The 72,089-nt window shown below is 42.3% G+C and overlaps 2 protein-coding genes across 2 annotated transcripts; both read left to right on the plus strand.

The window, feature by feature from the left end:
* Positions 1 to 12,871: 12,871 nt before the first annotated feature.
* LOC307247124 (cadherin-5-like) lies at positions 12,872 to 31,875 on the plus strand (the record flags this gene model as incomplete). The annotated part of the gene is made up of 15 exons (XM_080023190.1): positions 12,872 to 13,057; positions 13,592 to 13,859; positions 14,261 to 14,383; positions 16,707 to 16,874; positions 17,282 to 17,463; positions 17,834 to 17,941; positions 18,035 to 18,177; positions 18,278 to 18,411; positions 22,142 to 22,251; positions 22,571 to 22,667; positions 25,274 to 25,413; positions 26,674 to 26,749; positions 27,797 to 27,938; positions 29,921 to 29,977; positions 31,536 to 31,875. The coding sequence occupies 15 exons, from the start codon at positions 12,872 to 12,874 to the stop codon at positions 31,873 to 31,875; spliced, it is 2,274 nt and encodes a 757-aa protein (XP_079879316.1).
* Positions 31,876 to 34,959: 3,084 nt separating this feature from the next.
* Positions 34,960 to 50,992, plus strand: LOC307247126 (cadherin-5-like; the record flags this gene model as incomplete). The annotated part of the gene is made up of 12 exons (XM_080023192.1): positions 34,960 to 35,145; positions 35,735 to 36,002; positions 36,404 to 36,526; positions 39,990 to 40,157; positions 40,529 to 40,761; positions 41,138 to 41,245; positions 42,195 to 42,337; positions 42,435 to 42,568; positions 42,958 to 43,067; positions 43,720 to 43,816; positions 48,433 to 48,572; positions 50,906 to 50,992. The coding sequence occupies 12 exons, from the start codon at positions 34,960 to 34,962 to the stop codon at positions 50,990 to 50,992; spliced, it is 1,797 nt and encodes a 598-aa protein (XP_079879318.1).
* Between the last annotated feature and the right edge of the window lie 21,097 nt (positions 50,993 to 72,089).

Genomic DNA, 72,089 nt, shown 5'->3' on the forward strand with positions numbered 1-72,089 from the left:
TTGTACAAGTGAGTTAAAGTTTGACCTTTATGTAAATGTAGTATCCATTTAATTTATACTGCACAATTCAATAGGCCCAACAATATTTGGATGGGAGTTACGTCATTATGGGATGTTAAATACCTTTCTCATGCATTACATGACTGTTTTTGCTGAATTAACGTCCTCTATTGGTCGAGATCTGACACAACAGCTATTAAAACAGTTAAATCTAATCAATAAAAAAGGGTGAATTCCAGCAAAGTTCATAAAGACATGCATTTTAGAGGGGAACAATAACCAGTGAAAACTCCTTCAACGTTACATTACAACAAGGACTCTGTGTTTCACGATAAAGTGTATTTTAAACCATTGAAATCCCAAAAAATAAAGAAAAATCACAAATGCTCCCACACTTTACACAAAGAGGATTAATTTCTCTTCATGTGCTGTTTTTTTTTTCTCTAGACCTTCCTCTCGCCCTTAGAAAGCACAAGGATTGCAGTAGAAATATGGAATATGTAAATACAGAACGTAAGATTTGGTAATCTTAGGAGAGCACCGACAAAGAGTAAAGAAAGAAGGCACACAATGCATCAAGCGCACGTGTGCAAATCCCTGTTCAACCCTTGTGATATAAGTGATACGATATGAAATACCTTGGGATATGATATAAACATATGATATATGATATTTGAGCTACCAGACCAGGGATTTTCAACCTTTTTTGGCCCAGGACACATTTTTTTCCCTTTTTCCCCTTTTATTATAATTTTTTAGCCAGCACCGCTAATGCATTAAACATTGAGAACAATTATTCAATTATTCACATTTAGAACAATAAGCAACAGATTCAGACAAAATAATAATTTGCTAAACTGAAACTGCAAAATTGGATTACTGCATTGCATATTAGGCGATGTTTCATGTGATTATTATTATTTTTTTTTTTTTTTCAAAATGGATGATATGGAAATGATGATATTTTAAATCTATTAAACTAAAGAAGAATTAAGTCCGCGATCCCATGTGGTGATCAAGAAACCCTGAGTTGGGCCGTGACCCCAAGGTTGGGAATCACAGCAATGGGAAGCCTGATCTTGCAAAATAGAGTTGCAGAGTTTGTACTGATTACATTGTGTGTGTGTGTGTGTGTGTGTGTGTGTGTGTCCTCTAGGGGAAGGGGTTGTCTGGAGTGTAGTTGAAGCTGGCGTCCAGGAACATGGCCAGGGTGCCCAGGGTGGTGATGATGACGAACAGCCAGAGGAAGAGCCGGTCCACCACCAAGGGGATGGACTGCCAGTCTCCTGTCATCTGGGACGCACACACAGCAGCTGAAGAAGCAGGACACGGACGACACGGTGAGGGACGGGAGGCGCGCACAGGCTGACGCCCAACACACACACACACACACACACACACACACACACACACACACACACACACACACACACACACACACACACATTTGTCAGGTCAGTATAAAACAATACTGAGTCTTATGAGGCTTCGTCGTCTCCTGCGATCATTTGATTCAAGGGACAGGACTTGGGTGGAAAAATAAGGATTAGAACATGCAACTGCAGCACTGGTTGGGGGCATCTGAGGCAGCTCAGCCCTGGGCTCCGATTCAAGGAACAGGACTTGGATGGGGGAATCAGGACTTCAGCCTGTGATGGCAGCGCTGTCATCCTGTAACAAGGTCTTTGTTATGATCAAGGTCATTGTCTGATACAAAAGCTGCTGCTGCACTGACTCTCTGCACACACTTATATATACACTATATATATATACACACACACACACACACACACACACACACACACACACACACACACACACACACACACACACACACACACACACACACACGTTATCTGAGTATATAATGGCTATTTAATATAAATAAATTTTATTCCATTTAGTTAATTTTTTCAGTGTAATAGTTATGATCCTGGAGATGTAGGTGATCTTCTTACATTAAAATAAAACTTGTTTTAATATTTTAATATTAATATTTTTTATATTTAATATTTTTTGACGCAAAATATGCGTCGCACCTTTCATGCGTCACCTGTTGCCGACAGGCTGGTGACTTATTTGGGGCTCTCGACCCCCGCTAAGCTAACCACGGATACATCCATGAAAAAGAAAAGTTTCTGAGGGAAACAGAACGTTTAATGCTTCCTGGACGGATTGATTTGCTTTCACTGCTGACGAAGCTGCGACTCACTGACGACAGCTTACAGTCATGTGTGACGCTCAAAGTGACGTCATACAGCCCCGGTATGGAGAAGCTCTGCAGTGACGTTCAGGGGCAGACATGGCATTAAGCCGGTGAGAGAAACGAGCTTTTCATTTTGCAAGTATAGATATTTATATGGGATCATTTTGCAAGTATAGATATTTATATGGGATCCTGAACTGATGGAGCTGTGTTTCATATTCAGGTCGACGGTTGACTGCGACACGCGACTGAGGAAGTAGTCGCGGATGACGTCACACTGAAATAGACTTAAGTCGTGATAAAACATAAAATAACATTATTATTTTTTTTGCCCCTTTTAATTAAAGTGAATGTTTCTTTTTTCAAATCCACAAATAAGTATTGGACCTGCATTTTGTATTTTATTTTAAAGAAAAATTATACGTGACAGTCTTGTTCTTTTGAGAGTTCAAATTAATTTAGTGTTTTGCTGTGTCAAGCACAGAAATAAAATGAGCGTCTTTATCAGTTTGTAGTGCTTTTATTTCATAAACGCAACAAACTACAGTACTTATATACAAAGCATACGTGTATGAAACTATACATGCGGTGTTATCTTCATTATAGGGGTCAAATGGGTTTTGCGTCTCCAGGTGGGTTTTATTTGGTGGGAATCGCGCCCAAATGGCTCTTTTAGTGCTGAAGGTTGCTGCCCCCTCTTCATCACATTCCTCTAAATCAGGAAGACGAATGTGATTAAGAACCTTAATAAGAACTATCTCAATGCTGTGGTGTGTCCAAAATCCAGATTGGATGTTGTCCAGGTCATCAATTGAGATTAGGAAACTGCTTACTTGTTATAAGACTATTTTTTTCCAAAGAGTTTGCTAATTAACAGTTCACAAGCCTTTCTTTCTTTCTTTCTTTCTTTCTTTCTTTCTTTCTTTCTTTCTTTCTTTCTTTCTTTCTTTCTTTCTTTCTTTCTTTCCTTTCAAATTAGATCAAGCTCTGTGACAAATGTGGACCTGTGCACACCTTGGTGGCCGGAAGGGGGCCTGTGTGAGATTGCTGTTCATCCACTACAGTTCAGCTTTCAATGCCCTGGTCCCCACAGACTGTCTGTCAAGCTGCGGGAGCTGGGACTGAGCACTACGCTGTTTGCCTGGATCCTGGACTTCTTCACAGCCAGGCCCCAGGTGGTTAGGGTGGGGAGGCACACGTCCAGCTCCCTCACCCTGAACACAGGATCCCCCCGGGGCTGCGTCCTCAGCCCCCTACCGTACTCCCTGTACACACATGACTATGTGGCCAGGTCCTTCTCCAACACCATCATCAAGTTTGCTGACGACACCGTCGTGTTGGGGCCTGATCACTGACAACGATGAGAATGCGAGGAGGTGGAGGTGGCTGACCTGTCACTGTGGTGCCAGGACAGCAGCCTCCATCTGGACGTCAGCAAAACTAAGGAGCTGGCGCCACTACGGTGAACACCTCCCTCAATAAAACATTCCAAAACAATAGTAGATAAACAGGAACTTATACCCAGCATTACAATATCCTCCATGGACATTTGACTGCTGTAGGGCAATACAAGAACAGGACTCCTAAGATCAAGACTCCAACCAGCATTTAAGTGATTTTTATGTATTTCACAATTTGGAGGCACTTGGACATAAAAGATTTTGCTCTTAAAGTTCATATCCTTTTTGGTTGACCCGAAATTGAAATGCTAGGTTTACCCTATAATTATCAAATAAAAGTTTGATATTTCTATAAACTTGTTGATCTGCCCTGAGAGGACTGCTGTTAACTTGATGTGATCGTCAAAGCGGCCAGGTGATTCTAAACATGAACTTCTGTTTTCATTTCTATTTGGTTCCTTGTCAGGATTAATCCTGACTCCAGCGAGTGCGGTGCCAAGGTGCAGACAAGCCGGAAAAGTGGAGAAGTGTAAAGCGGAAGACAACATATGAACCCATGTGTCATTTCCTTCATGAGGGACTGTCACTGAGTTTGACTGGCAGAATAACTAGATGGAGGTGAGGCTCTGATTATAATGTGGCCGGTGGTGTTTATCCAGAAGATAGGTTTGGCTTTTATTTGTCTACGTTTTTCAATATTAGTCTCAATAATATCTCTTAAAACTGCTTTTACTGTGTCTCTGATACGGTGGATAATCCATCCAGAACACACCTGACACAGTTTTCATTGGAACTACTTTCCACTGAAGAAAAAGTCCTGATACGAATTGTTTCACTGTGCGGTCTGATTTTTAAAAATTCTAATGGCATTGGCAGCACAAATTAAATTCCATTCCCCTTTATTGTATAAGTGTAGAGGCGTACGTCTCAGAGATAGATCTTCAAAACCTAGACAATTAAAACTAACTATCAGCATGCAGAGAAATTTTCACTACAGTGTACAATAACATGATGTATGGCAGGGTGGCACCTGAGGAGAGTGAGATTTATTTTTTAACTTAATGCATATTTAAAACTTCATAGCAGTCAGGCTTGGGAATATTTTTTGACCTGTGCCCAGGCACAGTAGATGGCGCTGTTTTCTGCCCTTCCAGTCACAAGTCACAAAAAGTGACCCATATGTGCTTATTAGGGGTATGAAGGCCTTCTGGCATTCATGGGGTGGAGTCGTGGCCGGAGTTGAGAAAAAGAAGAGGGAGTAAAAGAAATCACTCTTCAAGGCCCGATCCATCTACAGTACTTAATCCTAAACGTAGCGTATGTGCAAACAAACTATTAATAACTACAAGCCTGTGCCCACATCCATAAGCTTACTCAACGCAGCGTGGGGATCATTTATGAAGAGAAGGCAAGGCAGTTCACTGCATATATGAAAGTATGTATATGTATGAGACGAATAAACCTCTTGAATCTTGAATCTTGAATGAATAAAAGGTGATAGTTTGTGTTGCAGTTGAGCATGGAAAAAGGACAAGGTTACTGTATCCGATCACTTCTCCCGATTTTAAAGTTGTATTATTATCTTTTTAATCCAGTCTAATGGCACAGAATTCAATGGGATACGGTATCAGAAAAGGTCACATTGTGAAAGACCTAAAGGTTCCTATTGTATCGTCAAGATGTCCCATCATGCAACAGTGAAACCAATCAATTCAGTGTTTCTGAGTGTTATTCAACTGTTTTGTCTGTTTTGCTGTAACAACAATAATATTACCACAATGTCTAATATGTAGGAGATCATTTCCATTTAATAGCGATTAGGCTACAAAATAACCGACGGTGTGTAAATCATGCAGGGTTTTTGAAATTTCTTTGAAACACATTTCTAAAATTTTGCCTGAACATAATCCCATCTACACAATCCATTAATAAAGTCAAATCTAAAAATGACATAATAATAAACTGGACAGTCTGATCACTACTGGTTCATGTGATGTAATTCATATGTGGCTTTTGTTGACAGAAGACAGACCTAACCGCATTGGTTTCCCGGTCAGCACTTCCTGCTGGGACAGTTCTGTCGCACCATGTGATCCTCCTTGCGTTCCCACTATTCACTAATGGCAGGAATGAAACTCAGTTGAGCTTACCTTTACTGGGATTCCATTAAGAAAACCCAGTCAAACTCACCAAACAATATTTAACCATGACAAAGCATCAGCTTGATAAGTCCATCATGAGGTTCCTGCATTGTTCTTAGCACAATCATTATGTTTACTTAATTCTCGAACTACTTAATATCCCTCCTTTTTGACAAATGGTACTTAACATATGTCAAACAAGCAATACAATGAAAAACTAGCGGGAGAGATTTGGCTCAGTACATACAGTACCATGTGGCTCTGCCACCACAATAATTCCGTGCAGGATGCCTTTGGAAAGGAAAAGACAAGGTTAGTGAGGAATCCTGTCTTTTCATCCGTGGAGGAGACAACAATCATTATAAGACAGAGCAATATTGGGTACGGCGGCCTTGTTGCCTGCATTGGCTCCAGCATTTCCTCAAGAGATGGGGTCAAGTACATTAATGTAAACAACACAAATAGGAAGATCAAAATGGGGATCAGGGCGGGGCGGAGCCACAACGGCTGTCGCTGTCAAGCAGTCATGTAAATCTCCATAAGAGGGAGGAAGAGAAGTTGGAGTGAGCAAAGTGAAAGTTGCACAGGTTGATGATGGAGAGGTGCTGCCTGAGAGAAATGAGCCGGTTTGCTTTGTAGCAAGATAAAAGCTAAGGCATGTCATCAACCCAATAACTCCAGCATCTGGTTTCTGAGCATAGTATGCACCAAGACGTTATTCATCTCCATAAGATTGCAACAAGAACAGCCAACATAAAACCACCTCCCGTATCCACAGATAAAGTGAATCTACATAAGGCTTGTTTGAAAAGCAACAAAACATTCTCCATTCTACTGGTTAGGCAAGAATTGCACCATTCCACTTTCCAAAAACAACAATAACCACAACTGCCGAGTGTTACTCAGTGTTATAGTTAGCAAAAATCCCTGTTGCATTTTCTCAGGGACTGAAGCTGAGAGAAAACAGGGAGGATGAATGTAGCATCTAAATCGAGATCAACTGAGGCATCTGGAGGAGAAGGGTCTATTGTGGGATCGGGGCCATTCTTTTCTCTCAACCCTGCCCTGGTCATTGTTGATGGCGTCCTTGGTATCTGCCACGCCCACCTCGGCCCCTTCCTTGTGGAAAGCGAACAGACACTTCTTCCTCGTTCCAGTCGCCCTTCTCTTCTTCCTCGTCTCTGTTGAGTCTGGAACGGGAGGAACAGGCATAATGTCCACGTTCTTTGCAGTAGTGGCAGATGAACGTATCCTGGTCCTCTTCGGCCTGGTGCATTCTCTCGTCTGCCTGGTCGTCCTGGTCTTCTTCCGCCACCTCGTTGGTTCCTCTCCTAGAAAGACATTTGAGCCATTTGCAAGCCGTCAGCAGTCACAACACGACATCAATGTTTTACTGCTTTTTGTTTATTATAGTGGGATACAGCATTTATCACATTGCGTTTAAATTTGGCGAGTCCAACACCCTCGTACCCTACGCAGGTGGTGCAGGCCATCCTTTTGATTTCTGGCTGAAGACCTTCAACAAGAGCACTCTTTAGTTGTTGCTCATATGGGCTATCGACATCTCAACGCACAAGGCGTTGGAATCACTCGTCCAGGCTTTCATCTTCTTTCTGTTTACAAGCTCTTATCTTATCCCACCTCATGATAGAGGCTGGGTTACCATAATTCATCCTAGTGCTAGTTCAAGTTGAAGCTTATATGGAGACCCAACAGCGGCATCATAAACCGCAGTGTCTTCCCATCCCGCATTAACGTCCTGCCATCCTAATCCTAAACCTTTCATGAAGATTTGTTGTAACTCATATGATGTTGGACGGTGCTGTTGTACTAACCGTTGGATGGCAGTGGTGTATCCTTCTCCGTTTCCAGCAACTGCAGGAAGATCTCCGATCACCAGGGTAATTTCTTGTATCTTCCATGGCCGACAGACGAGGACTGGATTACCACCCGCCTGGGGGTTAGGACATTCCACCATGGGGAGAACCAGCTCTGTCTTTTCCATCAGGTTAGAGGGAATCATTGGGCAATGGAATATCGGTTCTAATTGGCTTCTGGTGCGGTGGGCAACAGAGTTCTCCGCCCTTCCCTCCATGTTCTGGTTAGAAGTCCTGGGGAGAAGATGAACAAGGACCGGGGGAAGACAGATTAGATGAAGCGGACGTACAGGCCTCGGAGGAGCAAGACTGTAGCTCAATCACAGATGGAAGGGTGGGGGTTCTCAAGAAGGGTGGGGGTTGTTGGAATTTGAGCCTGTGGTTGTAAGAAGGGTGGTGGGTGATCCAAGAGCGGATCAATTCTGTGTGGCCCCAGAACATTTACCATCTGATGAGTGGTATCAGCTCGTTTCTGCTTTGTCTCCCTATTTTGTGCTTCTTTTACCCATGCATGATACGCTTTCCAATCTGCTTCTCCAATTCTATTCTTCTTTCCCTTCTCATAACATTCCAGTTTCTCCCTCAATTGTTATAGTTGGTTTAAACTAAAACTGCTGTTAGTTGGAAAACCCAGTTTCTTCCATAACTGAAATTGTTGTACCGTGTCACTCCCATGTTTGTCGACCATACTTTTCGCCAGACCGGTCCATTCCGTCCTCTGGAGTGGTTTTCGTACAGAACGCTCCCATTTCAGCTGCGGTTGGATCCGGAAAGATAGAGATAAAAAGAGAAAAAAAGTTATTACCACTCATACAGATTTGCCTCTTTTAGTTATTCACAAATTAATTTGAAAACTTGCAGTATCCTTTCCGGCCATCCCACCAGATATTTAGGTTATAACACTACTGTTTCATCAGGGACTCATGTGTGTGCTACTTTAACATGTTATTTACAACATTCATACCACGCTTATCTGGCGTTTATTCACACACACACACACACACACACACACACACACACATCTGGCGTTTATTGACACACACACACACACACACACACACTACGCTTATCTGGCATTTATGCATTTGCTTGTTTCATTGAGACTTTTATCAGCCAGGGAGCTAGCATATCCCAAGACACTAATAAAATCGCTCCGAACTCATCTCATTCAAACGTGCTCCAGAGTGATCCATCGGCCACACGCCCCAGACACTAATTGGATCACACAGGATTCATGTGAAAGTCTATTACTGCAAATTAAGTAAATACATAAGACAGAGAAAAAGCAAACAAACACAAACCCCTAGTGGAGTACCTGGCAAAAATGAACAAAAGATTGGAAGAACAGTGAGTTATATTCTTTCTTATCTTAAGACTCCTCTGGACCAGCTCCAGGACCTGGTGGAGCTGAAGGACCAGCTGGAAGACGTCCAGAGACGAGTGGAAGAGCAGATGCATGCTGGGATACCTCCGGTAAGACACACCTACACAACAAGCAGAGCTGGAATGGGCTCTTTAAACTGGTTTAATAGATGGATAGATGGATCCATCCACCCCTTTCTCTCCGGCGGAAAACTGGTGTCACCACAGCGCCACATGAACAAATTGAGAATAATTATTAAGCAATACAAAAAGAATTGGCAGTACACAGTGATCCCAAAATGAACTCAAACAAACAACATACAATAAACCTAAATATTGTTTTTGTTATTATTATTTATTAATTCATATATGAATTCACAATTAAATTGCTGATTGTTGATCAAATATACATTTAAGTTACAAGGTTGTGATCATGCCCCAGGACAAAAGTGTCATTGTGAATAGACGGCTGCACTGAGTATATGTCCAGTAAACTCCTAGAGATTCACGATGATGGCATGTATCACAGTATATTCTTTTTAATCATTTTAAAAACAACACAGATAAATGTACAAGGCGAATAACTATGACCTGAATTTAACTTTTGGGTTGTTATTAAGGTTATTATGTTCTTAGGTAATTCGTTAAATAATTGCTCTGACTTTTTTTTTTTTTTTCTTGCAAAGTATCTGAAACACGACAGCAGTACACGGAGACATGGTTGAGGTCTCTTTAGAACCGGGACGCTTCAGACGTCTTTGAGTTGTCATTTGAGTTTGATCAATATCGATCTACATTTGGATCAGAAATGAGGGAAAATCCAGACAGTACCGCTCTGATGACGACACAACATTCTGCAAATCCACATTCACAGTGTGTGTGCGTGTGTGTGTGTGTGTGTGTGTGTGTGTGTAAGGTGATGGGTGTTTGTGTAAGGTGCTTTGTGTGTGTGTGTGTAAGGTGCTGTGTGAGTGTGTGTGTGTGTGTGTGTGTGTGTAAGGTGCTGTGTGAGTGTGTGTGTGTGTGTGTGTGTGTGTGTGTGTGTGTGTGTGTGTGTGTGTGTGTGTGTGTGTGTGTGTGTGTGTGTAAGGTGATGGGTGTGTGTGTAAGGTGCTTTGTGTGTGTGTGTGTAAGATGATGGGTGTGTGTGTAAGGTGCTTTGTGTGTGTGTGTGTAAGGTGATTGGTGTGTGTGTGTAAGGTGATGGGTGTGTGTGTAAGGTGCTTTGTGTGTGTGTGTGTAAGGTGATGGGTGTGTGTGTGTGTAAGGTGATTGGTGTGTGTGTGTGTAAGGTGATGGGTGTGTGTGTAAGGTGCAACGCTGCTGGTAACTTCACCTTTACATCCTCTAATCTCCTTTTATGGTGTAAATATCACTCAACTTTGATTGCAATAATTGGGGGGTTTAACAGAACGGAATCTTTTGTTGGGGGGCCGGGGGGCTGAGTGTCTCCCCGTTATGCACGGATGAAAATAAACACATTAAATACATCGGGATAAAATCTCTTATGGAGATTTACATGACTGCTTGACAGCGACAGCCGTTGTGGCTCCGCCCCGCCCTGATCCCCATTTTGATCTTCCTATTTGTGTTGTTTACATTAATGTACTTGACCCCATCTCTTGAGGAAATGCTGGAGCCAATGCAGCCAACAAGGCCGCCGTATCCAATATTGCTCTGTCTTATAATGATTGTTGTCTCCTCCACGGTGTGTGTGTGTGTGTGTGTGTGTGTGTGTGTGTGTGTGTGTGTGTGTTAATATACAGAATATTACATTATTTTCTTCTTGACACCAACACTAGTGACTGGCTGGTTGATGAAGGAGCTGCGTTCTCCGTGGAATAAACCATTTTGGGTCCCAGAATAAGCTCTTTATGAAAATAATCTCTTTAAAAATCAACTAGATTCCCCCCCTCAGTTTTAAGTTTCATGGACACCTATCACAGAGTTTCCCAACCACTGGGCTGCGGACTGATGCTGGGCTACGGGGCTGTGAGAAGGCGGACGGGAATTTTTGCAGTAGTGTTGTTATGACGTCATATCAGTGCCAAGCTCTGCGAGTGCAAATGAGATCCATCTATAATTGTTTCCATAAATGTTCACTCTATCTCCTCCCTCCAAAACCTCTACTCTTATCTGTGTTTAAATGTTTTGTGCTTTTATGGTCACTTTGTTTAATTCTTGCTTTGTCTTAATGTTTGTGATTTATTTTGCCTTCGTGCTGTTTCCAATCTGCTGCTGAACACCTGCATTGATGAATAATGTTGTTCCTATTCCTTAAATTGGAATCAGCATTTCTAATTGAATGGAACCTTTTTATGTAGGCTTTTGTCATTTGATTTGGATTGTCCATCATTAATCCATGTATCCTCCTCTCCCTCTTTTTTGAAGTCGATCCATCGGAATGTTGCTCAAGGGTTCGTGGGTAGTGGCTTCATTGGTCATATCTGCTGTGTCAGCAAACAATGATTTATCTATATCATTGATATATACTCTATAGTCTATATTATATTGATATGTACCATGGCCGTTATTTTATTTTCAAGCCTTTCAACAGCAATTTTCTTTACATATTTATTTGGTGTTTATATCAGTGTAATTATCTGCTTTTCCTTCATCTCAATAATTTCTTTGACAATTTCTAGTCCACTAAATTATATTTATAATTGTGACGGGGCTACTGTCATTGTTTTTCACTCTTATTGCTCATCACAGTGATGAAAGTTGGCATTTGGTGTCTTGTGTGGCGATAATGACTTATTTACAGAAGCTTACGAAGAGAAGTGAAGTTATGTAATTTTAGTGGTGACGCCTTCCAAAAAGAGTTGGCGTCTTTCTGTGACTAATTACAATTTCCGGGTTTTATTTTTTAGATGCATTCCTAGTACATGAACGCATCACTCATACCCACATTTGGGGTGGACTCAAAATGGTCAAAAGTTTCTGTGGATTAATGTATTTTTGATGAGTTTTTTGACAGGTTACGATTCCATGAAACAGGAAACAGCTTGACATTTTTACTTGATTATTTACAATTTGAAACTTTAACCACGACATGTCTGTGACGTCCTGGTTCTAACGACACCTCGACCGTGTTTGTAGCTCTAGCGGTCGTCCTGCTCCTGACTTTTACCCCAAGGGAAATCAGAGAATAATACAAATCTGATGCAGCCTTCATAATAATGCTAATAATAATAATAATAATAATAATAATAATAATAATTAAAAAAAATCATTATTATTATTATTATTATTATTATTAATAATAATAATAAATTATTATTATTATTATTATTATTATTATTATTTTTTTTTTTAAATTATTATTATTATTATTATTAATAATATCAATAATAATTATTATTATAGAAGCCACCTCCTTTCTCACTGTCATCATCTGAAAATACATTTTGTGTAAAACTGTATATAATATTATTTGTTCTTTCATTATTCCATTTTCCATTAAAGTTATTCGTAAATAGCTTTTATATTCCAGCTTGAATTGAGTTGATATGAAACAAATTCAGTGGGGCACAAGTGGCGCTCAAGCACTTATAGAACAATTACCCACAGTGCATTTCATCAACACAGAGAGTCTCTGGATGTTTCCTTTTTGCCAAAAAAACAAGAAAATGAAAGAAACCGTTGGTTTAGAATAGAATAGAATATGCTTATGATGATAGGTTAATGATTGATTTTGAGAAGAACTGGATGTTGGGGAGTGAGGGACATGATGTGCCAGCCTCCATAATAACAACAACAGAATAGAAAAGAGTGATAAACTGACGCTATTCTAAAATGTTTCCAAAGTTTCAGTTAAAACTCTCCCTCCTTCTTTCTCTCCCTCTCTCATCCTAGATGATGGCTGGACTGCAGACATGGACGATGGGGCTGATGGTCCTGGCCTTAACCCTCGTTCTAACACGAGAGGAGACAGCTTCCTCTGGTTCCTCTGACGTTGTGAGGAAGGAATCTCACCCCGACCTCTTGAGGCAGAAGAGGGGTATCTACCAGCAAACGTTCTACATGTACGAGGGGAGGGTTGATACCAGCCCCTACGTGATAGGATGGGTAGGTCCTGTTTTTTCACTGATTCCGAGTGCTACACTTTAGCTTCCATCTGATACAGAGCACTGATCCATTCCACTCAACAGTATAGACATGAGGGTCGTTACAACACCATGATTTGTGATATATAATCCATATTTACATATTTCATTCATCCATCAATCAATCAATCAATCAATCAATCAATCAATCAATCAATCCATTCATTCATTCATTCATAACCTTTATGTAGATATTTGGAGGTACATATGTCTCTTGGTGTAGGGTCTTTGTTGTTGAGCTTGTTAAACTAGTATCAGTTCATCCCTCGTCCCAGTAGTTCACTGACCTTTATCCTTGAGATTCTGGAGATTCCTTTACTCAGATTTTATTGTTGAAATGCGGTTTGTGAAATGTGACCCAACCCATCATTTATAGTAAGTTTACAAGGTAGTGAAGGTTTGATCTAAATACTAAAATATTTTTATAGAATTGAAAATAGAATTAAATAATAGAAAAGAAAACTAGTGACACAATTTATTTTTTATTTTTGTACAGATCGGGTCATTCCAGAAGGTGAAGAGATATCACCTGATAGGTGAGGGTGCGAACTCCATCTTCACTGTGGATGATGAAGGACGTTTGTTTGTCAACAAGACTCTGAACCAAAAGGAGAAGAGCCGCTACCTCCTGAAGGCTCTGATGTATGACGGGGATAACACGCTGGTGGACTCTATACTGTTAGATGTCTGGGTGTTCTCCAGCGGCAGCGTCCCCGTCTTCCCAACAACATACAGTAGATCCATCAAGGAGAGGTCTAGAATTGGTGAGCATGCTGTTAAGCAGCAACGCTGCTGGGTCGCTCATTTGTCCTATTCCACATAAAGGCTCAAAGTCCAACGAAAGCCAATTGAATGTAACCATGAAGCATTTCTCCTACAACAGTTAAGCTCATAGTCACCTCCATGTGAGGTGTTAAAGCTCTGAAATGTGTTTACATTCATAACAGAATATGGAGGCCATTCATCATCTTGAATTATAGGAAAGTTTCCTTTAAAGATTCTGTTGTTTCCCCTTTATTTCCAACGATGCAATTAAATACAGACCTTTTTTTGCTGAGATGTTTTTCCTGTTTCCTCTCGAGTGGAGTTTTCCACAGTGTCTTGTCCACATTAATGTGGAGCGCTCCTGTGACTGAATTCTTACTGTTTACTTCTCCTAAAACAGGAACTGAAGTGGTTGCAGTGACAGCGACAGATGCTGACAACCCTAAACAACCTCAGGGAAAACTACGGTACTCTCTGAGGCCAGAGGGAGAGCTCTCTGCCTTTGAAATCAACAGCTATACAGGTAGGCTGCCAGGCTGTTTTCATAATGTTAATAAATATTCTTTATTCATTTTAACATTCTTAATGTTATAAAACTCCCCAAAAGAAGATGAAAATAGATTTAGAAAATTAGAAAGGAGGAATATTTTACCTGCTCACTGTAACTACCACATTTTGTACACAAACACGCACGCACACACACACACACACACACACACACACACACACACACACACACACACACACACACACACACACACACACACACACACACACACACACCCAGTGGAGACAGCATCTGATGGATGGTGTGGGTGGGGAGTGAGTGGGTGGGTGTGGTCAATGATCTATTAAAATAAAATCACAGATACATGGTCTGTACAGACACTAGGATTGAATGTTTGCTTTTTGCTTTGTTTGGGGAAGTTTGGAGGTAAAAGATTTTGGGGAGTAAGGGCCAACCTTTAAAAGATCAATAAAACAATGAAGGAGGGAAAGAGAAGCTACGACGTGTATAGAAAGAAATAGTGAAGAGCTGAAGGCATCCAAAAAAGAACAACAGAAAGAAAGAAAAAGCAGCAGAAGATTCCACCCCTTCTATCTCTCTCTGTCTGTCTCTCTGTTTCTCTCTCTCTCTCTCTCTCTCTCAAGCATTCTTACATCACCAAATCATAACAAGACATAATTATTTTGTTACACAACAAGGAAAATACATTAAGACAATAATGAAATAAAAAAAATAAAGAGTAGTAACAGTACTGATAAAGAGGAAACAATATTTAATAACAGCAACAAAAATATGTGAAATAAACAATAAAAACAACATGCGAAAAATGAAATAAATAAAGTTGGAGAACAGGTAAACACATCAAGGTGTGTAGTGTCCCTCCTTTCCTGACAGCACATGGCTTGGCTGGTATTTAAATTGATTGTATATTTTAGAATTGTATTAGATTTAGTGTTGTAGTCATCTCTGATGTCCTGATATTTGTGGCAGCTTGTGAGGAAGTGTCTCCTCGGCTGCAGTGGGAGCACAGCCTGGTCTCTCTGGGTTGCCAGGTCTGATGGTGGCGGCCCTTTTCCACGGCCAGACTGTGTTCACTGGGTCTCTACATCTTTAAGGTTTTTTTAATTTACCGTGGTCAAATATTCTGCAGTGGTGTGCTGTCTATTTAGGGATAAATAGCTCTGAAGCTTATTTTGGCTTTTTGTAACTTCTTCCCAATATGTTTTATAATTCACTTACATATACATATGACATACATACAAATACATACTGTGCTGTATTGCTGTTCTGTTTGGTGTTACTGTATTGCTGTGCCGTACTGTTGTACACTATACTGTATACCTCCACACACACTTTATTCACATGCACTTCACTGCACATATCTGTACAGTGGTACCGCGACTTACGACTGTAATTCGTTCTATAAGAACGGTCGTATGTTAAAACAGTCGTATGTCAAATCAATTTTTCCCATATAAATTATGAAATCATGAAGGGTGAAAATAAACAAAAGACACAGCGCAAATACAATAAATATGAAAAATATATCGATAAGCCACGAACTACGTGCACACACGATGTAGGTCGCCCGCTGACTGACTGCTGACTGGCCGCCCACGCCCCAACTGCAAATTTCCACGGTCGTATCTTGGAGCAGTCGGTCGCAAGTCGATACAAATTTTCACGACTATCGCTGCTCGTATGTTGGATTAGTCGTAAGTAGATGCAGTCGTAAGTCGAGGTACCACTGTATATACAAATAACCTATCCCATATACTTAACTCTATTCCCTTCACTTCTATTTTGTACCACCACTCTGTATTTCCTTTTTGAGTCCTATTTAATTACATTTAATTTAATTCTAATTTATATTATTCTATTCACTGACTGCACAACATTTTAGGAATCAATTAGTTTCAGTTAGTTGCTAGGTGGAAATTAGGTTAGCTATTATGTTCAGTTTAGTACTTATTGTGCATAATCTCCAGGTGCATTGCAAAGACATTTCACTGCATATATGTATGAAAGTATGTTTATGTATGTGACAAATAAACCTCTGGAATCTTAAATCTTGAATCTTCTCTCTGTTCATCTTTTGGTTTCAGGCCTTTATAATGATAGGAGAGGGGGTCGCTCATTTTTCTGTGATTTTGAATTTAATTGCTCTTTTTTCAATATAAATGATTAGTGGGTATGGGCCTAATTCTTACCTGCATGTGTTGTTTGGGGTTTTCCTCTGGACATGGAGGATGCTCTTACAGAATTCTGCGTGCAGTGTTTCTATTTGGTGTTTGTCCCATTCTACAAAATCTGGGTTTGAAAGAGTCTCTCTCTCCAGGTGTAGTCACATCCAGGTCTGATTCCCTGGACCGTGAAACCAGGAGCCAGTATGTGCTGGTGGTCCAGGCCCAGGACCTGGATGGCTACCCCGCAGGCCACACGGCCACCACCTCTGTCACCATCACCATCATTGACATCAACGACAACATCGCCTCCTTCACCAGACGTAAGGACTAGAGTACAAACTAAACATGACTTCATGGAATTCAATAAAGACCATTTGAGAAGTGGAGTCAGGACCGTCCAGGGTCCACAGTATTAATGATATTGGAACTGAAGTGTTTATGCTGCACTTTCTATTTATATTTTAATAACAACGTATTGTTTGGAGTGATGTTTGCATGTAGAAGAATACATCCTTTTAGGGTACGATAAATGACACTATAAGCTTATTTAATTATGCTTATTCTTATTTATATAATGTTAAACACATAAATATATGTGACTACTATAAGGCGTTTAAATGGAAACTCTACATCACACTCAATGTCTTTGTGGATGGAAAATGCATTCTGTGTTTAGAACAGCAGTGGAAGTCGCAGATTTCACACCTCCTGCGTTCCCCGTCCACAGGGACGTACGAATTTCAGGTCCCAGAAGACCAGAAGCTGAATGAGACCATAGGTACTCTGACGCTGGAGGACAGAGACGAGATCCAGAACAAAGACCCCGTCTTCACCATCACGCCGCCCTTTGACAACATGTTTCAAGTCAAACTCAGCCCAGTCAAAGATGGGGACCTCATGCTCAGACAGGTGAGGTCAGCGGCAGGGAAACTCAAAGCCATGAGGGCTGTCTTTGGATAGGGATGAAAGAATGACATCAAGATGAAACCAACACATTTGTTTAAATATAAGCAGCAACATCCACCTGTAGGAACTCTTTCTTCAAACCTTCACCTGCTGGTATCTCCCACACAACCAGTCCATAGGGCATCCTGGATTTCTATTGGTCTGTTTGAATAGTGAGGTTGCTCATAACGAACAGGTGAAAGGAAAACTTGTTGAAGGCTTTAAAACCTATCCGCATCATTTCAGCATTAAAAATTAATTAATTAATCTTCAAGTGGTGCCTTTTTTCTTGGAGGGTTACAGTCTATATATAATCCCCACCCTCCCACTCAAGGTCCTGGACTATGAGACAAGGAGCAGCTACAGTTTCACTGTGCATGTGTGGGAGAACAACCTGGAGACCCCTGCTGATAATGCAGACAGTGCCATCACCAGCGCCCAGGTGAGCTGTCACAGGAATACAGACACATGTAAAGTCATATATGATATTACAAACAAAATGTTTCAGTGGTATTGAACTGACTAAATTTGACAGGTGAACGTCAAGGTAATAGATGTGGACGAGCCCCCGATGTTTACCAGGCCTATGTACAAGTTTAGCGTGATGGAGGAAACCATGGTAACCAACATAGGGGCCGTGAGCGCCAGAGATCCTGACAAGGCCAGCAAGAGCATAACGTACGACACACATTATATAGTATTTATATATAAATAAATTCTACACTTAAGTTATAGAGAGAAATTTCTTAATTAGTTGTAATCCCTCCTCCTGCTCTAGGTATTCAATAGAAGACAAGGACTGTCCGATTGGAGTAGACCCCATCACAGGTCAGCTGTTCACTCTGAGGAAGCTGGACAGAAAGCTGGAGGCCACACACATCTTCCAAGTCAGAGCTCAGGAGGAGCCAGGCGGTATGACACACACACACACACACACACACACACACACACACACACACACACACACACACACACACACACACACAAAATCACAGCAACAGAAATAATCATAATAATGATATAGCTGCAGGTAGCAATACACAGGGTCCAGTTTACTTCATTTAGGTACTGTATGTATTACAATTTTCCCGGTTCTGTGAAATGAGCACAAGTTACAAAAAGCAGCTGTCTGCTTGTTGTCAATAAATCACTGTTTGTCATTGGTATAACTTACCGTGATGCTTGTGGTAATACAACTCTACTCTCAGAGGCTGATATATGATGTCTCAGCGTCAGTTACTTAGACTGTGATAGGAGGTCTGTACGGTGCTGTAATGGGGTCCACTCTGTTCTCCCCTCGCTGTGGGCCGGCCGCTGTCCAGGGCCATGGGACTTGGTCAGGTTGCACGCGGGTTGGGTCGTGTATTTGTAGCTATTCCAATTCGCGGCGGTTCTGTAAAACAAGTCTTTCTAATGAGACAAATTACAAAATTCCCAATTCTTCAATTTTAAATATTAGACCAGTAGAGCCTATATGAGTCAAATGCTTTATTTTGCAAATAGACTTGTAAGTTTGAAAGAATAAGACAAGACAGGTCAGATAATTATTTTATTGAACAGTTGTCCAAAACATCTGAAGAAACAGTCTTTATTCGTCACGCAACACACTACACATGCTTGCACACACAGACACATGCACATGCTTTTGATGGTGGCCGGTGAAATGGATCCTCTGCTTTTGACCCATCCTGGCTTGTCCTTCCTCCGGGGGCACAGCCAGGAGCAGTGGGCAGCATACATAGACGCGCCCGGGGACCAGGTGATAAGTGTCCATCGCTGGTCAGACGATGATGGGTGCATGTTTTTGGTGGGGGTCCTTACTGACGTGAGGTGGAGGAAACCCCATGTGAGCACGGGGAGAACATGCAAACTCCACACAGAAAGGCTCCTATTTGGGAGATAACCCCCCCCGGAGCACGGTGCCAACAGCGCCCCAGGTGGGAATCGAACCCAGGACCTTCTTGCTGTGAGGCAACAGTGCAATGCAATAATTCCAATTAATTGAATCCCTACTTAATAATTGCAAAAGTATGACCAGAAATAGTTAATAAGCATGCATCGCCATCCTTTAACAGTGATTTCTGAATTGCTTTATCAATTGGCATAACTATACTATACAACACAGAGTCATAGAGTCAGTCATAACTACTCTCACTGAGCTGGTTTGCACCTTGCATGGCTGCCACCGCCATCGATGTATGAATGTGTGTGTAAATGGGTGAATGTGAGGCATGTTTTGTAAAGCGCTTTGAGTAGTCACATGACTAGAAAGCGCTATATAAATGCAGTCCATTTACCATTTACCATAGTGATCTACACCAATGCAGCAAGTAAACAAATCAGCATACGTTATTTGGAATGTTTGGTATGTTTCCCCTTTTCTACCAATGCAAACCAAGGGCTGGTTCTCAGTTGGTTGAACTTGCAAACCTTTTAAGAACTGACTTGCTTTTTTTCACAGGAAAAACTGATCTGGGAGCAATGTCATCACGTCACTGTAGAGGTTTGCATGTGTTGTCGCATTTTCATCAGGATTGAGGGACTATTTTTATTATGATTTATGTTATTAAGGGCCCTGCCCCCAGCACTGAAACCCTATTGTTATTGTTCGGCAGCCCCTTATTATTAGTGTTCTGGAAAATATTCTCTAAATTTTGAAGCCTAAAACTATTGGGAACACCCACTTGGGCATAGCTCACAAACACGGTTACATCTTGTTTGAACTGCTCTGTCACAAGGACCTCCTGCTTTAAGTTTCATCCAAATCAATCCACATATGGAGCAGATATTAGAGAAAAACCAAGCAAATTTAGATCGATATTTCAGAAACGGGCCAGTACATCTGACGCCAAAATATGTCCAACCGGGCTATCTGGAACACATACTTTAGCATGAGCTACGAATACGGTTGAGGTGTCGTTTGAACTGCTATGGCCTAAGAATCTCATGGTTTAAATGTCATTAAAATGGATCCGCAATACGAAGCAGATATTAATGAAAAACCAAACAAATTTTATATGAAATATTCAGTTGGTTTTGGTTAACTGACATGATACAGGTACTCTACATGTACTCTAAATGTACAGATTCCAATGTGCGGCCAAGTGTCGATCACTCTTTAGTCTTTAAACTTTACCAAACTATCGATTTATGTGTGTATTCATATAGCTTCTTACCTGGAAGATGTCAGTGCATCTGTACTATTGATATTTTAAATCCGTAGCCAACATAAATTTGCCGGATTAATGAAAAGAATAATAAATAATAATCCTTAAAATGTTGTCAGCGCGTCCCACGAAAAAACTGAAATCTACGACTGAGTTAAAGATCCGGCGAGACGTCGGACAAATAGAAGCCGTGCAGTCCAATTCCTTATTTTATGTGCAGGTTGACTACGAACCTAAACCAGGAGATCATTTTAACATAGCAGTTTAAACTAGACCTCAACTGTGTTTGTAGCTTATGCCAAAGTATGAATTCCAGATAGTTTGGCCGGATTGGAAATATTTCAGTTTCAGATGTACTGGCTCATCTTTGTTAAAATCGTTCAAAATTTGTGCAGTTTTTGGCTGATATCTGCTCAGTATGTGGATCAATTTGGATGAAATTTCAACCACCAGGTATTTCTGATATATAATAATGCATTGTTATTATAATAAAGTATAAAAACACATTTGTTGCATAGATGCCCATTGTGTCAAAGTGTTTTTTGCCCCTTTCCCACATGGAATGAAAGTCCTTAATCCACTGGCAATGTTGTGTGTTGGCATAGTGTGGGAACAGGAGCCGGTTCCAATCTTCTGTAAAAGTCGTTCTCTAATTCTCTCCACTATCAATCAAGTATCATTTGGGAAAATGTCGGTACAGCTGTGAAAGAAAGTGAGTGGGAATGGAAGCAGTAACATTGCTGTAGAGTTGGGGTGGAGCTGAATCCAAATGCAGCACAAATAGTACATTTTTACAAATATTTATTTTGTACAAATGTAAAAATAATGAAAGAAAAAAAAAATACATGATGAAAATGGCGAGTCCAATCCGTACCGTGGCGCTCAGCTGCAAAGATGAGAAACTGAAACACGTCCAGTCTCTCAGTCTTTATATTCTGAAATTGTATTCCTTGTCTTGTTAAAAATGCCATTCAGACCCTGGACGTGTGTTTCAGAGTTATGGGTGCGGTGCGGCGACATTGGGCACAAGCGTTTTGCTTGCCTGCCGGAGCGCAGAGCCAGAGAGGGAGCGAGCAGACAGGGAGAGAGTGAAGGAGGCGTTGAAAATGATCACACTGTTTTAATTACATTGGGTTTGGGATATTGTGTCTGGGGACGGGGGCCCTGTCAGCGGATGGAACCGAGACCGTCCTAGAGGGCCGTGGAGACGGGGAGTGAAGCGCTGGTCTAAAAAAACATTTGTGCTGCCTAGTCTGGAGTGATACTACCTCTCGTGTGAGCATTATGTTATGTGTCCGTAACAGTCATCTATGTGAGAACAAACTTCATACGGAACTTTTCTGTAAAGGAGGCCAATGTGGGAATGACCACCTACTGCCTTGGACGGATTTTTTTATCCAGCCATGTTACAGATTCCATGTGGTAAAGGGGCTTTAGATTGTGTGACAATCCATGTGCTCGTTCCTCCTCTTCAGGGTTGGAGTCCTTTGTCAAGGTAAACATTCTGGTTCAGGGTGTCAATGCTCATGCACCAGAACTCGTTTGGGATGAGGTCTTTGTCTGTGAGAAGGACACGGCAGGAACGGTAAGATATGCAGGATCTAACTAACCAAGAGGCCTGGCTAGTGAGGTGTTGCTGTGTTTTCTTACAGTATTGTGTCTTGCATTTTGTCCCTACCTGGTTTTTAAACCTTTCATTTTACATCACTGCTCTCACATGGCAGCATGGCAGCATGTTCAGGTACAGTAACTTGGATCATAGTGGAGTAAATGGAGGTTGCCTGATTTTGACTTCCTAGAAAATGTATTTACATAGATGTTTTTGTGAGAGTGAAAGCGCAAATGTGATCAAGTCAATGAAATAAAACTATTGAACTGAAACTGAGTCTTTCTCTGCTTCTCAGGTAATTGGAATGTTAAACGCCACTGACACAGATGACCAGATTCCATTCTTTAGTTTCTCCCTCGTTCACCCTTCAACCACCTTCTCCATCACAACCAGTAAGTCCCTGTGGCGGTTGGACAAGTAGTTTATTCATCTTTTGTTTTCCTTAAACACTGTAGTGAAAAAAGGAAAGAAAGAAAAAGAAAGAAAGAAAGAAAGAAAGAAAGAAAGAAAGGCTTATGAACGACATAAAATCTACTATTAATTAACAAACACTTTGAAAAAAAATAGTCTTATAACAAATGAGCAGTTTCCAAATCTCAAATGATGACTTGGACAACATCCAATCTGGATTTTGGCCACAACACAGCACTGAGACAGCTCTTATTAAGGTTCTTATTAAGGAGTGTCTAAACCTTTTCCACAAGGGCCAGATCGGGAAATATGAAACCACCTGGTGGCTGTACTTAAAAATATATCTACATTTTAAATTAAAATACATCTATAATATAAGATATATTTAATCATTTTCACTAAACATGCAGAACCACAACAGAAACATCAAAATTAGTGACCTGGATCAAGTCACCAACACAGTGACACTCAAAGTGCAGGGCTCTTTCAAAAGCTTATGTTATATATATGATATGTTATATATATGATATTATATATCAGACTCAGTTTTACATTTCTAACAGTTTTACGATTATTATTATTATTATTACTAGAACAACAAATTGTACGACATATACATGTACTAGTCGAATTCAACACACATTCTGCATGAAGATGTGCACATTTGTAATATACACGTGTGAATTAACACGCGGAATTGAAAACCTCTCGCTGGGATACTTTGGCAACAATGCATCCCAGTAATCACATCTTGTTAAATCAGTAAATTTTTATATATTTTTGACATTTTTGCCTTTATTTGACAGCACGGTGCGGATTAACAGAAGAAGGGACAATGTGTGTTTCTATGTGTACATTATAAATAAGCATGATTTTATGCTGAACGTGTGTGTCCTCGTCTGTGTGTGTACGTTCCATAGTGACATCATACAGATTGAGTGCTGCCATCGTGTGGACAAAATAAGAATCGCTGCCTTTAAAAATAACAGATTGAAGACGGTCTTGAATTGGTTCAAGTCTTATTTACAAGACAGGGACCATCTCGTCTCCCTTGGTAACTATGTGTCCAAATGAACCAACATCATGTATGGAGTTCCCAACGGTTCAATCCTTAGGCCATTTCTATTCAACCTTTACATGCGGCCATTAACCCACTGGGGTGGGTGTAGGGGGGTTTGAGCAGCCACACCTATCTTGGGTCCAGGTAATTAGGTGAAGGATCAGTGTGGCTGTTCGCCTGTTACTCATTAGAGTAATCAACGAGCATCAGGTAAAACCCCCTTTCCCACACACACAGGAGAGGAACCTTTATCATGACATGTCCATCTGCTCCAGGCTTGTTCCATGTTGTTCACTCGCTACAATAAACTGGTGTGTTTATGAGGAGGGCCCTGAAAACCCCACTGTGGTGGCAAGTGGGAGGCAAAACTGCCACTGTGCCACGGTGGAACAAGCCCGGAGCAGATGGACAACATGTCATAAGAGCTTCTCTCCTGTGTGTGTGGGGATCCTAAACCCTTATTACCTAGAGCCAAGACAGGTGTGGCTGCTCAAACCACACCTCCCCCACACCACACCCAACTTCCTCCAGTTACACTGAGGAAACTTACATCTACATAGCTCTGTCACTGAGTGGCCGAGAAGACCCAAAATACATCTCTGATTTGCTCTTGCAATATGAACCCTTCAGACCTTCAGGTCATCTCGTCGTCTCACTTTACCCCGAGTAACGACAAGACAAAACAAAAGAGATGCAGCATTTAGTTATTATGACATAATTTGTTGGAACAAACTTCTTGAAGATCACTTCTCTTACTACTTTTAAATCCAGGCTCAAAACTTTCATATTTGCTACTGCTAATCAGCAAATATTCATGGTGCTTAATATGAACTTCATCAATTTGCACTTTTTTCATATAATACTTTTTACATTTTATGGAATATTCTTTGAAATGGCCTTGTTTATGAAATTGCTATGTAAAGTAAATTGTCTGACTTCTTTCCAAAAAGTTAAATATATTTCCTATTTCTAATTCCTTTGGAGGTTATTGTGCATACAGATAATTCAGATATTGTGTAGAGAAGGTCATCCCCTGGTCTTCCAAGGAAACTTCTGTTGGGAGGAGATCTGACTAATTACACTATTATCATGTAAACCATCCAATTAGCTCCAGTAGCCTTTGTCCTCTGAAGTTCTTCCTCTATTCTGTTATATTGTGTAATTATAATGGGAGCGAGGCAGGTGAAGGAGATGAGAACTAGTGTGTTTAGAAATGGACTGCATAGAAGCTGGTTACTACGGTGGCTTTCACAGCTGAGTTGTGCAGAATTCTATCTCTGTCACTAGTGAGCAGGTACGACATGTCCTTCAAGTCAAGCACCTGCCTGTTGATACCTCCCTTGTATCTATGGCAGGGACCAAGTCCAAAATATCTGAGGATCAGAATGACACCCAGAATTGGGGGATACAGGTTGTCAACATGGTTTAGAAAGGAGGGAACATCACCAAAGCCTCTGAGTGAAAAACAGTGTCTCACAGTGTTCATGCTTCTGTTATGAGTGATGTTAAAATTGTGTTGTATTTCAGACAACTCAGACAACACAGCAGACATCAGATTGAAGCGCGGCCATTTCAGCCTGGATGACCCTACAGACTACATGCTGGAGGTGCGAGTTGAAGATGGAGGACGCCCCCCTATGAGCAGTGTTGTTCAAGTGCCCATCAAGGTGTGTGTGTGTGGGTGTGTGTGTGTGTGTGTGTGTGTGTGTGTGTGTGTGTGTGTGTGTGTGTGTGTGTGTGTGTGTGTGTGTGTGTTTCATTGCATGTGTGTGTCAGCATTTGTCTATGCAGCTTCACTCTCACACTCTGCCAGTGTTTCCCCACCTCTACAATGACACCACACACCACTATCCCTTTAACCACTAAACATGTAAGAAGCATGTATAACTGCTTATTATTCAGGCCTAATAGTGATGCAAGCCTCACAAACGATTTGTTTGTAGGAAACAAACCACTCGGAGTTGGAAGTCACTCTGGAAAGAGTGGACGAGAGATTGAATGTTCTACACACAACCTGAAAATAATGACTGAGGACTAAACTAATGTCCAAGACAAAATGGCCCAGGCATTTGGCACAATTCATATTGAATGTGACTGATACTCTTTGCATTCCCCCAAAATAAATAGTTTTGACAGAATTAAATGATTGTTGTGAGAATTGCATTTACAACTCAGAGCCGAAGCGATTCTTGTGACTCGTTCACCTGAAGTCCTCCCTCGCTCACCGTACGTGACACCAACTGAATGAAATGGAAAAAAAGAGTTGGAAAATCAGGCTCTTTTTACTGAGTGACTCATCAAGAACCAGGTTTTAAAAAGGAGTCAAACTGTTCACCACTACGAATAATCCTCACTTTCAGAGTGAAACTTGTTCTGCTGGAGCTGGTATTCTGTCTGGAACTGATGATTTAGTACAACCTTGCAATTTTGCTACAAAATAATAACTTCCATTGTTTATTTTGATAATAAGTGGAATTTGAAAAATGTTCACAGTGCACCAGGTGAGCTCTCACTGGTGTGGTGTGGCACAGCGGTTTAAAAAACACTGCTCTATACTATGTGTAGTAAATAAGGTGTTTTTGCTGCTTAGACCAGGGGTTGTCAAACATTTTGGAAGAAGATCAAAAAGTCTTGTGACCCTGTCATTCCGACTGGACGATGTTGGGTCTAACAACAGCAGAGTTAAGTACACGTACAAACCTCCGTGGAGTTGACTCCCCATGGGATTAAAATGTAATGAAATGATTGCCGTTCCTGCTGCTTTTGTGCTGATTTGTGCTGTAAAAATAATTTGTGTCATTATGTTTTTTGATATATTGAACATTTCATGTTTGCTATGTAATTTAACTGTTTTGATCACTTGAAGCTTGTATATTGAAATATACATTTCTATCATATTGACATTTATTTCCATGCATGCTGTGCAGAGTCAGCGCAGCAGCAGCTCTTGTATCAGCAAAGTGTTTCCTCTTCTCCTGCACTGTTGGGTAAAGCAGTGGGAGAGTGAGTTGCTATGGTGACAGGGACGCACACACAGCGAGTCTCTTCCTCTTGTTCTGTCTCACTGAAAATGAAGCCGACTGAAGTTATTCATTGTGCATCTACTAAATGATTTAACTGAAAACGATTTTTGAAAATGTATTTTTATTTCGGGAATAATTATTAAATTAAAAAAGAAAAACACTTTTTCCTTATATTTGTGCATGTTCACTTAATCATCTGGTGACCAGTCCAAAACATTTGATTTGGGGGGGACTGGTCTCATACTTTAGGTTTGTCGGTGTGATGACAAGCGAATCCAGAAGGAATGTAACGTCATCTTGAAGATTGGAGTTGGTGTCATTGTGCTGATTACCATACTGGTCTGTCTACCTGCCATACTGGGTAATCACACACACACACACACACACACACACACACACACACACACACACACACACACACACACACACACACACACACACACACACACACACACACACACATTTCAGGCTGTTTGTGACATTGCACACGTCAAGGAAGTCAGAGAAGTCACACAGAATCACGTTGAAACCTGAAGCAGTCATGGCTAAGAAAACAACTGAAAGACCTCTGCCAACAATAAACATTGGAAATATTAGAAACAACAAATATTGGCAATCGCAAGTAAATAAGATGGTGGATGTTAAGAAGATGTTCAGAAGAAACAGGAAACAACCAATAATAAAAAGCTCAAAATAGTTGTTAATTTAAAGCAGTAAATGTAGAAGAAGCACTAAACTCCATTTGTATGTTGCAGTGGCCATAATGCACCGAGACTATAAAGTGAAAGATCATCTCTTATGAACAATAACTCCTGAGCATTACTTTGACGGAGGCAGTAGATTGATCCTGAATTGCTCCACCTTGAGAAAACACATTTTGACAAGCTCCACTACAAAGTCTATGAGCACATTGAGAAGAATTCAGCGTCTTTGTACCTTAGTATATCTTATAGAGTGTGAATGCATGAATGTCAAGATGAGACTGAGCTCGAAAAAATACATCTCTCCTCTCACTCTCCTGTCACAGGGATGATGGTGATGTGGAGGTGCTACCAGAAGAAGAAGTCCCTGGCCAGGATGAACCACTACGAGGAGGGTGGAATCCAGATGAGCAGGTGTCAGCTGGTGGTGGACAACCAAGAGGATGGAGGAGAGATGGACATGGACAGGTATGTGGATGAGGGAGGAAATGACCTGCTTATAGAAATGTGTTTTATTTGTCAAGTGTACAGTACAACACAAGGTCATTCGGTACAATGAAATTCTTGGGGCATGACAGGCAACAACTACGTAGTGTGGGCATAAAAAGATAAAATAACAAGGCAAATATAAGGAGGAAATATATATATCTTTTTTTAAATAAATTAAGAGTCAAATATAAAAAATAGTAGGAGTCGATGTTACAAATACAGGAAAGAGGTCACAGTGTTTGTACATACAATTAAAATAATAAAAATAATCCTAAAACGGAAACTTAAATAATTGGAACATTGTAGCAGTTCCAACAGAAATAGGTCAGTCTATTGCACAAGATATGGATATAAATGTAAAGTGAAGGAGTGTCGGTGGATATGTACACGTAGTAGTGGTGATGTACATTTCATTTACATAGGTGACTACAGATGTTGCAGGTTGAGAAGCCTGATGGCCTGGGGGAAAGAACTTTTCGTTAGTCCTAGTAGTCTGTGCCCGGATGCTCCGGTAACCTTTACCAGACGGCAGCAGCGTGAACAAACTGGGGGGCTGTAGTCCTTTATGATTTTCCGTGCTTTCCTAAGGCATCGTGTGTGGTAGATGTCTTGCACAGAGGGGAGGTGGCAACCAATGACGCGCTCCAATGACCACCCTCTGGAGCGCCTTGCGATCGGCAGCAGAGCAGCTGCCGTACCAGGTGGTGATGCAGCCGGTGAGAATGCTCTCACTGGTGCATCAGTAGAAGCTGGTGAGAGTCCTGACAGACATGCCAAACTTCTTGAGTCTCCTCACGAAGAATGGGCGCTTTTGGAAGTTTTTATTGCCGCGTCCGATTGCCTGGACCAGGAGAGGTCATCACTGATGGACACACCGAAACTTGCAGCAGGAGACTCTCTTCACTTCAGCTCCGTCGATGTGGATGGGGGCGTGCCCCCCCCCGCTGTCATTTCCTGTAGTCTACGATCATCTCTTTAGTGTTTCAGAGTTTGAGAGAGAGGTTGTTATCCTGGCACCATGTTGCCAAGACGCTGACCTCCTCTCTGTACGAGGACTCATCATTGTTGGAGATGAGATCTAGGATGGTGGTGTCGTCCACAAACTCCAGGATGGTGTTGGTGCTGCGCATGGCCACACAGTCTTGTGCTAACAGGCAGTACAGGACGGGACTGAGTACGCAGCCCTGCGGGGCTCCGGTGCTCAGGGTCAGTGCAGATGAGGAGACGATTTCCATTCTCACCACCTGGGGTCTGCCCGTCAGGAAGTCCAGGATCCAATTACAGAGGGAGGTGTTAAGACCCAGGATCCTGAGCTTGGGAACAAGCTTAGCGGGCACAATTGTGTTGAATGCTGAGCTGTAATCTACAAACAGCATCCTCACGTATGTGTTGCATTTGTCCATGTGGGAGAGGGTGGTGTGCTCTGCCAGAGCGATGGCGTCGTCCATAGATCTGCTCGGGCGATATGCAAATTGAAGGGGGTCCAGGGTGTCCGGAAGGGAGGAGCAGATGTGGGTTCTGACTAGCCGCTCGAAGCACTTCATGATGGTAGAGGTCAGTGCTACGGGGCGATAGTCATTCAGGCAGGTGATGGGTTGTTTCTTTGGTACCGGGGCAATGGTTGTCTTTTCGAAGCAGGTGGGGACTGTAGACTGGATCAGGGGGAGGTTGAATATGGAGGTGAATACCTCCGCCAGCTGGTCGGCGCACACTCTGAGGATCTGGCCTGGAATGCCATCAGGCCCTGGAGACTTCCGAGGGTTTACTCTTTTAAGAGCTCTCCTCACGTCACTCGTAGATAGGAACAGAGTGCAGTCGTCCTGGTCCTCCACTACCCTTGCAGCTGGGATGGTGTTGCTCGCCTCAAACCGTGCGTAGAAGGTGTTGAGCTTGTCAGGAAGAGAGGCGGCTGGCTGGGCATCACTCCTGTTTCTCCCTTTGTAGTCTGTGATGGTGCGCAGTCCCCACCACATGCGTCTGGGGTCTGAACTGTGGAAGTCCCACTCCAGCTTGTCCCTGTAGGCTCTTTTGGCATCTCTGATGGCTTTCCAAAGGTCATATCTGTACTTCCTCAAGGCCTCCAGGTCCCCTGAGCTATAAGCGGAGGACCGTGCTCTGAGCTTAGCATGAACATCACCATTAACCCAGGGCTTCTGGTTATCAGCTGCAACACAGAACATCTGCCAGTCCGTGGTTTTGAAACAGTCCTGGAGAGTGGCAGTGGATTCTTCACTCCAGGTTTGGACATCTGGCAAACCGGTTTTCCTTGCTTTAATTGTTGTCTGTAGGTTGGTAGGAGAAGAATGGAGGTGTGATCTGCCTTACCAAAGGCAGGGCGGGGGAGGGGTTTGTAGCTGTCCCGGAGTTGTGAATAACAATGGTCGAGAGTCTGATATACCCATGGTAGGAAAGTTGATATGCTGGTGATATTTAGGTAAAATTTTCCTCATATTAGCCACAAACAATAGAAGCTGCCTCAGGGTGAGTCTTCTTCAGTCCATTGATTACTCCGTAAAGGTCCTCTAATGCGCACCTTTTATCCACCTGCCGGGGTACGTAGACTGCCGTGATTATAGAGGAGCTGAATTCCCGCGGGAGGTAGAAGGGACAGACTTTTATAGTTAAGAGCTCCAGGTCCGGAGAGCAGTGTTTTGAAAGTACTGATATATCCGAACCCCAGCGAGAGTTAATCATAATGCAGACCCCACCGCCTCTGCGTTTACCTGACTCCGTGGTTCTGTCGTGCCGGTAGATGGAAAATCCAGCCGGAGTAACGGCAGAGTCCGGCACCGTAGCGTCCAGCCAGGTTTCTGTGAACGCCAGCACACAGCAGTTCGCGATGTTCCGCTGGAACTTAATCCGTGCGTGTAGTTCGTCCACTTTTTGTCCAGGGATTGAAAATTTGCCAGTAAAATGCTCGGTATCTCGTCCGAGATCTGCGAAGAATTCCGGAACGTTTTCCTCTTCTTTCCTCTGTCGGTGTATTGGTAAACACAGCGGCGGCACGACAAAGGGATCGCAGCACGTACTCCGGTAAGTTGCATCAAGCAAGTCTGCATCAAAAATAAGAACAATACAAATAATAATAAACACAAAACTAAGAGTTGAATGCGGAGCCATTGCCGGTGCGTCAATACTACGGCGCACCTGGAAGTTAGACCGAATGTCTTTATCTGGTGATGAGCACCGATACAGACACTGGTGTTATTGGTCCAGTGTACCATAGTATATTCTCAATACAAAAATATGTCAGACAGTACAGGAAAGCAGCTTGATATTTTAGTGATGGGATGCAAAGAAGCATGATCTCAACCCAACACATTGATCTACTCTTGGTAGGATTGTCGGGTGTTTATTCAGAGCAACCTTGTCGTATTAGATGCTGTTAAAACACTTATATACACTTATATATTAGATTATATTCATATGACATTCAAAGGTGAGGCACTTGCTTTTTAGTAAAACTAGTTAAAAAACCTCCAAATAAAACAATTAGATGTCATCAGCCAGGATCATTACATTCTTCCACCTCCAGATGCTCTGCCAATCATCTGTCCTTCTCTTTCTCTCTTCTAGAGACGGCCTCTCCATCCTGACCTCCGCTCCCCACGACAGCTCCCTGCTCCGCCACCCAGACCACAGCCCGCACCACCTGCCGCCCCCCGCCTGCGATGGAGACATGGCCGTGATGATCCAGGCAAAGAAGGACAAGGTTGACCACGAGGTGAACAGCTTCCCCAACGACACCGTGCAAAGCTTCAGCTACGAGGGCTCTGGGTCTCTGGCTGGAAGCCTCAGCTCCCTGGTGAGCTCCTCCAGCGACTCAAGTTTGGATTTCAGCTTCCTGAAAGAGTGTGGGCCAAAGTTTAGAAAACTGGCCGAGATGTACATGGACGGATCGGACGAATCAGACTAGTTTCCAAACTGAGGCTACGCAGGTTACAGGAGGCCGACTTGACTCAAGAAAACACATACACACATAAACACACACATACTCACATGGATATACACACTGCCCAAAAGCATTTATACATAAAAATAATGTTAATTTGCAAAATCACATCTCACACCAAAAACACACACACACACATACACACACACACACACACACACACACACACACACACACACACACACACACACACACACACACACACACACACACACACACACACACACAGACATGCACAAAACAAAAAAACTACACTGGATCAAACACACAAATTGGAGCCATATCATATTTTGCCACATCACAGCACTTGTACAGTACATCACATAATATGCAGTGAAATGTAATGACACTCATTGATTGTGACAAATAACCTTTTGAATCTTGGATGTTCTTCATGATATTCCTTGAAACCAGGGGTGAGCAAAGCTTTTTGTAAAAGATTTCACAACTAACAATTTTCACATTTGTTTAATCAGAAACATGTTTTAACAGTCGTGCACATGTAGCTCATTCATTCCATTAACCAGTTCACACATTCCAACAAATGTATTTCAATTGCACATTTACCTTGTCTTTTAGTCTGTTTTGAGATTTTCATTATACAGTAAATGAGGTTAATCACAGTTTTCTGACGTGTAAAATGTAGAATGGGATGTTGAAGGTGTTCAGGGTTGATCTCAGAGCACAAGTGCTCAACACCGTCCTTTTCACACCGAACACCTTCAACTGATCGTCTGAAATGGGTGCAGCCGACGAGGCCTGTTTTGAATCCAACCCATTATCTCTGTGATATTCTCATGTTTTAACTTTCTATTATTTGCTTTTATGTTTAAAAGTGTGGTATTCCTTATGTAAAACACTTTGAATTGCCCCTGTGTGTGAAATGTGCTATACAAATAAGCTTGCCTTGCCTTATTTTATTTTAATATCTTACAACTGGCTGTGGTATTGAAAGCCTGGAATAGAACTTTTTTTTTCTTCTATATTTTGTGGGAGAATCTTAATTGCGATATTTGATTTCAAGTTGTTGTTCTGTAAATGTGAGGCAGGAGAAGGTCTTCCATCACTGATCAAGGGGCTACCGAACAAGACCCATTGAAGAGTATTTTAGATTTTCCGGTCCTCACGTGGGAAAACATTGATAACACCATTGATTTTCTTTAATAATACTTCTGTAGATGCATAATCAAGTGTTTGTATGAATAAAATTTAAACTTTCATTTTGTTGGTGTCGTGTTTTCATCACAGTAGTATTTAGGATTTCATTGTTTTTGAGGAAATTCAAAGTATATTATCGAGATTTAGAGTGGGGTTGACCTTATTTATGGTTAAGACATAAATACATAAACATTGTATAAAGTGAATAACTTGAATATGTATTTGTGTCACTTGTTACACAGGGCTCAGTGATATGAATGAAGAAGAAACAGTCTTTATTAGTCACGCAACACACCACACTACAACACATGCTTGCACACACACACACACACACATGCACATGCTTTTGATGGTGGCCGGTGAAATGGATTCTCTGCTTTTGACCCATCCTGGCTTGTCCCTCCTCCGGTTGCACAGCCAGGAGCAGTGGGCAGCATACGTGGACGCGCCCGGGGACCAGGTGATAAGTGTCCATCGCTGGTCAGACAATGATGGGTGCATGTTTTTGAGGGGGGTCCTTACTGACGTGAGGTGGAGGAAACCCCATGTGAGCACGGGGAGAACACGCAAACTCCACACAGAAAGGCTCCTATTTGGGAGATAACCCACCGGAGCACGGTGCCAACAGCGCCCCAGGCGGGAATCGAACCCAGGACCTTCTTGCTGTGAGGCCGCAGTGCAATGCACTCAACACCGTGCCACAATGAATGAATAATTAATACAATAGTTATCTGGTAAATACTACAAAATATTGACATTATCCAATATGATTATTATTAATAGTATGATATTATGATGAATAAGAACAATAACTTAAGCATTGTTCATTAGCAATGTGTATCTCATTGGTAAACAGTGATCAGGCTTTTAGGGCCATGAGTTAAAGATACAATTAATAGAAACTGCCACCATGACGCCCACACAGTCTGTTTGTTAGTCCCGTGATGCCTAGATACGTCAGTTACTAGGATAGTAAAATGCATTTTGTTGTCTCAGCTCTTGTACTCTGTGCAATGACAATTAGTTTCTTCTATATGTAGAGTGTTCTGGCAGCGACGCCTACTTACTATTTTGCCTAATATTATTGTGTATCTGTCAGCACAAACCCTGTCGTCATGGAAACTCATGTAAGCATATGAGGGCAATTCCCCACATAGCCAGGTCAACCGGGTCATCGGCATATGATGTCTTTGTGACGTCACAACGCTCCTCCTATGCAAACGGCTGTTAAACCTCACCTCACAGAAGAAGACCACTCATTTGGCTGATCTAGCTGCCAAGTGTCCACTTCCTCCCTCATGGATGAGGACAGCGCTCGACCTCTCCCAAGCACGTTGCCGATTGGAGAAGTTTCCAGGTTAAGAAAGTTGATGAAATACCTCTACCCCTGTGCCTACTGGATCAAATTAGCATTGCTTTGAATTTGGGGACTGTTAGGATCGATTTCCTAACCTTGAGACGCAGGGTAAGTTTGTATGGTATTACTATTTATTTTTGAGAAGAACGACAGAATAAAGTTATTCTTTCCTCTACGGCTTTGTGAATTTTGGAAGAGGGTAAACATGACTTCCAAAAGATAGCCAGGTGGACTCAACTGTTGTCTATCTCTGCTTTCAAAGCCTCTCAACAATGCATTTAAAACATGGAAATATGTAATTGCTATGCCCAGAGCATATAGTAAATATAACAAACAGGGATTTCAAACACTTTCTGGTCTCCTCAGTGCTTTCTGTTTGTTTTATTTTGAACAGGTTTATTTGTAATTATGTACATTTTACTACATTCATTTACTTGTGAAAATAAACAGAATAATACTTTAAAATAATGGCTGTTCACATTAATTAATTCCCTCTCTCATCCTAGATGATGGCTGGACTGCAGACATGGACGATGGGGCTGATGGTCCTGGCCTTAACCCTCGTTCTAACACGAGAGGAGACAGCTTCCTCTGGTTCCTCTGACGTTGTGAGGAAGGAATTTCACCCCGACCTCTTGAGGCAGAAGAGGGGTATCCACCGGCAAACGCTCTACATGTACGAGGGGAGGGTTGATACCAGCCCCTACGTGATAGGACGGGTAGGTCCTGTTTTTTCACTGATTCCGAGTGCTACACTTTAGCTTCCATCTGATACAGAGCACTGATCCATTCCACTCAACAGTATAGACATGAGGGTTGTTACAACACCATGATCTGTGATATAAAATCCATATTTACATACAATAGATTTTCCTCCATCAGAGACATCTTAAATATCGCTGTTTCAGAAAATAGGCAAATCAAGTCACTTCTTAAATATCAAAATCTTTATATTCTTTCACATTCATTCATTCATCCATTCATTCATTCATAACCTTTATGTAGATATTTGGAGGTACATATGTCTCTTGGTGTAGGGTCTTTGTCATTGAGCTTGTTAAACTAGTATCAGTTCATCCCTCGTCCCGTAGTTCACTGACCTTTAACCTTGAGATTCTGGAGATTCCTTTACTCAGATTTTATTGTTGAAATGCGGTTTGTGAAATGTGACCCAACCCATCATTTATAGTAAGTTTGAAAGGTAGTGAAGGTTTGATCAAAATACTAAAATATTTTTATAGAATTGAAAATATAATTCAATAATAGAAAAGAAAAGTAGTGAAACAATTTATTTTTATTTTTGTACAGATCGGGTCATTCCAGAAGGTGAAGAGATATCACCTTGAAGGTGAGGGTGCGAACTCCATCTTCACTGTGGACGATGAAGGACGTTTTTTTGTCAACAAGACTCTGAACCAAAAGGAGAAGAGCCGCTACCTCCTGAAGGCTCTGATGTATGACGGGGATAACACGCTGGTGGGCTCTATACTGTTAGATGTCGAGGTGTTCTCCAGCGGCAGCGTCCCCGTCTTCCCAACAACATACAGTGGATCCATCAAGGAGAGGTCTAGAATTGGTGAGCATGCTGTTAAGCAGCAACGCTGCTGGGTCGCTCATTTGTCCTATTCCACATAAAGGCTCAAAGTCCAACGAAAGCCAATTGAATGTAACCATGAAGCATTTCTCCTACAACAGTTAAGCTCATAGTCACCTCCATGTGAGGTGTTAAAGCTCTGAAATGTGTTTACATTCATAACAGAATATGGAGGCCATTCATCATCTTGAATTATAGGAAAGTTTCCTTTAAAGATTCTGTTGTTTCCCCTTCATTTCCAACGATGCAATTAAATACAGATCTTTTCTTGCTGAGATATTTTTCCTGTATCCTCTTGAGTGGAGTTTTCCACTGTGTCTTGTCCACATTCACGTGGAGCGGTCCTGTGACTGAATTCTTACTGTTTACTTCTCCTAAAACAGGAACTGAAGTGGTTGCAGTGACAGCGACAGATGCTGACGACCCTGAACAACCTCAGGGAGCTCTACGGTACTCTCTGAGGCCAGAGGGAGAGCTCTCTGCCTTTGAAATCAACAGCTATACAGGTAGGCTGCCAGGCTGTTTTCATAATGACAATAAATATTATTTATATGTTTTAACATTCAAAATCTCATAAATCAGGGGCGGGGAAACCTCCGTCCTCTGGGCTGTATACGGCACCCGAGACCATTTGTCAGGCCCGTGACGCAATTCATAAATACAAAAAATTCTCAACAAACAGCGTTTCCTTTTTTTCTGAGATAAAATACAATAAAATGGCCACACACACACACACACACACACACACACACACACACACACACACACACACACACACACACACAGACACACACACACACACACACACACACACACACACACACACACCTTCCCTGTGGCGTTGTGCCTCCCATGATGAAGCTATGAATATTATTGAGTTGGTTCTATCCCTGCCGAGCGGCTCACAACTACTCCGGGGCTTGAGGTGTCCACACCGAAAACAAGAACCAGGGATGGGTGTGTCCGTTTTATATAACTTTTCTCTGTATCTCATTCGGGCCCGGTGCCACCAGGGGCCATGAGGGCCAGTTGTATCCCCCCCAGTTTAAGTTTATGAACCCTATAGATAAACAACAAAACTATTGTCTGAGATACAGGTGTGATAGTGATGACAGTAATGAAACACCTTCTTTGAAGCTTGTGTGGTTTAATTTCTTGATGGGTGTGATGTGTCGAAAAATGAAGGAGTGACCGCTGACACTGACTTGAATAAAATAATAATTTTATTACACAAATCAGCATCAAACCAGACTTGCCATGGATGTCCTGGGAGAGACCCGAGCCAGATGGAATCTCTCCCAAGTGACGCTCAGCATTCGCTTTTAAAGCTTTACAGAGATAACATACCACATCTGGTTCCAACCCATAGGTGCCTGCTCAGCCTATGTCCTGTCATAAGTCTAAACATTTCCTCCTCTGGTCAAGCTGGAGGAAACAACATTTCTCTCCCATAGGACCTCTGATTAGACCCATTGTTGTCTTCGCTCTTCCTATGACAATAAGGCAGTAAATCTACAGTAACATACGTTACTATTATTCCCGCACTATATTTCAACCCTGGGAGCTCAGTGACCTATTCACCTCAAACCTTCCAGACACCTCACTTGTTATGTGATCCAGTCTGTTTTCCCACTCACACCAGTTCCACCAATAAACTCTCGTTTGGACTCGACCAATGAGGACGTTTTCAGAAAGTGTAGCTCATGAATATTCATATATTACCACGTGTAGCTCATGAATACTCATATCCTGCCAGGATACTCAAACCTCTTCTCCTTTTTCCAACCGGCTGAACAAAGTTACATATTCTGGAATATGTGATTCATTAAAACACTGTTGTCGCCCCGTTATTCTCCTGCAGTGATTATAAAAAAATGTCGGGAAAGTAGTTCTTGTCTTCATTTTTCCCACTAAAACCACACAGCGACGCCTGCTTAAATATTTATATTATTTGGCTTTATATTATTTTATTTCATCCAAACTTGACAATTGAAAGGGCAGCAGGCCCTTCAGCATCTTGGATCAGTCTCTCTCCAGTGTTTCACTTTCATTTACGGCAGGACTTTGAATTATTGTGAAATCGCCCTTTCACTTTCTGTGTACTGCAGAATTTAAATGTATATTTAGTACAACACAGTCAATTAATGCTATTATATAATTATAGAACCCGGAATCGCGATTGTGGCGCCTCCCCTTGCGGCTGCCTGCGCGAGCACCGCGTGTCGATTACGCACATTTTGGTATTTTTTAGTATTTTTAGAGCTTTTAGAGCTTTAGTGCGTAATCACCTGGTGTCATGACATTTCACTGCATATATGTATGACCATATGTATATGTATATGACAAATACTCTCTTGAACTTGAACTTGATATTCTGATTAACCCCCCCCCAGGCATGGAGTGGCGTTCTGATACAACTAAGTATTTATGCGTGTGTGTGTGTGTGTGTGTGTGTGTGTGTGTGTGAAAGATGAACAAATAAAGGAAACAAAGAAATTAGGTAAATGATATCTCAAGTATGTCATATGTAAATGAAATAAGTGATACAAACATCAATTGTAGAGTCAAGATTCAAGAGGTTTATTTGTTACATACACATTCATACGTTCATACAAATCTACAAGTCTTTATGCAAATATGTAATACATATTTAGTTAATAAAGGCTAGGAAACACCAACAAACCTGAATAAAGCCTTTGTACTCAATATAAACTGTAGATAAATGTCAAGACAGGCTAACTACACTCGCTAGCAGGAAGCTAACTGCCTAGCCTAACGCTGCGCTGAGCATTCCTACATACCAACTCCAACCAAATACTTTATAGATAAAAACATTCAAGAGGAAGGTTCAGTGACACAGTGAAAACGTACATCTTGTCAATGACGCACAACATTAAAGACCAGACGTAATTCTACGGAGACACGTTTGTTCCCAACTCCTGCTCTTAACCTTTCACCTCTAACCTCTGACCGGGAAGATGTGGTCACCCTGAAAGAAGCGCCCGGTAGCTAGCGACGCCATATGCACCGGCACCAAACAGGAGGCTCGCACTCTAGCGGCAAATGGTAAGTAAATAAAGAGTAAATAATGATCAACTACTGAAGGAAACATCCTAACAGTCGGGCTGGGGACCTCTTTGAGTCCATGTATAATACAACGGTTTCCAACAGAATCTCAGTGCCCATTTGCACTTCAAAATAAAATAAAAATAAGAAAAAACACGCCTGCATCACTATTTCCACCTGCAGGATGAAAACAAATGCAGAAATAGGCATAAAGGGACGATCACTTACTGTTTTACGATGTGGAAAGATTAAACAGGAAGAATAAAAACAAAGAAAAAGCTGGATATACAGTAGCTGAAGCTCTCTCTCTCTCTCCGTCTGTCCCTTTCCCTCATAAAGAAACCTTACAGGTCAAAAAAGTCTCTCAAGCATTCTTACGTTACCAAAGCATAAACCATAATAAGATAATTATTTTGTTACACAACAAGGAAAAGACATTAAGACAATAATGAAATAAAAAAATAGAGTAGCAACGACGCCGATAAAGAGGAAACAATATTTAATAACAACAATGATAAGTGAAATAAACAATAAAAAAATGACATGACAAAAAAATGTAATAAAGGTGAAGAACAGGTAAACACATAAAGGTGTGTAGTCACCTCCTTTTCTGAGGGGAGACCAGTTGACTGAGGGGACTCTTCTCTATGTTCATCTTTTGGTTTCAAGGCTTTATAATGATAGGAGAGGCAGTCGCTCATTTTTCTGTGTTTTTGAATTTAATTGCTCTTTTTTCAATATAAATGATTAGTGGGTATGGGCCTAATTCTTACCTGCATGTGTTGTTTGGGGTTTTCCTCTGGACATGGAGGATGCTCTTACAGAATTCTGCGTTCAGTGTTTCTATTTGGTGTTTGTCCCATTTTACAAAATCTGGGTTTGAAAGAGTCTCTCTCTCTCCAGGTGTAGTCACATCCAGGTCTGATTCCCTGGACCGTGAAACCAGGAGCCAGTATGTGCTGGTGGTCCAGGCCCAGGACCTGGATGGCTACCCCACAGGCCACACGGCCACCACCTCTGTCACCATCACCATCATTGACATCAACGACAACATCGCCTCCTTCACCAGACGTAAGGACTAGAGTACAAACTAAACATGACTTCATGGAATTCAATAAAGACCATTTGAGAAGTGGAGTCAGGGCCGTCCAGGGACAGTATTAATGATATTGGAACTGAAGTGTTTGTGCTGCACTTTCTATTTATATTTTAACAGCAACGTATTGTTTTGAGTGATGTTTGCATGTAGAATAATACATCCTTTTAGGGTACGATAAATGACACTATAAGCTTATTTAATTATGTTATTCTTATTTATGTAATATTAAACACATTAATATATGTGAAAATGTAAGGCATTTAAATGGAAATTCTACATCAAAGTTGTTTAAATGACTGACAGATCAATGTCTTTGTGGATGGAAAATGCATTCTGTGTTTAGAACAGCAGTGGAAGTCGCAGATTTCACACCAGCTGCGTTCCCCGTCCACAGGGACGTACGAGTTTCAGGTCCCAGAAGACCAGAAGCTGAATGAGACCATAGGTACTCTGACGCTGGAGGACAGAGACGAGATCCAGAACAAAGACCCCGTCTTCACCATCACGCAGCCCTTTGACAACATGTTTCAAGTCAAACTCAGCCCAGTCAAAGATGGAGACCTCATGCTCAGACAGGTGAGGTCAGCGGCAGGGAAACTCAAAGCCATGAGGGCTGTCTTTGGATAGGGATGAAAGAATGACATCAAGATGAAACCAACACATTTGTTTAAATATAAGCAGCAACATCCACCTGTAGGAACTCTTCTTCAAACCTTCTTCACCTGCTGGTATCTCCCACACAACCAGTCCATTGGGCATCCTGGATTTCTATTGGTCCGTCTCAATAGTGAGGTTGCTGACAACGAACTTAGTGTGCTTGGAAAACTTGTCGAAGGCTTTGAAACCCATCAGCACCAGTTTAGCATTAAAAATTAATTAATTAATCTCCAAGTGGTGCTTTTTTTTTGGAGGGTTAAAGTCATCTCTTTATAACCCCACCCTCCCACTCAAGGTCCTGGACTATGAGACAAGGAGCAGCTACAGTTTCACTGTGCATGTGTGGGAGAACAACCTGGAGACCCCTGCTGATAATGCAGACAGTGCCATCACCAGCGCCCAGGTGAGCTGTCACAGCAATACAGACACATGTAAAGTCTCAAATGGTTTTCCAGGCCCACATTCAAAAGACAGCTTGACTCACACTGGTTCCCACGCTTGAAAAATAAGAACAGTTTCCAGTCTGTGTCTTCTCAACAGACATGAATTTACAATGTTAAAACCTTGTTGTAACTGAATTCCCTGCTGATTTGAGACTGTGCCCATTTCATTTTTCTATTGGTAGAGATGATGCTATAGGGCCGTGGTCTCCAGCTCTGTGCTATACCATTATCTTCACTGTGGTCTTGTCTTAGTCCTGGTCAGTTGAATCAAGCTGTGTTTGTTTACAATGACAGGAAACTGTCATCGCCCCTTTGTCCTCAACCGTAAACCAATGATTATGGAGAGTAGTTTGTTGAAAAAACTAAATCAAACCATTCGTGAGGTCATTGGAATGAGGCCTTGCAGTATAGAAATTGGAGCGTTGGTATTTGATATGGTAAATGAACGGCATCTGATAAAACACTCTTTCTAGTCCATGGGACACAAAGTGCTTGACTAATTTGTCTAACCACACCTGATATGTGTAATGTAGTATGAACGTTTGTAATGGTAAGAATAGCTCTTCTGCAAAATCTGTAGTGAAATCACTCGTGAAGTGTCAGTTTGAAGATATCCTTCACATCCCTGTTCAATCATTACACTCTATTTGTGGTTGATAGCACGAAAGCAACCTTAAAAGAGAAAAACATTCCCAACCTGCTATAGAGGAGCAGCTCATTAGCCAGCTGTAGACTGTGCTCATACAGGGGCAGCTCTCAAGGTTTGGATAAAAAAAGCAAAATGGATCAAAACATGTGCAAACTAAGCCAGCCAATCCTAAAAAATGTGATTCTAGGATTGAAGAAGAAAGTGTTTATGTATGTATAAACAAAATGTTTCAGTGGTATTGAACTGACTAAATTTGACAGGTGAACGTCAAGGTAATAGATGTGGACGAGCCCCCGATGTTTACCAGGCCTATCTACAAGTTTAGCGTGATGGAGGAAACCATGGTAACCAACATAGGGGCCGTGAGCGCCAGAGATCCTGACAAGGCCAGCAAGAGCATAAGGTACGACACACATTATATAGTATTTATATAAAAATATATTCCACACTAAAGTAATACAGAGAAAATTATTTATTAGTGGTAATCCCTCCTCCTCTAGGTATTCAATAGAAGACAAGGACTGTCCGATTGGAGTAGACCCCATCACAGGTCAGCTGTTCACCCTGAGGAAGCTGGACAGAAAGCTGGAGGCCACACACATCTTCCAAGTCAGAGCTCAGGAGGAGCCAGGCGGTATGACACACACACACACACACACACACACACACACACACACACACACACACACACACACACACACACACACACACACACACACACACACACACACACACACACACACACACACACACAGTTAGATAAAACAGCTCTGATCAAGTCATATCTTCTTCTTAAGGTATTTGACAGATTCAGGGTAGTAGCACTACCACCATTATTCACTACCATTATTAGTACAACTACTGCAATTCCTACTTAACTATAATAACAATCATTATGATAATGGTCGTTATTATGATGAAGCATAAAAAATGAGTGGTTGCATTTGCATAGATGCCCTTTGTATCTTAAGTGTTTACTATGACTGATGTGTGACAATCCATGTGCTCGTTCCTCCTCTTCAGGTCTGGAATCCTTTTTCAAGGTCAACATTCTGGTTCAGGACATCAATGCTAATCCACCAGAACTAGTTTGGGATGAGGTCTTTGTCTGTGAGAATGACATGGCAGGAACGGTAAGATATGCATTATCTCACTAACCAAGATGCCTGGTGTGGCAGTTTTGCCTCCCACGCGTCACCCAAGTGGGGTGTTCAGGGACCTCCAGCACTGAATGGTCCCGGTGGTGGCTGCTGGGCGGAGACGCTAGCTGCCAGCAGTTACCTGTGGTGGTTGCTGCGGCTGCTGCTTCCCCGGTCCTCCGCCAGACACCCTTGGTTGGGCTGCCAGTCAGGAGAGGATTTGTGCTGGGCCGCCGGTTGACCCACTGGTGGCTCCAGGGGATCTTGGGACAGCCCTTCTGTGCCCCTTCCCCGTGCCGGAGAGTCCCTGTTCAGGTGCCAGTGTGGCAGTTTCGACTACCACACACCACCCAAGTGGCGTGTTCAGGCACCTCCGGCACAAAGACACAGAAAACGGGGTTGTAGACACACCAGTTTATTGTGGAGAGGGGGCTTGATAGAACAAGCCCCAGAGCAGATGGACACAGGTCATGACAGGGCTCCTCTCTCTTGAGTGTGTGTTGCAGCCGCTCTGATCCTGGGTCAGGTCAGGTGTGAGAAAATGTAGATACATAGATAGATGCCTTTTTGAAATTTAAAGCACAAATGTGATCAATCAATGAAATAAATGTATTACATTGAAACCGAGTCTTTCTCTGCTTCTCAGGTAATCGGAAGGTTAAACGCCACTGACACAGATGACCAGATTCCATTCTTTAGTTTCTCCCTCGTTCAACCTTCAACCACCTTCTCCATCACAACCAGTAAGTCCCTGTGGCGGTTGGACAAATAGTTTATTCATCATTTGTTTTCCTTAAACACTGTAGTGAAAGAAATAAAGAAATAAAGGCTTGTGAACAATATCAAATTCAAGATTCAAGATTCAGGAGGTTTATTCGTCACATAAATAAACATACTTTCATACATATATGCAGTGAAATGTAATGCAACGCACCCGGTGAAAAATGTATTTCTAATAGACCAACTAACTGACTCCTAAAACGTAATACAGTAAGTCGAATACTTATAGAATAGAATAAAAATATATAGAATAAAATAAAATACAATAAAATAAAATGGAATAGAGGGAATATGCTTATGTATATGGAATAGGCTATTATGTTCTGTATATGCAGATATGTGCATTAAAGTGGCATGTGAATTAAAGTGGCATGTGAATAAAGTGAGGTAGTGTTTGGGATAATACAGCACAGTATACAACAACCAGCTGACGTTCAGGTGGAGGCTGTTGTCCTGGCACCAGAGTGACAAGTCAGCCATCTCCTGGCGGTAGGCCTTCTCGTCGCAGTCGGTGATCAGGCCCACGATAATGGTGTCGTCAGCAAACTTGATGATGGTGTTGGAGCTGGACCTGGCCACACAGTCATGTGTGTACAGGGAGTATAGTAGGGGGCTGAGGACGCAACCCTGGAGGGATCCTCCATTCAGGGTGAGGGAGCTTGACATGTGCTTCCTCACCCTGACCACCTGGGGGCGGGCTGTGAGGAAGTCCAGGATCCAGGCGCACAGCGGAGCATTCAGTCCGAGCTCCTTCAGCCTGACAGCCAGTCTGGTGGGGACTATGGTGTTGAAAGCTGAACTAAAATCGATGAACAGCATTCTCACATAGGCCCCCTTCTGGCCATCCAGGTGCGTGAGCGTGGTGTGCAGTACCTGGGAGACCGCGTCATTCGTGGATCTGTTCTGCCGGTACGGGAACTGCACTGATTCAGCCAGGGAGATGTTGAATATTGTAGTGAACACTGGAGCTAGCTGGTTAGCACAGGTCTTCAGTACTCGCCCAGATATGCCATCTGGGCCCGTGGCTTTCCTGGTGTTCACCCGCAACAGAGCTGACCTCGTGCGCGGACACTGAGAGTGCGCGCTCATCCCCAGCGGTGTAACTCCAATTAGCCGGCGAGCTAGCGGTGCTATTGCCAGACTCGAACCGCGCATAAAAGGAGTTCAGTTCGTTGGCAAGGGAGGCGTCCACACTCGTGGCTGGGGAGGAGCTGCTCTTGTAGTTTGTTATTGTCTGCAGCCCCTCCCACAGGCGTCTTGTGTCCCCCCCGCTCCATCTGTAGCTCCACAGTCTCTCTCTACGTCCGTTTAGCGTCCCTCACCGCCCTCCGCAGATTGTACAACGCCGCTTTGTAATTGTCCATATTTCCGTCTACAAGACTGTCGTTGTAAGCAGCCGTGCGAGCATTTAGAGCGCAGCGGATGGATTTATCAACCCACGGCTTCTGGTTTGGAAATATCCGAACGTTCACCGTGGGAACGATGTTGTCTGCTAGCGCAGCTACAAAGCTTACTGCCACCTCCGTAAACTCGCTGACGTCACTTGATGACGAACTTGATTGAAACATGTCCCAGTCTACGTCAGTCAGAGCGTCCTGAAGCGCAGCCTCCGATTGATCCGTCCACCGCTTCACTTCCCCCGTAATCACGCCTGTAAATGGGAACCAGCGAGATCGTGACGTGGTCAGATTTCCCGAGAGCAGGGAGCGAGACGGTCTTGTATCCGTTCTTGTAAGGTGTGTCGCAATGGTCTAAAGTTCTATCTCCCCTGGTGGCACACGTGATGTGTTGGTGGAAATTAGGCAGAACTTTTTCAAGGTTGGCCCTGTTAAAGTCCCCAGTCACCACCACAGCCTCGTCAGGATGTTTGTTTTGAAATCCGCACAACACATCGTACAGGTCCGACAGTGCTGTGGCGGTGTCTTAGATGAGTCAATGTTGTTGTAGAGAGGGAAGGAGTATTGGAAACAACCAGCCATTTAAACATGTTTTTAACATTGATTTGAGAATAACTTTGATGTCTGAAATACTGCCAATTATTTTATTAGTTATTGTGTGACAAATATAAAACTTTCTGCTTATTACTTGTTTAAAAATCACATAACAACATTTTGATTGTTTAGACTGTCTCACAATGTCATATGATCTCTGCAGACACTTTTCCCTTAAACAAGGTCTTGCAGTTATGCAGTTTAAGGCATACAAAATGTTTTAATAGTCGTCTGCCATAAATATTTGGCTTGAGTTATATCTCAAGTTTGTATGGAAAAGGCTCGTGTAGACGCACGCATTTGAAAAAAGAAAAATAGACCTATAAAAATCAGAAATACTGCCCCGTGCAGCTGACCTGGTGGAGCTCCAATAGCAGTTTTAATAGGAAGCGGCACTCACAGAATGTAGTGCCCATACGCTGTGGCAACGTGCCTGGTGGTGTTCTACCGTCACAGTGGAGGGCTCATTCAAGACTTATATTTACATTTGATATTATAACTACAAAAATCAATTGTACTACAGCTGCATGTACTAGTTGGCATGAAGACGTGTATATTTATTATATGCACACCAAATAAAAAACATGTGTTGCGTGAATTCTAGTGTTGGCTATTGGTACTCAGTACCTCCAAAGCATCGATCAAAAAAAGCCAATACCAAGTAGTACCGAAACTTCTCCAGTCAAATGATACCTACAATAGGTCCTTTTTGTACCCAGATCCAGAAAAAAAAGATGAATTGTATTGTTTTTGCAGCCAATCACCGCAGGCATTCTTCGATTTAATGCAATGTGTTATTGGCTCACTACCGCAGCAGCAGCTACAACAGTCTGTCAAAGGATAGGTCCATCATTTTTAATGTCTATCGTAAAACAGCAGTCATGTGTCCATATGAAAAGTGCAAGAGACTTTCCTCGCTGTAATCATTCCTCCTGGACACTGGCAATTTGTTTAAAATTACACTGCTCAAATACTTCATTGTACAGTTTTGTAGTTATTTAATCTATAATTCAATAATTTCAAATTGTATTTGTAAAAAATAATTTGCATGGGGAGTAGTGGTGGCATTTTACGCAACTGAACGCTTCCATTTGCATGATGGGTGCTTGCTACCGAGTGGCCTTTTCAGGGCCCTCCGACACAGAGACACAGACAGAGATGCTGCAAGCACAGCGCTTTATTGTAGAAAGTGGCAAGATGGAACAAGCCGGGAGCAGATGGACACATGTCATGACAGAGGCTCTCACTGTTTGTATGTGGGGATGGGGGTTTTACCTGTTGCTCGTTGATTGCTTTAATGGGCAACAGGCGTACACAAACCCTGATCCCAGGCCCAATTACCTAGACCCAAGACAGGGTCTTAAACTCAAACCACCCCACACCACAATGGGTATAGTCGAAAAAAATAAAATGTATCGAATCAAGTTCTCCATTGGTGTCGGTATCACTTGGGTGCTGGTATCGTCATTTTTTAAACAATACCAAACCGGAGTTATTCACACGCTGAATGGAAACCCCTGCAGAGGGATGGGTTAGGTAGTCAAGGAAACCAGGTAAACAATTTATTTATTTTTTATATATTTTGAACATCTTTGCCTTTATCTAACAGCACAGTATGGATTGACAGAAGAAGGGACAATGTGTTTTTATTTAGCGTGTACATTACAAATGTGTCAGTCTTTATGCTGAATGTGTATGTCCCTGTTCTCTGTGTGTACATTCCTCAGCGAAATCATACATTACCAATGAGCAACTTCCGTAAGCGAGTAAAATGCACTTCATCAATTTGCACTTTTTTCATATAATGCCTTTTACAATGTATGGAATGTACTTTGAAATGCCCTTGTTTATGAAATGTGCTATGTAAAGTTAATTTTCTATCTTATTTCCACAAACTTAAATAAATTCCCAATTTCAATTTCTAATTCCTTTGGCAGTTTTTGTGCATACAGATAATACAGAGAATTCTGTAGAGAAGATCTTCCCCTGGCCTTCCAAGGAAACTTATTTTGGGAGGAGATCTGACTAATTACACTTATTATCATCTCAACCATCCAATTAGCTCCAGTAGCCTTTGTTGAAGTTGTTTTCTCTCTAATCTGTTATTTTCTGTTATTTTGATCTATTGTGTCGTTTTATTTCATTTGATTTCATTCTGTTATCATCTTGGGTCTCGTCTAGTGTTTTTATTCTATTCCAGTAAAAGCTGGATCTATTTATCTATATGCTGAAATTGAGTCCCCCCAGTCTAGGAGGGAGTGAGGCAGGTGAAGGAGATGAGAACTAGTGTGTTTAGAAATGGACTGCTTTCAAAACTGAGTTGTGCAGAATTCTATCTCTGTCACTAGTGAGCAGGTACGACATGTCCTTCAAGTCAAGCACCTGCCTGTTGATACCTCCCTTGTACCTATGGCAGGGACCAAGTCCAAAATATCAGAGGACCAGAATGACACCCAGAATTGAGGGATACAGGTTGTCAACATGGTTTAGAATGGAGGGAACATCACCAAAGCCTCTGAGTGAAAAACAGTGTCTCACAGTGTTCATGCTTCTGTTATGAGTGATGTTAAAATTGTGTTGTATTTCAGACAACTCAGACAACACAGCAGACATCAGATTGAAGCGCGGCCATTTCAGCCTGGATGACCCTACAGACTACATGCTGGAGGTGCGAGTTGAAGATGGAGGACGCCCCCCTATGAGCAGTGTTGTTCAAGTGCCCATCAAGGTGTGTGTGTGTGTGTGTGTGTGTGTGTGTGTCAGCATTTGTCAATGCAGCTTCACTCTCGCACTCTGCCAGTGTTTCCCCACCTCTACAATGACACGACGCACCACTATCCCTTTAACCACTAAACATGTAAGAAGCATGTATAACTGCTTATTATTCAGGCCTAATAGTGATGCAAGCCTCACAAACGATTTGTTTGTAGGAAAGTCACGCTGGAAAGAGTGGACAAGAGATTGAATGTTCTACTCACGAACTAAAAATAATGACTGAGGACTAAACTAATGTCCAAGATAAAAAAGGCCCAGGCATTTGGCCCAACTCATATTGAATGTGGCTGATACTCTTTGCATTCCACCAAAATAAATAGTTTTGATAGAATTAAATGATTGTTGTGAGAAATGCATTTACAACTCAGAGCCAAAACGATTCTTGTGACTCGTTCACCTGAAGTCCTCCCTCGCTCACCGTACGTGACACCAACTGAACGAAATGGAAAAAAAGAGTTGGAAAATCAGGCTCTTTTTACTGAGTGACTCATCAAGAACCAGGTTTTAAAAAGGAGTCAAACCGTTCATCACTACGAAAGGTCCTCACTCTCAGAGGGAAACTTGTTCTGCTGGAGCTGGTATTCTGTCTGGAACATCATTGAGCCTTGAAATCTTGTTGCAAAATAATTTCCATTGTTTATTTTTGGAATAAGTGGAATTTGAAAAATGTTCACGGTGCACCAGGTGAGCTCTCACTAGTGTGGTGAAAAAAAACAAAAACACTGCTCTATACTATGTGTAGTAAATAAGATTTGTTTGCTGCTTAGAGCAAAATATTATTACTTTTTTTGGCACAGGAAATATACAAATTGATTTGCTAGACATTGACAAATGTGCTTTATGTTACATTTATTGATTGACTGATTGAAATATCAATTGGTCTCATACTTTAGGTATGTCCATGTGACGACAAGCGGATCCACAAGGAGTGTAAAGTCATTTCTAAGATGGATGTTGGTGTTATTGCGCTGATAATCGTACTGGTTTGCCTTCCGGCCATACTGGGTAAGTGAAGATGGACGGACACACACACACACACACACACACACACACACACACACACACACAAACACACGCACACATGCACACATGTATATTTTTGGAGAGCTGGTTGGGGCTGGAGCTGAATTTCTTACTAGCCCCGAGCTCTGCATATCAGCCTTTTATGGCATTGTGCATTGCGTGAATTACATAAAATGACATAGTGACACACACTTTAAGATTTGTTTTGCATTTTGTATCAAATTGCATTTCATCAAAGCAGCAGCTTCTCCTCACAAACAAGCATTGCAAGCATAGTGAGTACACCACAACAAAAACTCGCTTTTGTTATGCCTCATGCTGAAGTTGGATGATGAATGAAGTTTCCTGGTCGAGCAAGTTTGTGCTTTGCACCTTTAGGGTCCAGTGCCACCCAGTGTACAGAGGTGTCTTGACACCATGCTGTGTAGGCTGCGTATAGCCATCACAGATGTGTAAGTTTCAGGCTGTTTGCGACATTGCGCACATCTCAAAGATGTCAGGAGTCACACAGAACCACGTTAAAGCCTTAAGCAGTCATGGCTAAGAAAGCAACTGAAAGCCTCTGCCCACAAACATTGGAAATAACAGACATGACTGCATATATGTACGACCGTATGTGTATGTATGTGACAAATAATCTCTTGAACTTGAACTTGAACATGAGAGAATGATTGTAAATTGAATCCAGGAAATGTAGAACACACTCCATTTGTTTGTCGCAGTCGCCATAATGCATCTGGACTGTGAAGTGATAGATCATCTTTTATTACCAATAAATGCTGATCTGTCCGTTGATGGAGGCAGTTGATTGATCCTGAATTGCTCCATCTTGAGAAACACATTTTGCCTTTTAAGACAAGCTCCTTTTCATGTCTAAGAACACATACAGAGGAATTCAGCGGCTCTGACGCTTAAGCCCCTTTCCCCTTTCCCCCCTTTCCCATAAAAATAACCAGCAAAGGCAGGCAGTAGGTTGTCATTCACAAATTGGCCTCCTTTACGGAAAGGTTCTGTATGGAGTCTGTTCCTACAACGTTACGGATACATAACGTAATGCTCGCACGAGAGTTGTTTAATATCATGCGAGGCAACAAATTAATTTGTTTTTTAGACCAGGGCTTCACTCCCTGTCGATTTGTCTCTCTGTGACGGACTCGGTTCCCTCCGCTGACAGAGCCCCCATCCCTGAACGCAATTACCCTAACCCAACGTTATTCAATCAGTGTGATCATTTTCAAACTGTCCTACACCCTTTGCCTCCAGAAAAGGAACATTCGGCACCTGTTCTACCTCTCCCTGTCCGCTCGCTCCCTCCGGCTCCACACTCCGGTGCAGCCATTGTGCAAGTGAAGTGTTTGTGCCCGATGTCCCCACACGGCTACCTTAACTGTAAAAGACATGTCTAGGGTCTGAGTGTCATTTTAAAGAAGAGAAATTATACAATTTAAGAATATAAATACCAGTATGGGAAGAGACTGGACGTGTTTCAGTTTCGAGTCTTTGCAGCTCGAGCCATGGTTATGATTAGACTCACCATTTCCGAATGTTTTTGTTTTTTATATTTGTATGAAATACATATCTGTAAAAACCCACTATTTGTGCTTTATTCGGATTTGGCTTGACCCCAACTTTTCGGCAATGCTACTGCTTCCATTCCCAAACACTTCCATTTATAGCCGTACCAACATTTTCCCCAAAATTATACTAGGTCAAGAGTGGGGAAATTTACGGAACAACTTTTACAGAACACTGACACTGGAACCCTTACCCACATGAAACAAAAACGGAACATTGCCAGTAGATTTCAGTTTTCAGTGCAAGTGGGAAAGGGGCTATAGATGAAGTAAAAGTATACAGTGAGAATGTATGAATGTCAAGATGAGACGAGGAGACAGTTATCTCCTCTCACTCTCCTGTCACAGGAATGCTCATGATGTGGAGGCGCTACCAGAAGAATAAGACCCTGGCCAGGATGAAGGACAGTGAGGAGGATGGAATCGAGATGAGCAATGATCAGCTGGTCTCCAACAACAGGAAGGATGGAGGAGACATGAGCAATGCTCAGCTGGTGGCCAACAACAGGGAGGATGGAGGAGAGATGAGCAACAATCAGTTGGTCTCCAAAAACAGGAAGGATGGAGGAGAGGTGAGCAATGATCCGCTGGTTGTCGACCATGAGGAGGATGGAAAAGAGATGGACATTGGCAGGTATGTGGATGATGGAGGAAATAATATGCTGCTTATAGGAATGTATTTTTACTAGTAATGAGCATCAATACAGACACTGGAATTAGTTATTGGTCCAATGTACAGTATATTCCCAATACAAAAAAACAAAACTAGTCAGATAGTATAGAAAAACAGCTTGATATCCTAGTTAGGGGATGCAAAGAAGCTTCATCGCATACATACCTGCTTCACGCATGAAGTCCTACCACAGTACATGTTTGTGTCTTCCCAGAACTGCAAGTGTTCCTCTCTGACAATGAACATGAGCATGTTAGCAAATACTCCATGCACTGCTGGGCCAAACGTGACGTTTGCAGCCTCCTCCATAACCAAATTGACCTCCTGCTCATTGTCAACAATGCCATGCACAATACAGGCTGCCATATACTGTAGTATAATCCTCTCAACACGTCTGATGTCCTGTGAGCATGTTGGTCCATCACAGCATACAGTGGGATGCACAGATAGTACAGCAGTATGAGGGTTGAAGGCAAGCACGGGAAAGCATGGGAACGGTAGTATAGCTATTGCCTTGCATGCACTGTGCCATCACTCCCTAACTAGCTTCAATGACACCCATTAAGTTTGTTAGTTGGAATGTGAGAGGCTTGGGCTCACCTGCTAAACGTAGCAAAATCCTAACTCACCTCACTAAGATGAACCCCAGCTTCTGTCTACTGCAAGGGACCCACCTCACTGCATCTGAGCACCTCATACTCAAAGCTAAATGGGTTAATCAGATGTTTTCCGCATCATACAACTCAAAAAAAAGAGGTATCTATATTGATCAATAAAAGTATCCCATATCAAAATAAAACCACAATATCAGACCCAGAAGGGCGTTTCATAATGATTAATGGGATTTTAGGTAACATCAAAATAACCATAGCTAATATTTATGGCCCTAATGAGGATGACCAAATTTCTTTCACAATATATTTTTAAAACTTTTAGAATTTTCTGAATCAGTTATCATATTGGGAGGAAACTTCAACACAGTACTGGATCCAAATTTAGATCGCTCTCAAACCAGAAATATTTCCAAATCATGGCGTTCGTCGGACACTATAAAACAATACATGAGTGATCATGCTCTTGGGGATTGTTGGCGATCAAATAACCCACATTCTAGAGAAAACACATATTACTCACCACCCCACCAAAGATTCTCTAGAATCGACCTTTTCTTAACAAGTAACTCTGCACTGTCCAAATCACTAATCCAGAAATCCACCCAATTGTAATTAATTATAATTGTAATTTGACACCTCACTTTTGACAGATAAAGAATTTAATCATTTATTTTCAAGAGAATGGACTTCCTTCATTGAACTGAATGACTCCCCAGAAATATCACCATCCTTACTTTGGGAAACAGCTAAGGCAGTTCTAAGAGGAAGTATTATTTCATGCTCCACTCACAAGAAAAAGAAAGGACAAGAATGGCAAAATAAACTCCAACAGCGACTAGAGGAGTTGCATTCCCAACAAGCCCACTCATCTTCTGAGCAAATCCGAAATGAGATCAGGACAATTACATCTCAGCTTGAAACTATCATCCATCAAAAGACACAATTCCTTATGACACGGACAAGAGCAAATTATTTTGAATTCAATGACAAATCAGGTAAATTTCTTGCCAATCAATTGAAACGTGATAGAGAAAAATCACTTATTACAGCCATTAAAGATTCACAGGGTAGAATAACATACTCTCCGCAAGACATCAATAACATATTTAGAGACTTTTATAAGAACCTATATCACTCAGATATTGAATCGAATAAATCAAACATTCACTCATTCTTTGATGATATCGACCTTCCTAAACTTTCGACAGAACAGGCTACCACCTTTGTTCAACCACTTACTCTTGAAGAACTCAGGAAAGCGCTCTTCTCTATGGCCAACAATAAATCACCTGGATCAGATGGCTACCCAGTGGAATTTTATAAACACTTCTGGCCACTTATCTCCCCATTATTCATCAGCATGGTTACAGAGGTCAAGTCAACCTCAACCATGCCTCCGCACATGAACACTGCTCTTATCACGGTTTTGCTGAAACCCAAAAAGGACCCAACCCTCACCTCTAGTTACAGACCCATAAGCCTTATTAATCGGCGACCTTAAGATTATAAGTAAAACACTAACCAACAGAATTGAAAAAGTAATCCCATTTATAATTCACCCAGATCAAACAGGCGTTGCTGATTCAGTCTAATGAGCATATCTAAAAGAAACAACTTAAATACTATCATTGCCTCTTTGGATGCCAAAAAAGCATTTGATAGAGTGAATCGGACATACCTCTTTTCAATCCTCAACAAATTTGGCTTTGGAGAGTCCCTCATTCAATGGATCAGAATCCTCTACAACTCTCCATCTGCTTCTGTCATCACCAATGGTTACACTTGACAGCGTTTCACTCTACAACGCAGCACAAGACAAGGATGTCTGCGCTCGCCTTTACTATTCAGCATCTTTATTGAACCCCTCGCGTCGGCTATCTGTCAAAACAGTAATATTGTAGGCATACAAACAGGAAACTCTGTTCACAAAATCAGTTTGTATGCAGACGATATCCTATTGTACAAACGGAACCCAATATCATCCCTACCGGAGGTGTTCAATCTTATATCTAAAATCTCAGCTATCTCAGACTATTAAATAAATTGGCCTAAAACCACAGTCTTACCACTCATTGGGGGGGACTGTAATACTGCAACCCAGAAACTTCACTTAACCATAACAAAGGGTAATATTAGATACCTTGGGATTGATATCTCCCCCAATCTATCAGATTTGTTTACCCTTAACTTCACTCCATTGCTCAAATCCATTGAAGAAAACCTCATTCGATGGAACAACCTACCCATCTCACTAATTGGTAGGATAGCAGCAGTGAAAATGAATATACTTCCAAAAATAAACTATGTATTTTCAATGACCCCAGTGCAACCAACAGTACATTGGTTTAATACTCTCGACTCAATAGTCAACACATTTTAATGGAAATACATGAAACCAAGAATTAAACTAGCAACACTACAGAAAAAGACTGTGGAGCCCAGCAGCCCCAACCTTTAGATACTACTATCTAGCAAACCATCTTCAATTTATAATTAAATGGTTACAACCAGAGCAACAATTGGCCCATGGATGGCGAGACATTGAAAAATCTGAATGTCAGGAGTTATCATTATCCGATCTCCCATTCCTTACTGAATCTAAAAAGAAACATAATTGCTTTAAAAACCCATTTATCGAAACAACTCAGTCATCCTGGTGGAAATTCCTCAAACTCAGTGGTCACACCCTATCACCGAAGAAATTCACGCCAATCTGGCACAACCCAGATTTCCTGGTTAAAAACAGACCAATAATCTTTAGGTCTTGGAAAAGACAAGGAATTACTCATCTGGAACACATTTTTGAAACAATTCGCTTATATCCTTCCCAACCTTAACCCAAAGGTTTAATATCGGTGGCCACGGCTTCCTTCAATTCCTTCAATTACAGCAGTCTCAAAAGTTAAAATCAAATTGACGAAAAGCATCCTACAACCACCTGAAATGATTGAACATCTCACTCATATCGTTCACTTGAAAAATCCCTTTTCCCGAATCTACAAACTTTTACTAAAAATAGACGACACCTTATCTTTACCTACGATGAAATGGGAAAGAGACCTTGCTGTTCCCACCGATGTCAACCTGTGGAAGCTTATTTGCAACATCTTTTCTATGACCCGCAACTCCAAAATACAACTCATCCAATATAAGATTTTGCACGGAGCCTATATCACGAAACACAAAATGTTGAAAATGGCTTTTGTGGATGAAGACATTTGCTCTCAATGTTCCCTTGATACCAGAGATGACTACTTTCATGCCTTCTGGCTCTGCCCACCTATCTTAGCATTCTGGACCAACATCACCATGAAGCTATCAACCCTTCTGGGTCGCAGCATTCCATTCTCCCCGTCTATATGTCTTCTCGGTAACCTCTCCTCAGTCGACCCACCACTGAAACACCAACCCATTTTGATCGCCTTAACAATGGCCAAGAAAACTATATTACTCAATTGGAAAAATAGAGATAATCTCACCACATCCCAATGGTTGCAGTTATTAATAGATTACATCTCAATGGAAAAACTATTGGCAATATCCCAAAACCATGTTGATTCATTTAATGAGATATGGGCTACTTTTATCACTGACATAACTCCATCATTTAATACTTGAGTCTTCCTAAGTCGGTGCAGTGTCGTTGCGCTTTGGGGCATGTGGGGGCCCTCCAAGTCTGCCGGGGCTGCCGCGTGGTTGCTCCCCGGCCTGCTGGGCCCCTGGATCGATCCGGTCGCGACTCGCCTATCTCACCCAGTGCCAAAACAAGGCCCTGGCAAGACCCCCCCCTTGTGCGGGGCGTGGGTGGGGGTCTTGCCAGCCCGCCCATGGGGCGCCCGTGGCCCGGGTTCTGTGCCGGCTGCTGCGTCTTGTGCCTGCGCCCGGGGGTTGGTTGTATGTGTGCGCCCCTGGGGCGCAGGGCCTCCTCGTGCTCCCTGGGACTTGGTCATGCTCCTCGGGCTGGGCGCGGGAGTTGCTCCACGGCCCTCTGGCTTCTCTGGGGGCCCAGGGGTCTTCCGTGGCCGCAGGGCGGGGTACCCGGGGATCTCCTGCAGCCGGGGGTTGTCCGCGGGGCTGTGGAGTTTGGGGGGCTTCAGGGCCCCTTGGGCTGCCTGGAGGCGCCGCAACATAATACCGACCTTCTACACCAGTACCAATGGGGATAAGTCATGTACACTCACCGTTGGACATCTTACACACACACACACACATGCACACACGCATCCCTGCTTGGAGTGCACCCCAGCACCCTCCTGGTTGCATTACTCTCCTTTCCTCCCTTATTTACTATCATAACTTTGACAGGAAGAGGCCACGGGACCAGTTGTAGTTCCAGTTTTCCTGGACCTAATTCAGTTTTTTTTCAATACATGTTGTCATCCAATGTTCATTTTTTTTGTGTAAATGTTGTTTGTTTCTATGTTTATTTGTCTCACCGTGGTGATTCTCCCTCTCTTGGAGTAGTGATAAGTTGTGTATAGATCCAAACATGATGAATAGTTCTCCAAAGACGGGGACTGGTGGTGGCTCTCCATAACCAAAACTGTGCTCTTGTCATTCTACACGGCATCCACAGGACAGAGTTATTGCAGCAGTTCTTGATGATTTAAGAATTAATAAAGAGTTGTATTGCAGGTTGAGAACTTGAACTCCACTTGCAGATTAACTCTGTCCTGGATGCAAATGGCATACAAATACTCTGTGCCTGTGCATCCTGGAACTCCTTGTTATACCACTGTGGTGATCCATAAGTGGATGGTGGCAGGACAGTCAGGCATCCAAGTATTACCTAAGCATCACTGTTCAGGGCATCAAAAATAACCTTGTACTTTTTAGTCTTCATGGATTTCTGGTTGTGGCGGATCAAGTTGAGGCGGTGTGACTCAATTTTTGCCATCATGTCACATACGTACTGCTGTGTCAGTTTTCCACCACAGAGCAGTAGATTGACTTGATGAGCAGGGTCGTGCACTTGAAGATGGTAGGGGTAGAAGATGGTAAGGGGAGAACAGTTTTAGTGTGATTCCTGCCAGCTCAGTGTGGTACCCCTTTGAAACTGCAAGGAAACATATGCTGGATGCCTGGCGTAGATCATCGGACGTCTTCCTCTGAGGTGAAGAGTGACTGCCAGCTTTCCAAACTGCTCTGTCGTCGTTGCTCCTGGAGCAATGACAGCCATGTCGCTATCTGACGGAAGGTTCATGGTGCCACGATTAAGGTCTCGGTACCGCTGAGCTCATTGGGGCAATCGTTCTGGGCCACATAAGGGCTGATTTGAACTGCTGCACGTAAAGGTTGCACTTGTGAATGGCCTCTTGTGCTCTCTGCAAAAAGTGTTCATTCAGACTGCTATTCGAGGGGTGGGCGTGATGGTACTGGAGCTCATGGGAAGGATCATGGAAGTGGGTACGGCCCTGCTCTGAAAGGGGACCAACAATGTAATGACAAACCTTACCTTGTATGCGCACCCCAGGATTGGAGCAAGTATCTCCCTAACACCAATACTTGCCATTGCCAGCCCGTTGTTATACTGTTTGGCCTGCTTCAAAGTTCTGATTAAGGAAAAGGTCCATAATAGCGTCTGGAGTCTGGTGGTGGGATTGAGCCAGTTTTAGGATTTGTGGGGTCATACGTAAGGTCAATGTTCCCTGAGTTGCAGCAGAATACTTTCCTTGCTTTTCATACAAAGGCACCACAATGTCAACATTTTGGACATTGAAAGCAATACCTCTACAATTTGGTGTTTTTAATAACTAAAAATTTGTAATTAAATAAATAAGCAATAATCTATAATTAAAAATTATCTCATTAGGGCACCACCTCTGTTTTGGTAAGTTGAAGGAAACGAAAATGTGTTTAATTTAAGTAAATCAGTCAACCTCATATCTAAAAGTGTGTTTAATTGAAGTAAATCAGTCAACCTCATATCTAAAGTATCTGGTCCATTTCTTTCAGCGATCACAGTAGTAACAGGAGCTAAATATCACAAAACAATGTCCTTAACGATAAAGAAAGCAAAACAAGGACTGATGTTGTATGTTTTATCTAAAATATTCATGAGGAAATGTAAGGTAAAGGAATGAAAAATATAGAATAAAATAATTGAAAATCTATAAAAACAGATAGGGAAAGCATTAATGGGAAATTAAGTCACTGCTGATTGACGAGTAATGGAGAGTGTGATTAACCTTCATTATATCTATATAATATTGATATATAACAATATGATATTAAACATCTAGTTTAGAACATACTTACCCTGCAGTGGCGCTCATTCAGTTCCGAAACAATATTCTTCAACGGAAAGAAAAACGCTGTAGTGCAGGGTCTGGTTAAGAAGGCAGCGTTGTTGGGTCTTCTGTCCTCCCTTTCCAGGCCAACGTGAGGCGAGGTTGGAGGTGGTTAACACATCTGTAACGTCGCTGTGATCATATCTGCGTGATGGATGGGATTGGTTGGAGGACCTTTGGGAGCGTAATGAGTTCATGGCAGAGGATCCGGGGGAAACTCACACCTTTGTGCGACTTTGTTGGGATGCAATAGAAGACGTTGTGTGTCTGTGTGTCTGTGTGTGTGTGTGTGTGTGTGTGTGTGTGTGTGTGTGTGTTATCAATACAGAGGTTGTAGTGTCCTGATGTGTCAAAGAGGGTTTTCAGCCTCGGTGTCTGCAGTGTGGTCTTTCAACTGCGTATTTGAATGTTCGTCTGGATGAAACTGGGGAGAAGGGGGTGGTAGTTTTCTTAGAGTTTGGGGTCAGTTAAGTGGTTTCACATCTGTCTGTTAATTGTCTTTACTGCTCTTTTGGTCTATCGGCTGAGAAGGCCAGTTTGTGGGACCCCAGGGGGACCGGTGTAGATCCACAGTGATTCACAGATTTCTTAACCTTGCAAATGTGAGATACTGAATAAAGTCCAGTATTCTGAGATACTGTCCATGCCTGCTGCAGTCCTTGTACTTGTACTATCCTGGTGTACTTCCTGATGGCGCACCATTGCCAGGCGCTCCACTTGATGCGCAGGGGTCTCCTCCTGTGTGCGAATGACCTTGAAGGTCACTTGCCAAGCACTTCGCTTTTTGCATAGGGGTCTTCTCCCCTCTTGTGCGCCTCTGACATTGAAGGCTGGGCAAGATGCTCCACTTGATGCGCAGGGGTCTCCTCCTGTGTGCGAATGACCTTGAAGGTCACTTGCCAAGCACTTCGCTTTTTGCATAGGGGTCTTCTCCCCTCTTGTGCGCCTCTGACATTGAAGGCTGGGCAAGATATCCATATTCATGAGGAATGTGTCCTTGGCGTGCCCGCAATGTGTGCACCGTCCCCCCTCCTCCAAAATGCCTCGAACTGGAGCTGAGTCCTTGTACCTTTTCTTTCTTTTTTTGAGCACCTGCCCCTCTTAACGTCTCTGCACAGGCCTGCCTCTGTCCTCATGTTAGCATTGCGCACATCATTGTTTGCCAGGCGTCCATCTCGTGCTTGGTCCAACTCAGCTGCATGTGCGCATAACTGTGAAGTCACGCACACTACTGTCCACTTTCCACAATGGAAGATGAAACCGCCTGTTAAAGTTATACCCCAGGGAAAAGACTGTCTTTGTCTGGGAATGTCAGTAATTTAGGCTTGTGTTAGACAATAGAAGATTAAATTATTGGCTAGTCATACACAGGAGAAAGACACTCTTTGTGACTGTCGCACAGCCCTGAAGCCCGCCCCCCACTGGCTCACATATGGGATGATGATGTAATAATTGCCCCGCTTAGTGGAATTGAATGATGTCATAAGTTGTTGAGATAATCAAAGGACATACCGGCAGACAGACACAGTCCTGCTTTTATAGTTAGATGTTGGTACAAATGTATATATAAAATATATACATATATTCATTGGACTTTCATCAGTGCAAGAGAAGAATGCAACAACAACAGCACACTTTCAAAAGCCCAGGACCGATAGAGGTGTTCTCAATCACAATCAAGGTAACGCAATCTCATTGGTTAACAAAGCTAGGAGCTGCTTAAAAGTCGCATGGATGTTAACCAATAAGACTGCATTTATTGCGATCGAGAACACCTTTTCTGTGGTTTTAATGATGTGTTGCCTGTTGCATTCCTTAGCTTTCTACACTGTTTCATCTGATCTGCTGGATATCGCTCAAATGGAGGTACTTGTAGACCTAGGGGGTACTGCAGGGGGTACTCCAAAAATTAAAAAAACGTTTTAAAATATATTTGTTATATATAATTTGTGTATGTGTTTAAAAAACACATATGACACACATACAGTACATCATTTATGTTGATTTTTCTCCCAATGCCAGTGATAGGGGTACTCAGCTGAAAAAAAGATCTTAGAGGGGTTACACAACTAAAAATTATTTTTGAGTTTGAGAACCACTGGTATCTAGCAATGGGCGTGGCCATTTGCACAAATTTGCACAATACTTTGTCGGAAGGTTCATCGTAGGCCAACTGAGAACTGATTAAATTTCCATACTTATCGGTGAAAAGGGGGTGCTGTAACGGGTGTGACCAATCACTAAAAGGTGTAAAACTTTTGAACGGAGTCTGGTAACGCCACAAAACTTTCTAGAAAGGTTGAACATGGGCCAAGGAAGAACTGATTAACTTTCCACTCAGATTCCTTGACTACCCTTGGCATCATACACTTATTGGCCAAAAGGGGATTTGACGGTGGCTTGACAACACCTTATAGTTTGCTTATTTGGTGGAGGTCTGCGCTCTATTGAGTGCCAATTTCTAGTTTGTATATGATATTTATATGAAACATATATGTATACTTACCATAAACGGTTGGGGCCTTCGACATTATAAACTCTTTGTTTAATGGCATGCCTCCAACGAAAGATGGTACCAATAGTGTTGACTGCGTAAGCCTCTCTCACTTTGTCAGAGTGACTTACAAAAATGTGCCAGACACTCACGGTGCTTCTTTAGTTTTGTCCAATGAGGAAATCAAGCAAAAAAACAATCCATCTAAAATAAGTTATTTCACAATTTTTCAACCCAGAGAAATCCCTCATTTTAATATAGGTAACAGTTAATTTCATTAGGTTGCCTGTCAAGGGCGTCATATACCCTTTACCCTCTCTACTACTACAACTTTCGAGGAAACACGGGATGGTACAACGGCACTTTTTTCCCCAAAACTTTTTCTACTCCACAATTGTTCGTATTGCTCTAATATTTTTGATGAGTGAAATAAAAGTCTTACCCAAGAGTTTAAAACGTCAGACATTGTCAGTAGAACACAAGTGTGCTCCTCCAGTAGATGGTGACCATGTTCCAGATCATCTATGTTTCTCGTGTATACAGTGTTTTCGGTGATTGTAAGGTTCAGGGCTCTTCTAAATATATTTCTACGTTGCTTGAATAACATTGAGCAAATAAAAATAATAAACAAAGCCAAACTTTCATTGAGGTACACATATTCAAATTGCGTGAAAACAAGTTCCTACTTCTCTCCATCTATAAATACAGTACCTACTTCCGTTTTAAGAAATGATTGAGTTTCTGTCAATTGGTGCTATCCAGCTGGGTAGCACGCAATGTAGAATTACATAGCGTGTGACGGTGTTATTTGTGGAGGTGAGCGGGGGAGTCTTGACTGGTGCTGAGGAGTGAGATTAACCGGGGTATAATCACCTTTGTGATATGTGAACGTTTGGATGAAGGAATGACCGGGGAGGACTTTGCAATTCTCTCCCGCTCTCTGGCTGGTTGAAGTGTGTAGCGACGGGTGGTCTCTGCCCTCTGACCTGCCATTTGAGCTGGAGAGAGACGGCTCTTTCCAAGGGTGGAACAGACCACAGGTGGAAATGGACATTTTGAGATAATCTGGAAAGTAGAGAAATGCTGGACCTGATGCTAGTTAGAGTATTTACCGGGTAATTAGAGAACCTGATGATAGCGCTTTCTGAAATGACAGAGTGGCTGTACAAATACTGGCGGGGAGCCCGGGGATTGGCTCCCCGGTGGTTGTGGTTGGCTCTTGATCGGATGGATGCATGCCGGAGCCGATGAATGCCACCTGCTGACAATGATGTAGTCTGACCTTGCCATAAATCTCCATTTTAAAAACCTATGAATAAAACAATTGGATGTCATCAGCCAGGATCTTTACATTCTTCCAACCTCTAGGTGCTCTGCCAATCTCTTTCTCTCTTCTAGAGACGGCCTCTCCATCCAGATCTTGACTCCCCGCGACAGCTCCCTGCTCCGCCACCAAGATCACGTGCCACACCCCGCCTGCAATGCCAACTTGGCCGTAATGATCCAGGAAAAAAAGGACAAGGTTGACCACGAGGTGAACAGCTTCCCCAACGACACCATGCGAAGCTACAGCTACGAGGGCTCTGGGTCTCTGGCTGGAAGCCTCAGCTCCCTGGTGAGCTCCTCCAGCCACAGAAATGTGGATTTCCGCTTCCTGAAGGGGTGTGGGCCAAAGTTTAGAATGTTGGCAAAGATGTACGGAGTGGATGGGTCAGATGGATCAGATGGATCAGATGGATCAGATGGATCAGACAACTAGTTTCCAAACCGAGACTACGCAGGGTATAGGAAACATTTGAAACTTGTTTTTTTATTTAGCTTATGTTATCTTTGCTTTTATTAGTGTGCTAGCTTTAGCAAGTCACACTACTACTCTCTTATTTACGTTTTTGTATTTCTTTTTCTTCTGCCTGATTTTTGATATTCAACTACTTCAACACTGTTCAAGCTATCAACACACAATGTTCAGCATATTCAGGAATAGTGCATTTTTATCTAAATTTTTGAAACAACTTTTACTTCGCAATTTCCGTGTATTCACGATTTGTTTGGCCCCATTGGAACTAACGAGTGTTTGGTTTCTAGTGTGGTGGAACTTGGGGTGTAGAAAATGCCCACACATTTAGTAAATTCAAACTGCTTCTACAAAGTTGTTATAAAAGCTGATGAGTCAAACTGGTTAAAATAACCTTTATTTAACCTTAGTTCTTTGCTTTTAAATAAAGTGTATTTTATGCCTTATGTGAACCATGCTGAATTGCTGTTGTGTATGAAATTTGCTCTATAAATAAAGTTTCCTTCCCTTCATTTTTTGTATGCCACTTTTTGTATGGGAAAAAGCATTATCAATCAAGCTTCAGTTGATTGATAATGCTGTCATACTGTTTGCTTTCATTGAAACAACTCAACATGAACTAATTAAAAAATACATTTAAACCATTTATGGAAGGGTTAGGTTAGATTGGTCACTGGCAGTGGCAGGTGTTGCAGACAATGATATGCAGCTGTTTTAAATTATGAGAGCAAAGAAATACGAATAAAATAAAATACACATTTAAATGAACTTCTAAATATGAGTAGTCCATTTGTGTTTCTTCTATAAGAAATAAATACAAATATAAGTAATACATAATGTTGTTGTCCTTTTGCCGTTGTTTTTTCTTGTTATTATTGCTGGTTTAGTCTTATTTGGCACTTTGTCCTAGCTGGTTCAGGGTAGTACCGTCATATCTGCTGCTAATTGCTCAGCCATCAGCAAGGGTGTGAGCCAAGCAACCCCCTCTAATCATTAAACCCTTTGTCTAACTTTCTGGGCGTGTCCTCCTTCCGCTGAACAGGGATAAATACCCTTCACTACAAACTGAACTCTGAGTCGAGCTCTAGTGCTGAGGTTGCTGTGTAGTGTATCACTGCTCGTATTGTAGTATTGCAACTTGGACTACTGGTTTGACTCTGCACATTTCACTGCTATTTGCTGATCTGCCAACAAGCTTGTGTTCCAGACACACCCCCTATTCAGGTAAGTCCTCTCTTATGTGGGCGTGCTCTTAGCCAGGTGCAACCCTAATCACATGAGCAGCTGTATTCTATCACCTATTTATGGTCCTGCCCTTGAAGCGTTGGCCCATTTGTAGTCGCTCTCGTGTGAAGACGCACGTCTACCTCTGCACGTCAACCGAAGCAAGGACACCGAACAAGGCAAACCTGCCTTCTTTCTCTCACTCCATACAAAATGTGCTACTACCGCATCCCTACAACTTCAAGGTCACCCAGAAAGCCTCGTTATACCATACGCCGATGCAATCCGGGTAACCTCAGGTCCCTGCAGCAAACATCTTCTGCAAAGACCTCCTTCTCTGTTGGCTTGTGGAATTGTCGATCTGCAGTTAACAAGGCAGACTTCATTTCTGGTCATGCCAACTACCTCTCCTTGGAGCTCCTTGCTCTCACTGAGACATGGATTAAACCGGAAGATAGCGCAACCCCGGCTGCACTCTCCACTAACTACACATTCTCCCACACATCCAGACCATCTGGCCGTGGCGGTGGGACTGGCCTGCTAATCTCCAACACATGGAAATTTAATCCACTGCTGCCTTTAAACAACTTTGCCTCCTTTGAATATCACGCCGTCTTGGTGACTGCTCCGGTGAAAGCCTATGTGGTCGTCATCTACCGTCCACCAGGACAACTAGGTGACTTCCTACATGAGCTTGACACCCTGCTGTCATCAATTCCTGAGCATGAGTGTCCCATGCTCGTCCTCGGAGACATGAACATCCACTTGGACGGTGCGAATTCGGCTGACTTCCTGTCTTTGGTTCGCTCATTCAACCTAAGACAGGTCCCGACTCCACCGACTCACAAGGCTGGCAAAGAGCTTGATCTCATTCTTGCTCGGAGCTGCACCACGGACAACCTAAGGGTCACTTCTCTTCATCTCTCAGACCACTTCTTCATCCACTTCAATTGCCAGCTACCAAAACAACCCCACACCTCCCCACCCATGGTTACTATCCGCCGCAATCTCCGCAACTTGTCTCCCACCCACTTCTCCTCTGTGCTCTCCTCTTCTCTTCCACCCCACGGCACTTTCTCCTCTCTGCAGGTAAATGATGCCACTGACTCGCTCTGCTCCACCTTGAGCTCATGTCTGGATAGCCTGTGTCCACTATCCACCAGACCTGCTCGATCTACCCAGTCGCACCCTTGGCTGACTGACACCCTCTGGACAATGCGCACTGACCTCAGAGCAGCCTAGAGGAAATGGCACAAATCCAAAACAATTGAGGATCTCGCAAGCTACCAGACACTGCTGCCCTCCTCTTCCAGCATCACTGCTGCCAAGAAGGCCTTCTTCAACGATAGGATCAATGGTGCCACAGACACACGTAAGTTATTCGCCACCTTCAAGTCTCTGCTTTACCCTCCACCACCTCCCCCAGCTACTAACCTCACTGCTGACTGCCTTGCCTCCTTTTTTACTAACAAAGTGGCAGCCATCAGCAGCCAATTCACTAATCAACTTACTCAAAACCTGTCTTCTCCAGCCCTAGGCTCATCGTTCCCTGGTTTCACCCCCCTCGCTGAAAGTGAGGTATCTAAACTACTAACATGTAGCCGTCCTACTACCTGTCCGCTAGATCCGATCCCATCTAACCTCCTTCAAGCCATATCACCGACTATCACCCCGGCAATCACACATATGATTAATTCTTCCCTAACTTCCGGCACTTTCCCTTCCGCTTTCAAAGCGGCTCGGGTCGCACCACTGCTCAAAAAACCCTCACTCGATCCCAATCAAGTAGAAAACTATCGGCCAGTCTCTCTCCTCCTATTCCTTTCCAAAACCTTAGAGAGGGCGGTCTCTAGACAGGTTACAGAGTACCTGTCAAGTAACAACCTTCTTGATACACTTCAATCTGGCTTCAAAAGTGGTCACTCCACCGAAACAGCCCTGTTGTCTGTGACAGAGGCCTTAAAAACTGCTAGAGCTGCTGCCAGATCCTCGGTTCTCATTCTGCTAGACTTATCAGCTGCTTTTGACACTGTCAATCACAGCATACTCCTGTCCATACTCTCAAGTATGGGCATCTCTGGCAGTGCACTTTCCTGGTTCGAATCTTACCTCACCGGGCGCTCGTTCAGTGTGACATGGCGAGGCCAGCTGTCTGTGCCTCACCACCTCACCACAGGGGTGCCCCAAGGCTCGGTGCTAGGACCCCTCCTCTTTGCCATATACACCACCTCACTGGGCCTGATCATCCGCTCACATGGCTTTTCATATCACTGCTATGCGGATGATACTCAACTCTATCTGTCCTTCCCGCCCGACGACCACACTGTCTCGACGCGGATCTCGGATTGTCTCGCTGACATATCCACATGGATGAAGGATAATCATCTTCAACTAAATCTGGCGAAAACGGAACTGCTGGTCTTCCCGGCCAAACAAGGTATTTATCACAACATTGATATTAAAATCGACTCTCTATCTCTTGTTCCTACCAAGGCTACAAGGAACCTTGGTGTCATTATTGATGACCAACTGACATTCTCGGACCATGTTGCCGCCGTCTCCCGGTCCTGCCGCTTCGCACTTCTCAACATCTGAAAAGTCAGGCCGTACCTGACCCAATATGCCACTCAACTGCTGGTACAAACCTTGGTGATGTCCCGTCTCGACTACTGCAATGCCCTCTTAACAGGCTTGCCGGCCTGTGCGGTGAAGCCACTACAGATGATACAGAATGCGGCCGCGCGACTGGTGTTCAACCAGCCAAAGAGGGCACATGTCACTCCGCTGCTCATCGAGCTCCACTGGATACCTGTAGCCGCCCGCATCAAGTTCGAGTCTCTTATGCTGGCCTACAGAGTGATTGCTGGGAATGCTCCCGCCTACTTAAATGCTCTTGTAAGAGCACATGTTGCCCCCCGGATGCTGCGCTCCTCAAATGAGCGTCGCCTGGCTCTGCCGGCCATACAGCCACGGCAATCCAGGCTATTCTCATTTGTAGTTCCACGTTGGTGGAACGAGCTGCCAAAAATGACCAGAGCAGGGACCTCCCTCTCTGTCTTTAAGAAGCACTTGAAGACCCAGCTCTTCAGTGAGCACCTCCTCTCCGAACCTACAATTACTTAGCACTACCTAGCAGTATTTATTGTTACACTAATGTTGTTGTTACACTAATCTCTGTCGCAATGTAGCTTGAATGTTATTCTCCCTTGTAAGTCGCTTTGGATAAAACCGTCTGCTAAATGACTAAATGTAAATGTAAATGTAACGGGTGCGTCAACAGAGTCATGGCTCAACAATCAAAAAAGCTGTCCAGGTAAAAGATCCCTGGGCTGCTATCTGGCTCACCGCTTCAGTCTAACAAAGCAAAGTCTTTCCTCCAGAGCAGCCCCCTAGAAACTGCTTCAAGCCCAGCCTTTTATCTTCAGTCTCAGCCTTGTAGAGTCCTGGGTGTGGTGCTCTCCATTATGGCTGAATGGAGCCAACTAGGGACATAGCAACCTTCTATTACTATACCCCTCAGCCCCTTACAATAACTAATTTATATTAATTTCCTATTTACAAAACCCCAATTGCCTGGCCAACTGATGGGAGCTGCATTCTCCATAGAACATACCTATTTCAGTTACTACTAATTGACCACAGCAAACACAATTGATATATGGAACTTGTGGTCGCAATCAGCCCTGTAATTGAGGTCAGCTAAGGTTTGCAATTTCTACACTGTTGATGTATTTTATAGATTCACACATCCAACAAGAGTTATACTCAATTGCAGGAAATTCATTTTTTCTAATGGTACACAATATGTAACAATCTCAACTTAAATAGTAGGTGTGTATGTATATTTTATATTGCAGGCCATTATATTATTGGAACTCTTTACGCTTTATTCCACCAAAATAAGTAGTTTTGACATAATTAAGGAATTTTTGTGAGAATTCTATTCACAACTCTGCACCAAACCAACTCATCGTTCACATGAAAGTCCTCCCTTATTCACTGTACATTACACCAACTAAATCAACAAACAAAGAGTAGGAACATTGCACGACTCTTTTTACTTTTTTACCCAGTATCCAATTATTAGAATTTGAAAAGAAAAAACTCCCATGAGAGAATGTACAGTAGGCAGAGGAGAGGAGACAAGCACTTTAATGTTGGGATGAAAAGTCCGGCTCTTTTTAGAGATTCAGCTGAATTTACGTACATCCACATGAATGGAGTTCTCTTTTTAACCTGGGCTGTCAGCATGCTTGGCATACAACACAGTATAGAGTGAGTCAGCAAGTGGAGTTCTACTTCTCAACCTGCAAAGCCACCTTTTATTCATTCTTTAATCATCAAGAACTGCTGCAACAACTCTGTCCTGTGGATGACCTGTGAGGTGACAAGAGCACAGCTTTTTGTTACAAAGAACCGCTACCTAATACCCACTTTGGAGAATGATCTTACCATGTTGTGGTCTATAAACAACTAATCATGTACATGGAAAAACGTAAACATAGAAACATAAGGGACAACTTTTTTTCGACAAAACAGTTAATTAAGTCCAGGGAAACTAACAGCAATGTGTCCTCTTCCTATGACAGCTATGGTAGTAAACGATTTATGGATTTATGAAGGATTTATGAAGGCGGGGGTTTGAGGATGTGCTCAAAGCAGGTGCTGGTGGTGTGTGTGTGCCCGTGATGAGTCTACATGCAGGCATTGTCAATGTATGTGTGTGTGTGAAGTGTCCATCAGTGAGTGTACGGGACATGTCCCAATTAGTTCTGGTGTATGGAGTCGGAATTATGTCGTAGCGTCTCCAAGCAGCGGAAAAGGCCAAGGATCCCCCCCCCCTTAGTCCCGCAGCTGTATAGACACTCCTTGACTGCAAGGAAGCACTGATCACCATGCCCCCCACAACCCCCAGAGAAGCCAGCAGCCCGCAGAGCAACACCCTTGCATGGCCCCAAGGAGCATAAACCAGCCACAGAGAGCACAAGAAGACGCTATTTATGTTGGTTAAATTCCTGCATAAATGTGGACAGTGCCACCCTTTGGGGGTACGGGGTAATTTCATTTATATCAATATCGCAATGGAATTCTGGGATACCCACGGTTGCGCAATGATTGCCTGCTGTGGTAGGTCGCATGTATTGAATGGTCTTGGATAAATCAGTCATAAAAGTTGTTAGAAGCACATATATTCACATTTTGATTGAGCACATGTCTAGTAGGCTCCGTTGTAAGTGTGGTGTAAAATAATGAAGGCATTGTGTTTTTATAACTGAGTGTTGAAACCTAATGTTAACATGTGGGTTTTGGCTAGCTGATGCAATTCATGCACCCTTTGTAGGGAGGCTGTATTTTCTGTACGTTGCTATTAATGTATGAATGTTTCTTATATTGTAGTTATTTGAAATGATGCACTTATAGTGGGCTGCTTAATAAGTAAATGGAGTGATGCAGTTCCTGTTTCCCAAAACAGAGTTTTTCAAAAAAATTAACATCAGCAATAAACCGCAAGGCTTCTGAAAATATCAGCAATAAACTACAAAGCTTCTCAAAAAATATCAGCAATAAACCACAAAGCTTCCGAAAATATCACCAGCGATGTATCACAGAGCTTTCATAAATATCATCAGCATTCTGGTATATCACAAAAGCTTTCAAAAGTCTTATTAGCAATTTTAGCAAATTACAAAGCTGTTGAAAATATTATCAGTAATTCATCAAATTACAAAGTTTTCAAAACTTTTATCAGCAATTTAGCAAACTTCCAGGCTTTCAAAAAGTTTCATCGGCAATCTAGTAAAGCACAGAGCGTTATGATTAATGCATGCACATTCATCCACTGCTTCCTCTCTTTTCTCTTGTGTATACCATGGTTTATAAATTTGTAGGGACACTTTACTTGCTGCTAAGCGTTAGGATCGGGTAGGTACTGATCACACAATATCTCTAATCTATCTAATAAACAAGAACGTCGCTCACCTTTCTGGAATAAGTGGCCACCTTGTTTTGTGTGACCCGTGTGAACCCCGACCTGTGGCTCAGCAGCAGCGTTGGTTCTTTTTCTTCAATCCTGTTTGTTACGCCAATCTATGTCGTGGAAAACAACATTTAACAGATTAAGAGAAAAATTAGGAAACCAAGGAATTAAATTCAAAAAGACCTTAATTAAAACTTTAAACAAGTAGTATGAAGGCCGAACAGTTCTGCAGAAAAGCTATCTTGTCTGTCCAGACTCAAATTTCTTATTCCCTGCCATGTAGATCCATCTCTGACAGGCTGTCATAACATCCCATGCATTTTTACCTTATTTGGGCACATGTTTATCTTTTGCCACTGTGAAATGTACACACATCAGAATCAGAATCAGAATAGTCTTTATTGCCAAGTAAGTTTACACGAAAAAGGAATTTGACTTGGTGTGCGGTGCATACATGAAACATAAATGCAAAACAATTAGTAAAAGTAAAATATTGATGAAATATATAAGCACTATGTAAAACTCAGTCTGGAAGTTGAACCGTTAACGCTGTGCGTGGTGTGTTCTGAGATTTTATCAAATGACGCTCTGAAGCCATGTAAACTGCGCTGTCACCTCACGACAGAACACCAACAGGACATGTCCAAGCCGCTTGAATTTTTCGATAATAAACTCAAGGAGTATCAGGGAAAGAAGAAAGTCATCGAAACGTCATGTATGGGCACCGAGGCTGCAAAGGCAGCGGAAGCATCCTATCGGGTTCACCCAACTCATAGCCAAGCCTGGTAAGCCGCATACAATCAGGGAGAATTGAATTCATCCTGCCACAAAAGAGATAGTGGGGGTGATAGGCGGGTGAGAATGTGATGGGAGAGAAGGCATGCAAGCCAATCAACCTCATCTCATTGTCTGATAACTCAGTCAGACGCAGGATTGACAAGATGGCAGAGAATTTCTTTGAGTTTGGCTGATTAATTCTAAATGTCATTTTTTTTCAGTGTCAAATTTTTTCAAAAGTCCCGATTTTGGCTGATTTAATCTAAGGGTTGATTATTTTCAAAAGGTCAACATTTTTCAAAGTCACTAGTTTGACTGATTTATTCTAAGTGTAGATTTTTTTCAAAGTGTTGATTTTTTTCCAGGTGTCAAATGTTTTTCCAAGTTCTGAGTTTGACTGATTTATTCTAAGTGTCTACATTTATCGAAGTCTCAAATTTTTTCGAAGTCTCGAATATTTTCAGTGTTGATTTTGAAGTGTCAAATTTTTTAAAGTTTCAAATTTATTCAATGTCCCAAGTTCGTCTGATTTAAGTTTAGACTTTTTTTCTTGCTGTCAATTATTTTCAAAGACCCGAGTTTGGCTGATTTATTCTAAGTGTAGAACAATTTCTAAGTGACAAAATTTTTCGAGGTCTACAAATTTTTCTACGAAGTTTTTCAATGTGTTGATTTTTTTCAGTTCCAAGTTTGGCTGATTTATACTACAGTAAGTGTCGATTCTTATCAAAGTGTCAATTTTTTTCAAAGTTTGGCTGATTCATTGTGATTGTCGATTATTTTCGAACTGTTGATTTTTTTCAAAGTATCAACAATTTCGGTACGTTACAAGTTGCTGTTGCTACCTGCAGCATGGCTCAAAAATGGTAACGCAGTGTATGGAACCTGGCGAGGTTATGGCCACAGTTGAGAAAGGAGTTAAGAACAAATGGTGTTGGGCATGGATAAAGAAAAGTGGTGGAGATGAAGATAGCCGGGCGCTGGTTTGTGCACGGTGTATTCGAGGAGGCTACTGTACGGCACCGTCGG

This window comes from Zeus faber (assembly GCF_960531495.2).
Source record: "Zeus faber genome assembly, chromosome: 22".
In the NCBI taxonomy this organism is placed as follows: Eukaryota; Metazoa; Chordata; class Actinopteri; order Zeiformes; family Zeidae; genus Zeus; species Zeus faber.